Below are 72,089 nucleotides of genomic sequence, written 5' to 3'. Positions count from 1 at the left end.
GACTAGACCACTCCCACTAGTGACTTTTTTCCCCACTATTCCTCATCTCCACCCAAACCAATAATACATCCTGAAGCAAGGTCATCTCTAACTATTGCACCTCTTTGATTAACAGTGCTACCCCTCCACCTTTACCTAGCTTCCTATTCTTCTTGAATGTCATGTATCCCTCAATATTCAGGACCCAATCCTTGTCATCCTGCAGCCACATCTCCGTAATTGCTATCAGATCATATTTATTTACTTCCATGTGGGCCATCAATTCACTTACTTTGTTATGAATGTTGTGTGCATTCAGATAGAGAGCCTTCAGTTTTGTCTATTTGTTATCTTTGTAACATCTAGTCTTGACTGTTGATGTATTCTTAGGGTTTTTTCTCTCTGTCCCTTCCTGCCATCCTCTGACCCTCATTTCTCATATCACTATTTTGCCCTCCTGTCTTGACTCTACACCTTGAATTGATCCCTCACCCCTCTTGCTTAGTCTCTGATACAGGGTGCGAGTGGAGGAAATGGGGGAGGGATTTAAGATGATGGTTTTCAGTACAGAACAGAAACCAGTGGTTTGCTTTGCATTCCAGGATAACCCAGTTTTAACAGATGGCAGCAGGATCTGATAGCACTTTATGTGGTCCAGTCAGATTGGGCAGTGAATAGTTAAACCAACTGTCTGCCAAATCCATTCGAGACTGCAGCTTGGACTTAAGGGATTTGAGATGAGGGCGTACCCAGAGGAACAGCCAGTGTGAGAGAGAGTAAGAATTTTAATGAGGACCATGGCATCAAAGGTGGCAATTAGGGTGTGGCTGAGCAATTCAGTAGCTGCAGAAATGTCATGCTGTACCAGAGACTAAAGTTTTACCGTTAAGATTGTGGAAGTGCTGTTTTAAGTGAAGTGGGCTTAGTTTTTTCCCAGGGACCAACAACATTGGTGGTCCCTGAATGAATCCACTAACTTAATACTGAGTTATTAGCAGTTTGCAGAATGGGCTCGTGCTTTCCTGAAATTGGGTTGGGACATTTCACGTAGACCCCTGACAGGCAGTGAAGGGCAGGAAACCTTCAGTCCATCAACTCGGGCAGGCAGCACTCCTGGTGCTCCTGCACAGTTGGCACCAAAGGCAGCCATATGGTCCATCACGTCTGAGGTGCTGGCTGTTTGCTAAAGTGTTCCAAAAGTAACCCCATTGTGCGCTGCTTCTCTAGGTACCTTCATCTGTTTTTATATTCACCCAGTTCCCCTTTAAAGAAGCAATCTTCTTTTTTTGAAGCCATTTCCTGCTGCCCAGCATTCCTTGCTGCAACAGCCCTCCACGTCCAGACATTTCTCCTGACCTCTCCGAGACAGTATCTAATTCCTTATGGGCTACCTTGACCTCTGCAGGCATTTCCTGGACTGCTGGAATTGAACAGTACTTTACACTCGAAATACCAAGGCAGCCATTCAAGTGCAGGGAAGTTTATTATACAGAGCTGCATGGAAAGAGTTTCCCAAACAGAATCCCATCACAACCTGGGTGGGGGGGAAGGCATCAGTTCTGACTTGTTGGATCCTTTGTCCTTGGCTTTAACTATGAAATTGTTTTCACATTTGTAAGATTTTGGATTTCGGAGGCCACGGGTGCCTGAGTTGGGCAGTCAACTGGCCGTAAGTAATTTTAAGATAGTTTATTAGGAAGCAACCATTTGGATACGATGCATTAATCAAATAGACAGATAAAGTTCATGATTCGTGACAGTTGAGAGCGGTTTATTGATCTCATTGGACGAACGGATGGTTGGCACAGAGTGTGTTGTCCTCAGTAGCAGCATTCTGTTCCCTAGTCGAAGTGTCAGGGAACTCTTCCCCTGGTCTCCCTCCTCCTCCTCTTCTTCCTCTTCCACCTGAAGCAGTCCGCTGCCCGCTGGGCACTGCCACCTCACCAGCACTGCCCCCTGTCCCCGAGCACTTGTTCATTTACCCTTTTTCTGGGGACTGGTAGCTTAGCCAGTGTCAATCATCGATTCCAACCCTTCTGAACAATGCATACAGGAGAGGTACCCAAAATGTCAGGGTGCTTACCTCCCCTCCACCCTTGTTTGTCACCCTGCCCGAGGCCAGCCTTTCAGTTTACATCAGGCTGAGGGTCATATCCTGGCCGTTTCCAAACACTTGCATAGATAATGGGGAACACGAGATACCATCACATCAACTTGGGAATGGGAAGAGGGCAGCCTGAACCAAGTGACTGTAACACTTCCAGGGAGTGTTTAGAATTGTTTATGTTTAGAAATTGTCTTTGTGGAGAGAGGGGAATCAATGCTGTGTTAGATAAGTTTATTAAAGGCCCTAATTTCTTACACATTCTAATTAAACGCTGAAGCCAAGATCCTCAGTAATAGTTAACAAATGTTCCTGTCTTATTTTTATATTTTACTCATAGCTCTGCCTTGATTAGAGGTTCTGAGATACAGCTGCAACAACTAAATGGCTTTGTTTAATAGATGAATTTGTTTTAAAATTTGACTGCCTGGGGCCATTAAATGAAATCTGGAAAAACTTCCAATGAACAGTTTTGGATGCACTGAAAAAATGCTTACTGATGAAGCCAAGGGACCTCCCCCACCCCCAGTGTGTATGGTAATGTTGGAAAAAGCTACAGTAACACTGTGGGTCTTTTCAAAGTAAAACACTGACTTTATTGTACAGCTGCCTGCTGAGATTCACAGTGATTCAGGCCTAAGGGATTTCCAATTTACTGACAAGCTCCTGACACAAACCTTTTCTCTTATATACATTTTATTAGGAGTTGGGTTTTCCAGTAAGTTAGGGACGTGCAAACTTTGTAAAGCTATTTCCTACATCTGAGTCTTGGGGGTGAGGGAAGTGCCCGGCCCACCGGACAACACGAGGTGGCTCCACCAGTCTTCGGGTCACTACTGGCATCTGTGGCACTGCCCAGGGAGGGCAGTCAGGCTCTTGGGACTGCTTCATTGTTTGCAGTTCGACGCTTCTGATGAGGTAGGGTCCTGGGCCCAAGGGAGCGTTGGATGGAAAAATTTGCTTCAGGTTAAACTGGATCCCGATCTTGTTAATATTTGCTTCAGTGTCTTTATTACATTTAGCGTCTTTGTGAGTTTCAGGCACTGTCCAATTTGGACACCCAAAATCCTGGAAAATCCAAAATCTGACCTGCCCTCAGTCCCTGGATTTGGGATATTGTAGTTGTACAGCTCAGCTTGGAGTTCAGCAATGCTACGGCATTGGTTATGCAATCTGTTATTGTATATTAAAACCTTAGCGGGTTTGTAGTTACTTGGACTTTCTTTTCCTTTGAAGGGGTTTCTTTGTCCTCCCCGGGACACTAGTCATTTGAGAATTGAGAAAAGAGGACCTGGTGGGATCTGAATCCCTCTTTGAAGCAGCATGTGGTGGCATTGACATTAATGACTGGGGGAGCTTGCTACCAATCACTCAAAATGGCGACAACTTGTCCATCAAGCTGCATCACATTGCAAGAGTATTTTTAGATATATAAAGGGTAAGAGAGAGGCAAAAGTGGACATTGGGCCACTGGAAAATGATGCTGGAGAAGTAGTAGTGGGGAACAAAGAAATGGCGGAGGAACTGAATAGGTACTTTGCGTCAGTCTTCACGGTGGAAGACACGAGTAACATCCCCAAAGTTCAAGAGAGTCGGGGGGCAGAGGTGAGTATGGTGGCCATTACCAAGGAGAAGGTGCTAGGAAAACTGAAAGGTCTGAAGGTGGATAAATCATCTGGGCCAGATGGATTACACCCCAGAATTCTGAAGGAGATAGCTGAAGAGATAGTGGAGGCGTTAGTGGTGATCTTTCAGGAATCACTGGAGACAGGGAGGGTCCCAGAGGACTGCAAAATCGCTAATGTAACCCCCCTGTTTAAGAAGGGAGTGAGGCAAAAGACGGGAAATTATAGGCTGATTAGCCTGACCTCGGTCGTTGGTAAGATTTTAGAGTCCATTATTAAGGATGAGATTTCAGAATACTTGGAAGTGCATGGTAAAATAGGGCAAAGTCAGCATGGTTTCATCAAGGGGAGGTCATGCCTGACAAATCTGTTAGAATTCTTTGAGGAGGTAACGAGTAGGTTAGACAAAGGAGAGCCAATGGATGTTATCTACTTGGACTTCCAGAAGGCCTTTGACAAGGTGCCGTACAGGAGGCTGCTCAGTAAGATAAGAGCCCATGGTGTTAGAGGCAAGGTACTAGCATGGATAGAAGATTGGCTGTCTGGCAGGAGGCAGAGAGTGGGGATAAGGGGGTCCTTCTCAGGATGGCGGCTGGTGACTAGTGGAGTTCCGCAGGGGTCAGTGTTGGGACCACAACTTTTCACTTTATACATTAATGATCTAGATGAAGGAACTGAGGCCATCCTGGCTAAGTTTGCAGATGATACAAAGATAGGTGGAGGGACAGGTAGTATTGAGGAGGTGGGGAGGCTGCAGAAGTATTTGTACAGGTTAGGAGAATGAGCAAAGAAGTGGCAGGTGGAATACAATGTGGGGAAGTGTGAGGTCATGCACTTTGGTAGGAAGAATAGAGGCATAGACTAATTTCTAAATGGGGAGAGAATTCAGAAATCTGGAGTGCAATGGGACTTGGAGTCCTAGTCCAGGATTCTCTTAAGGTTAACTTGCAGGTTGAGTCGGTAGTTAGGAAGGCAAATGCAATGTTGGCATTTATTTCAAGAGGACTAGAATATAAAAGCAGGGATGTGCTGCTGAGGCTTTATAAGGCTCTGGTCAGACCACATTTAGAATATTGTGAGCAATTTTGGGCCCCGTATCTCAGGAAGGATGTGCTGGCCCTGGAGAGGGTCCAGAGGAGGTTCACGAGAATGATCCCAGGAATGAAAGATTTAACATATGAGGAACTCTGGGTCTATACTCGATGGAGTTTAGAAGGATGAGGGGGAGATCTGATTGAAACTTACAGAATACTGAAAGGCCTGGATAGAGTGGACATGGGGAAGATGTTGCCATTAGTAGGAGAGACTAGAACCCGAGGGCACAGCCTCAGAGTAAAGGGAAGACCTTTTAGAACAGAGATGAGGAGAAACATCTTTAGCCAGAGAGTGGTGAATCTATGGAATTCATTGCCACAGAAGGCTGTGGAGGCCAGGTCATTGAGTGTATTTAAGACCGAGATAGCTAGGTTCTTGATTGGTAAGGGGATCAAAGGTTACGGGGAGAAGGCGGGAGAATGGGGTTGAGAAATTATCAGCCATGATTGAATGGCGGAGCAGACTCGATGGGCCGAATGGCCTAATTTCTGCTCCTATGTCTTATGGCCTTATGGTCTTATGGTCTTATCACACTGTGAGTCACAACGTCTTAATTATGAGGCAGAGCAGCAGCAGAGAAGCAAAGAAAAGGAAGCAAACCCTGCACTCCAGACCCCACTACCCCATGGAGTGAACTGCCCCATGTGCCCAATGGGTCAAGAATTGGCCTGTGCGGTCACATGAAGACCCACGGCAGAAACTCACGATCCTGAGTAGACATCATCCTAGGATCGAGGGATAGGCTGGTGACAGCAGATTGTATGATAAATTTCTGGCTCTGCACCCTAGAATTGATTAATTGATTTTCTACATTGTCTCAGCATTGAAAGTGACACTTCTGCTTTTACTCTCATGTTTCCTAACATCAAAATTGTTAATTTTACTCCCTTTCACTTTGCAGTCTTTTTATTTGGCTACTATGTAACAGGTCAACAAACTTAATGGGTGTTTGGATTCTCAAACAAGCCTGATTATGTATTCTTGACTGCAAGCTCAGTTATCTATTAGAGTGCTAGAACACCTGCTCACCAGACAGAATATTGTTTGATTGATAGCTCAGGCTGTCTGATCTTTGCTCTCAATTACAAAATGTTTATTTTCTTTTATTCATTCACGGGATGTGGGCTTCTCTGGCTGGGACAGCATTTATTGCCCATCCCTAATTGCCCTTGAGAAGGTGGTGGTGAGCTGCCTTCTTGAACCGCTGCAGCCCATGTGGTGTAGGTACACCCACAGTGCTGTTAGGGAGGGAGTTCCAGGATTTTGACCCAGTGACAGTGAAGGAACGGCGATATATTTCCAAATCAGGATGGTGAGTGACTTGGAGGGGAACTTCCAGGCGGTGGTGTTCCCATCTATCTGCTGCCCTTGTCCTTCTAGATGGCAGAGGTTGTGGGTTTGGAAGGTGCTGTCTAAGGAGCCTTGGTGAGTTCTTGCAGTACATCTTGTAGATGGTACACACACAGCTGCCACTGTGCGTCGGTGGTGGAGGGAGTGAATGTTTGTGGATGGGGTGCCAATCAAGCGGGCTGCTTTGTCCTAGGTGGTGTTAAGTCCCTTGAGTGCTGTGGGAGCTGCACTCATCCAATGGTGGAGCAATTATAATTGAGGATGCACAAGAGGCCAGAATTAGAGGAGCACAGATATCTCAAAGGGTTGTGGGGTTGGAGGAGATTACAGGGATAGGGAGGGGTGAGGCCATGGAGGGATTCGAAAACTAAGGTGGGAATTTTAAGGTGAATACATTGCTTGACCAGGAGCCAATGTGGATCAGCGGGCACAGGGGTCAGAGGGGAATGGGATGTCTGCGGGTTATGACATCACCAGCAAAGGTTTGGATGACCACATTTTATAGAGGGTAGAATGTGGGAGAGCAGCCTGGAGTGCATTGGAACAGTCAGGTCTACAGGTAAAAAAGGCATGAATGAGGGTTTCAGCAGCTGATGAGCTGAGTCAGGGGTGAAATTGGGCTACGTTACCGAGGTGGAAATAAGTGGTCTTAACGATGTCACAGATATGAGATTGGAAGCTCATCTCAGGGTCGCAGACTGTGTTAATCTCAGGCCGTTGCCAGGGAGAGGGATGGAGTCGGTAGCTAGGGAACAGAGTTTGGAGTGGGGACTGAAAACAATGGCTTCAATCTTCCCAATATTTAATTGCAGGAATTTTCACTCATCCAGTGCTGGATGTCAGATAAGCAGAACAATGGAGAGCCTATTGCCAGGACTCCCAAGAGTAATTGTACATCTGAATGATGTCCTCGTCATGGGGTTAACCGAGACAGAACTCTTGACCAACCTGGAGGAGGCACTAAGGAGTGTCTAAGGCGCCACTGAAGCAAATATTAAAGAGATCGGAATCCAGTTTAACCTAAAGTAAATGCTTCTGTCCAATGCTTCCTTGAGCCCAGGAGTCTACCTCACCAGAAGCGTTGAACTGCAACTAGAAGCCAGCGAACAGTTCAAGAAGGAAAATTGCACATTTCAGGCACCAGAAGTGACTTATCTAGGCCTCTGGGTGGACGCTATGGGACTGCACCTGGTAAAAGATAAAGTTTGGGCAATAAAAGATGTGCCATGACCATCCAATGTAACAGAATCCTGGGCGTGATCAACTCTATAGCCACTTCTTACTAAACCTATCAATGTATTGGCTATCAGTCCAGCAGGAGTTCACTCCAGTATCAGTCCAGCAGGAGTTCACTCCAGTATCAGTCCAGCAGGAGTTCACTCCAGTATCAGTCCAGCAGGAGTTCACTCCAGTATCAGACCAGCAGGAGTTCACTCCAGTATCAGTCCAGCAGGAGTTCACTCCAGTATCAGACCAGCAGCAGTTTTATCCAGTATCAGACCAGCAGGAGTTCACTCCAGTATCAGTCCAGCAGGAGTTCACTCCAGTATCAGTCCAGCAGGAGTTCACTCCAGTATCAGTCCAGCAGGAGTTCACTCCAGTATCAGTCCAGCAGGAGTTTACTCCAGTATCAGTCCAGCAGGAGTTTACTCCAGTATCAGACCAGCAGGAGTTCACTCCAGTATCAGTCCAGCAGGAGTTCACTCCAGTATCAGTCCAGCAGGAGTTTACTCCAGTATCAGTCCAGCAGGAGTTCACTCCAGTATCAGTCCAGCAGGAGTTTACTCCAGTATCAGTCCAGCAGGAGTTTACTCCAGTATCAGTCCAGCAGGAGTTCACTCCAGTATCAGTCCAGCAGGAGTTCACTCCAGTATCGGTCCAGCAGGAATTCACTCCAGTATCAGTCCAGCAGGAGTTTACTCCAGTATCGGTCCAGCAGGAGTTCACTCCAGTATCAGTCCAGCAGGAGTTCACTCCAGTATCAGTCCAGCAGGAGTTCACTCCAGTATCAGTCCAGCAGGAGTTCACTCCAGTATCAGTCCAGCAGGAGTTCACTCCAGTATCAGACCAGCAGGAGTTCACTCCAGTATCAGTCCAGCAGGAGTTCACTCCAGTATCAGTCCAGCAGGAGTTCACTCCAGTATCAGTCCAGCAGGAGTTCATTCCTCTGACAGGGGGTCACCTCTTTGCATTGCCAGATTGTGAAGGACACAACGCACAGCGATGATGCAGGAAACCCTGTCGGGATGGTATTGGAGTGAGACACCTGAGTGGTCCAAGCATCTGAAGCGCATCTTGAGAAGCCCTATGGTCTGCTCTGTAAGGGAGCGTGTGGAGCTGTGAGCAGTGTTGTACCTCTCCTTGGAATGACTCTGAGGGCGATGCACCAGTGTCATCAGCCAGTGTTTCAGTGGGTGCCCATTATCCCCAAGCAGCCATCCCTGCAGATGTAATGACCCCTCGAAAAGCTCAGGCACCTGGAGTGACTCAGGATGTAGGAGTCATGGTAACTCCCAGAGTACCATGCACAAACGTGCAGTGTGTGCTTCTGTTGATCACACACCAGTTGTACGTTGATGGAATGATAGCCCTTGCGGTTTATAAACATCAGGGGCTGCTGCCATGGAGCCCGTATAGACACACGGGTACAATCTACTTCACCCTGCACTCCGGGGAAGTCTGAGATGGCGGCGAAGCCGGTGAATCTCACAGCCTGGCTATCTTCATCCAGAGCAAACCTGACATAATGGTGGACCTTCCTGTAAAGAGCATCTGCGACCTCCTTTATGCATCGATGTGTTGTGGACTGAGAGATGCTGCACAGGTCCCCTGTTGATCCTTGGAAAGAACCAGAGGCCAAGAAACTGAGTGCAGCGGTCACCTTCAAAGCCACTGGCTTGGGATATCCTCCAACTCCACCTGGCGTCAGGTCTTCATGAAGAATGTAGGATATGTGATGTACCAGAGCTCAGGACAAGTACAGATGTGCACGGTATTGTCTCCCGCTGGTTTGTAAACAGGAGACTCTTGGACAATAAACCCCCGGTCTGGCGAGTCACCCCCTGTTGTTTGGGTCTCTCCTCCTGACCCTCCTGTCCATGCTCTGGCTCCGCTTGACCATGTCCCTCCTGCTGGAGCTGTGCGCAGAGTCACCTCTCCCTCCTTCACCTCCCTCATTGCAGTAGGACCCTGACAAAGGTAGCACTAAGCCCTGGATATTTATCTGCTATTGCCGGAAGACATTAATGATTCAAGAGGCAAGACAGTGAAGCTGAGGGGATGACACGTTTGCAGACTATGAGGGTCCATAGTTTCTCCTGCCGCACTTACATGGTGGCTGATGCCGCCTTGTCCCTGAGACACTAACACACACATCGAGGCGACCAAAATGGCATGGCAGATATGTCACATCCTGAGCCCTGCGTGGGGTGCTGAAGTTTCAGTGAGATGAGTGACCCAACCTCGCTCTGTGCTCCAATCTCTGATGTGGCATATTAATGACCAATCAGTTACTCACGGTCAATGAGTGGATGCCCTTTGACCCATTAGGAGTGAACACGTGACCGGCCGTCATTGGTGGGATGCCATATCCGATACAGCTGTGCCTCCCTCACTATTGACTCATTCACAGATTCTACATCCCTCTGTGTTACTCTTCAGATGAGTGACTGGGATGTGAAGCCACTGAGTTCTGAGGAGCCCTTTAACAGAGTTAATGAAACCATTGGCTTTCAGTGGCTTTCATCGCAAGGAGGTCATCTTCTGCTCGGATCCGCTGTCGGTGCGCAGACTGATCCACATCTGCAACCAGTTCGAACTGGCTTCGGGAGCCAAGGTAAATCATGGGAAGAGCGAGGCCATGTTCTTTGGGAACTGGGCTGACCGATCCTTTGTCCCCTTCACTGTCAGGGCTGACGGCCTGAAGGTGCTGGGGATATGGTTCGGAGGGACCAGGGCATGCGTTAGAAACTGGAAGGAGCGAGTGTCTATGGTGAAAAGGAAACTGGGCATGTGGGAGCGATGCTCCCTCTCCATTGCGGGTAAGAACCTGGTCATCAGGTGTGAGGCACTCTCACTGTTGCTGTACGTGGCGCAGGTCTGGCCCATTCCACACTCCTGCGCGATGGCGATCACCCGAGTCATCTTCCGCTTTATCTGGAGGTCGAAAATGGATCGTGTCCGCAGGGACGCGATGTACAAGCCTCTAGATAAAGGGGGAAAAAACGTGCCCAACATCGCCCTCATACTGATGGCCACCTTTGTGTGTGGCTGCATCAAGCGGTGCGTAGACCCTCAGTACGCAAACACCAAGTGTCACTACGTGCTGAGGTTCTACCTGTCCCCGGTGTTGCGAAGGATGGGTCTGGCCACGCTGCCGCGGAACGCTCCAAGTAGTTGGACCGTGCCGTACCACCTGTCCCTGGTGGGAAAATTTATGCAGAGAAACACCTTTGACCACAAGTCCATCAGGCAGTGGTCGGCACGTAACATCTTAGAGGCCCTGAGGGAAAAGGAGACGGTGGATCCTGTGGGATGGTTCCCCGAGCAGACTGTCAAAGTCATTTGGCAGAATGCCTCATCGCCAGAACTTTCCAACAAGCACCAAGACGTAGCTTGGCTGGTGGTGAGAAAGGCCCCCTCCCCGTCAGATCCTTCCTACACGCCAGGAGGCTCACCCCCTCTGCACGTTGCCCTCGAGGTGGCTGTGGTGGGGAAGAGACCGTTGTTCACCTCCTTGTGGATTGTGGCTTTGCAAAGAAGGTCTGGAGAGAGATGCAGTGGTTGCTGTCGAGGTTGATCCCGAGCAGTTCTGTGACACAGGACTCTGTGCTCTACGGGCTGTTCCCAGAGACACACACCGACACAAACATCAACTGCAGCTGGAGGATCATCAACTCGGTGAAAGACGCTCTTTGGTCTGCCCGAAACTTGTTGGTCTTCCAGCACAAAGAGTTGTCCCCGAGCGAGTGTTGCAGACTGGCACATTCCAAAGTCCAGGACTACGTGCTGAGGGACGCACTAAAGCTTGGGGCAGCTTCCGCAAAGGCGCAATGGGGAAGGGTCTCTGTCTAAGACCTTTCTGCCACAGCGCACCGAGGGGCTGGGAACTGTTTAAATCCCCTCGGGCTGTACAGCTCAACATGAAAGGCTGCAAATGATTGTAATATTGTTTGTACTGATGCACCTGGTGATACAGGTTGTAAAAGCTGAACCTGATTGTACCTTTGTAATGGTGAAATGGTTTGGAATGTGGTTGAAGATATTTTATGAATAAAGTTTATTTTTGCAAAAAAAAAGTCTTCCTCCTTTCATTCTGAGCAGATTCCGGTTCAGTCCAGCAGCAACAAGAGGTCAGAGAGCGACCCCAGAAACACCCCCCTCGTGTTTACCCCTCCCCCTCACTGCCCTTCCCCAGCCTTCCCTCCCCGTTACCCCCCTCGTGTTTACCCTCCCCCCTCACTGCCACTCCCCAGCCTTCCCTCCCCGTTACCCCCCTCGTGTTTACCCCTCCCCCTCACTGCCCTTCCCCAGCCTCCCCTCCCCGTTACCCCCCTCGTGTTTACCCTCCCCCCTCACTGCCACTCCCCAGCCTTCCCTCCCTGTTGCCCCCCTCGTGTTCATCAACCCCACCCTCGCCTCACAGCCCACCCCCCGGTTGAAGTGCCAGTTTCTGAGAGTGGAGCCTGTGTGAGTACCACACTCAGTGGGTGTTCCTCGGGGTGATGGAGGCAAAGAGCAGGAGCAAACCGACCCTCCAGCCCCAGCAGAGCCACGTCCATCACGACAAGATGGGGGCAGCGCTACGGCAGGTGGGCCGTGTGTGTTCCCCTCACCTCGGAGTTACCGAGGGAACTGAGGCCCACCTTGTGCCCGCCAGCCCTTTCCAGACAGGTTTGTACCAGGGAACTGAGGCCCACCTTGTGCCCGCCAGCCCTTTCCAAACGGGTTTGTACCAGGGAACTGAGGCCCACCTTGTGCCCGCCAGCCCTTTCCAAACGGGTTTGTACCAGGGAACTGATGCCCACCTTGTGCCCACCAGACCTTTCCAGACGGGTTTGACCTTGACTTGAGTTCCCGCTGGCGTGATGGGAGATTGGAAAACCTGGAAAGGTTCCGGCCAGCAGCTGTTTTAATGAGCATTCCTGACAGGCTCATGACGTAAATGGAGTTTGCGCCACTAACTGGCGGGATAACCGACCCTCCACAAACACAGCGTCGGGAGCAATGGGACCTGTTTTTACAATGGTGGGTTTGTGACTTTTTGTCTCCCACTGGATTCTCCGCTCCCGCCCGTCACAAAACCCGCCACAGGCGGAATGGGAAAATTCTGCCCAGAGACTCAAGTTATGGTTCCACTTTTCCAGATTTCATCCATTTATTTGACGGAAAATTTTCCAAACATTGGACTTGTCATGTATCTAGTCAAAACCGTACCCAGCATAATTGCATTCGCTCCTGGCACTTCAGACATTGATTGGAAGAATTCTTACACACATGGAAGAGTTAAAAGAATTTTTTATTGGAAACAGACAGGGTACATGGATTAATAACGTACAGAGCAAGCCACAGTATGCGAGAACAAAAAATCTTCTAACAGCAGTGAAGATCGCAAGTGTAAATACTCACAAACTATTTCCAGCTGCAGACCCTTCCAATAAATAATACACTCTTCACTGGCACTTCTGAGGTTCAGAAACTCTTAAATCAGCAATAAAATTTGCCCAGCTCCAGAACTTCTGTAATGTGACAGTGCCACAGCGCTGCCATGTATTTTTTTTTTGCCCTGACCATTGGATACAAGCTAAAAAATGATTCTGTTCTTGGTATCTGCCATTCTGAATATGATGTAGGCGATTGTGGTGGAAATCAATAGCGGGGTTTGCATGTTGCAAGAGAAGGCAGTCACACTTTATTCAAATTTATTTGACCGTGAAACTTGAATGATAACAGATGGTGGTGAAGGGACTGTTTGTAAAAGGCCAGTATTATTTGTTAAGTAAATGAATTTCAGTTCACTTTCAGAATTTTCTGAGAAGCCAAATTCAGGTTAACTCAACATTTCTCCCATTTGTAGCTAAACATGACTGGTTAATAAACCAAAACTTGTACACCCTTAATCAGACAGGCATGTGAAACTCATCGAATCACAGGATGCTCACAGAACAGAGGGCAGCCATTTCGCTATCGTGTCCATGATGGCTAGAAAGTGATAGGCCAAAGTGCCAGTAATGAAAAAATGTAAACTTAAAAACTGGAAAATAATTCTTAACTGTGAAGATGAGTGATCTTGGGCATATAAATTGGCAATGCATACCCAAAATTCGTTTTCACTACTGAAATTGTATCAGATTTCCATAGTCACTGATAAATTTTAATGATCCAAGGCTGGTCCACTATACTAGTTAAATTCTTGTTTTCAATCCAATTTCCTTTCCTTTTTCCCTCCTCAAAATGCCCTCCATCTACTCCCCCGAAGGCACTGACTTGCTGAGGTAATGGGTAACCTTCTGATCCTTCATCCAAGCAGACATTCTTCTTGTCGAAGCCAAGACATTGAGCACTGGCAGGCTGTTTTATTGTTAAAGATAGCAAACCTGATCTAACCTTCACATGACATTCACAGAACTGTACTTCCCGCAGTTACCACTTTATACTGATCAATAGGGAAAACCCTAGTTCACTTCCCCTTCCTTAACCCAGGGATTGCCTCACAACCGAGTAATCCCTCATCACTGACTCCTATCCAGAGGATTGTCTCTCTTTATTCACCCAATTAAAATCTTCCGTAATTTGAACAATCTCCATTAAATCTTCTCAGCGTTTCTGCTCCAGTGGAGTCCCAGTATTTCAAGTTTCTCCACATAATTATAGTCCATTTTCCTTGGCATCTTCCTGATCTACAATGTACATCGTACACTCTCTATGACTTGAATGCCCTTTCTGTATTGGGTCCCCAAAACCGTATTCAGGGCTCCAATTCTGACCTAGCCATTGCCTTGTATAAATTTATTGTTACTTTTTAACCCCACTGAACCAAGATGCTTTTTATGGCTTTATCTTCTTGTGCTAACATTATAATTCTAGGGTATGGGTAAATATGTAGGATGTTGAAGGTGCATATTTCATGCTACAACATTAAAGCAGGAATATCTCTGCTTCTGACAGGAATGGGTGAAGCCAGATAGCCACATATACACAACATATACATTGTCTGGCGTGGGAATATTTGTGCATTGAAACCGGAACTTTCCTCACCTTGACAAAGTGAATATATGCGTAAGGTTGAACTATGCATAGCTGCATCTCCAATGTGTTGCAATTGTGGCGCGTAATGGGAATCAATGTCGGTGGGATGTAATCTGAAACAATGCATCTATTTTTAACGTTCAATTGCAGTATGGCACACTAACTATTGCAGTACTGTACATGGTTGATGCAACACACCAAGGGAATAAGCACATTTCTTGCACAACTTTATTTGTATTGTGTTAGGCTCTCCACTTGAAATTTATAAAGGAGGGGGGGTGGGAGGGTCTTGAGCACATCCTCTTGCGTCAACACTGCCAAGTGGGCCCACAAGGAAGTTAAGTGAAGCTAAGATTAGCGAATGGAAATCTTGCCAGTGTTATGCTTGGCCGCGTTATGAGCACTTGGGTTCATTATTCATCCGAACCACATGTTTCTTTGGGAGGACAATTCTCTGAGTCAGATGTACGTGTTTTCCTTCTATTATCTGGTACGTTTATTGCTACCCTGTATTGGTGGCTTGAGTACAGGTTTGACCATTGATCTCCAGTGGACAGAGGACATGGAAAAAAACCAGCGACCAATCAGCCATTTTGAAGAGGTTTGAAAGAAAAGTAGAAGCCTTTGCCACAATCTATATTGAAATGTTCCAAGTGCATTTAATTCCCCATAGAACCCATTCACCCGTAACTGAACCGAAAATGTACGCAGGTTCAAATAACAGAACTAAGAAAACATTTTGTGGAGGTCACTGTTAATTTTACGTCCCCATAAAACTCTCCTTAATTCTATACAATCTTCTGTCTGAAATGATCAGGCTGCAGTTTCCTGTTGTAGGACTTTAATGTGACTCCTGGAAATCCTAATCCACTCATTTATTTTAACATTTTTCTTCTATTCAAATGTGAAATAGCACAGAGCAAGTCAAATAAGGTAACATGAAAGTATCTATTCTAATAATGTGTAACCCTCAGTAAAGGTAATTCTTTTAACATTGTGATAATCACAGTAAATACTTCACATGGCAACTCAGAATTGAAAGCACTTTTCCATGCAGGGGGGTAATGTAATTTATGAGTTCCATAACGCATTCAGCAATATATCCACAGATTTATTGAGGTGAAGGAGTCCACCTGACTTGATAATATAACAAAAGATTTAGACCCCAGGTCCTGCGTTGAGTGAAGAGGGAGGTGCTGAATTTAAATTCTTCTTTAATGTGCTTTTTGTGTAATGCCTCTTGTGATTGGCAGTGATCCTGATGTGCTATACATTCTCTACTGGTGCCTATTCTCTTATCCCACACCCCACCCCATCGCCCCCTCGAGAAAAATAGTTAGTCTAGCCTTGTGGAAGTGATCCAATGTAGTCAAAAGTACTTCCATGTGATGGTTTCAATTGCAGGCTCTCATTGCCAGGGTGTTGGATAAATGTTGTGAACTTCCATATTGTGCTTGGGGATTTGAAAAGTTTTGGTCACTTTGGGCTTTCACACGGTCTCTATTTGGGTAGGCACAATAGTCACTGATAGTCCGTATGTGCTACATTTTAATTGTCCACTTTATATCTGAGAAAGTGATGACCATATCCCATGAATGAATAAATAAAAAAAATGGTTTGAACAACTCCTGTGTTTTTGGCTATGCTTCAACACAGTGATAGAGTGAGGATATCGTCAATTTATCTTGGAGTTTGCAAGTTCCCGTTGAGTTTGCTTCCTCACGCATCGATGGAGAGGCTCGGGAATTCCTTTCTTATAGCTTGAGCTCAGACAGTTGTTTCAATTTTTTCGATAATTTCCACAGTGGATTGGGAAGGGGAAAGTAAACCACAATCATCCTGATCCCACTGGCTCTCTGGGCTGGAGTCATCATCTGAGCTCAATTCATCTTCATCCTCGTCCTCCTCTGTGTCCTCGTCGCATGACTCTGGGTAGTGCAGCCCTAATGCATTTATGCCCGAATCCTCTGAGGCAGATGGTGAAGAGCAGTGGTTCATCTGTGGCGCTGGTACCTTGTCTGCCAGAGCTGGATTCTTTGGACTACCTGAGGTAGCCCGACTAAAGTTAACTCCCTCCTTTGGCTTGTGCACAGTGGGAGCTGGCTGAGGTTGACACTGAACATAACACATCTTGCCATTGATCCTTTTGACCCGATAGCTGTCAACAAAGAGTTTGGATATAGTGCAGTACCTGGGCGCATCTGGTGTGAACGGAGGCCTGAGAAAAGAAGCAGTCTTTAGGAAACGACCCACCAGGGAGATGGAGAGCTGGACTGTATCTGCGTGGCTGCTTGTGCTGACTGGGATTGAAGTGCTTGGTAGATGTTCTACATGGGTCATTGGCTGGTAAATATATCTGCCTGAAAATGGACAAAACAAATGAGAATGGTAAGAATGCAACAAAGCAAAGACTGACATTTACTTTTGCTGATTATCACTAATTTGAGACCTTTTCTGCTTGGAACTACTGTAACAAATTATTATTTAACAAACCCGGGAGGCTTGGTTTTCATAAGTCTCCAGTTTCTCATGTATAACCTACTGCTAAAGCGCAGTATTATGTTTGTTTAGTTCAGTGTTGTGTTTAATTTGTCCTGTTTTTTTAATAACAGGAATAATACAATTCTGTACGTCAGATAAAACATTACCATACTGTTCTGTATTTCAGGATAAAACATTAAAGCTGGAAGACAGGATAGGGTGTGTGACTCTAATAAACATTCCTTATACAACTGCACTGAGTATAAGGAACAAACTGAATGAATTGCAGGTGCAAATTCAACGTGGAGGATATGACATGGTAGCCTTTACTGAGGTATGACTGTTAAATGGTCAGAACTGGGAAGTAAATAAACCCAGTTTATAAGGTTATAGGAAAAGCAGGTAGAGAGGACGGAGTAGCCTCAGTGTTTAAGGATTAAATCATTTCAGTAATAAGACAGGATATAACTACAGATAAACAGGCAGTGGAGATATGGATAGCATTGTGAAATAGAAAAGGATGTAGATGTAGATGTAGCTAGGGTTATGTGCTGGCCCCCTGACAGTAGCCTTGAAGTGATAGTATTGTCTAAACACAGAAATCCCCCTATAGCAAGGTTTAATGGGGGATGTTAACTTTCACATGGATTGAGATCATCTGACAAACCACTGTCAGAAAAGTAGTGAATTTCTTGAGTGCAACAAAGGAAGTAGATCATATTAGATTTAATGATGAGTCGTGAGTAATTTAAAATAAAATTCATTCATGGGATGTGGGCTTCGCTGGCTGGGCCAGCATTTATTGCCCGTCCCTAATTCCCCTTGAGAAGGTGGTGGTGAGCTGCCTTCTTGAACCGCTGCAGTCCATGTGGTGTAGGTACACCCACAGTGCTGTTAGGGAGGGAGTTCCAGGATTTTGACCCAGCGACAGTGAAGGAACGGCCGATATATTTCCAAGTCAGGATGGTGAGTGACTTGGAGGGGAACTTCCAGGTGGTGGTGTCCCCATGTGTCTGCTGCCCTTGTCTTTCTAGATGGTAGAGGTCATGGGTTTGGAAGGTGCTGTCGAAGGAGCATTGGTGAGTTCCTGCAGTGCATCTTGTAGATGGTACACACTGCTGCCACTGTGCGTCGGTGGTGGAGGGAGTGAATGTTTGTGGGTGGGGTGCCAATCAAGTGGGCTGCTTTGTCCTTCTTGAGTGTTGTTGGAGCTGCACTCACCCAGGCAAATGGGGAGTATTCCATCACACTCCTGACTTGTGCCTTGTAGGTGGTGGACAGGCTTTGGGGAGTCAGGAGGTGAGTTACTCATCACATGATTCCCAGCCTCTGACCTGCTCTTGTAGCCACAGTATTTATTTGGCTGGTCCCATTTCAGTTTCTGGTCAATGGTTACCCCCAGGATGTTGATAGTGGGGGATTCAGTGATGGTAATGCCATTGAATGTCAAGGGGTGATGGTTAGATTCTCTCTTGTGGGAGATGGTCATTGCCTGACACTTGTGTGGCGCGAATGTTACTTGCCACTTGTCAGCCCAAGCCTGGATATTGTCCAGCTCTTGCTGCATTTGGACATGTTCTGCTTCAGTATCTGAGGAGTCGCGAATGGTGCTGAACATTGTGCAATCATCAGCGAACATCCCCATTTCTAACCTTATGATGGAAGGAAGGTCATTGATGAAGCAGCTGAAGATGGTTGGGCCGAAGACACTACCCTGAGGAACTCCTGCAGTGATGTCCTGGAGCTGAGATGACTGAGCCCCAACAACCACAACCATCTTCCTTTGCGCTGGGTATGACTCCAACCAGTGGAGAGTTTTCCCCTGATTCCCATTGACTCCAGTTTTGCTAGGGGCTCCTTGATGCCACACTCGGTCAAATGCTGCCTTGCTGTCAAGGGCAGCCACTCTTGCCTCTCATAATCACTATTAAATAAATGTTCACACACCATTCAGTTGTTAGCTAAGTTTGGTCAAGCTCAACATAATGTTTCAAAGGGAGAACCATGAAACAGATAGAAAGATTCTACCCAGCAGTGCTATTAAAAGGGATTATCAGTAACTTCCAGGTTAGCTGCTGGTTGCTTTCTATGGGTGATTTCTGCAATTGTAGAAGTGTTTGGTTGTTTCCAGAGTTGTTAAAAGTTGAAATCCACAGGGATTGGTGTGGCACATGCTGAAGGACTTTGTCCTGACTTTAAGGACCCTCCAGACCTAGCAGTACAAGGGTAGCAGATGCATGGGAACATCACCATCTCCAAGCTGCTCTTGAAATCACACACCATTCTGATTTATATGTGTATCACCATTCATTTATCCTTGTGGGTCAAAATCCCAGAGTTCCATCCCTAACAGCACCGTGGGAGTACCTTCACTCCATCACAATGATTCAAGGCACATCACCACACTACGGATGGGCAATAACTCTTGAGCTTGTCTGTGACACACGCATCCCAAAGAATAATGTATCTGAGATGCTGAAAATCACCAAAAATCCTTTTGTCTCCATTAGACCTCCAGCATATCAGGAATATTCCTCTGATCAATATTTTTACAATGTCCAACTGCCACCATCCACCCACCTCCTCTTTGGATGATGTGAATTGTTCCTATGCTAATCGGACTGGCAAAGACTGGATATTTCCCTTACCAAGGGGAAGATAATTTAAATGTAACATTGCTGTTCCAGCCACTACTGAGGTCAGCCAGCACTAAGAGATAATTGAGTATTGCTGAAAAAAGAGACATGTCTAAGCTTTTCACCTTGCGCTCATTAGGACACTCGTAAGAATATCAATATAAGGGGAAAACAACAATTTATATTGTATGTGAAGAGAGTGCTGATTGGTTGGCAAGTGGCGTTGCCGTGGAGAATGCACCAGTGATGGTGACTGACAGTTAATTCCCAAGCATTGTTTGAAATTTAACCCAGGCAGCTTGGTCCTGATTGGTCAAGGCATTGCCCTGAGGAATGAGTCAGCAAATGGCTGAAACAGGCAGAATGTATGTACATGTTCTTTCTGTCTGCAAAGATCAGGGCCCCGTGTATTAATATATGTAGCTTCCGGTATACGTAAGTGCGCCACACTCCGAGCCCAACTTAGAATCTTAAATTGGTTGTCAGCGCAATTCTTAGCACATTGAGGAATGTAGTGACAGCCATTCACTGACTCATTCCTCAGGGCAATGCCTTGACCAATGAGGGTCAAGCTGCCTGGTTTAAATTTCAAACAACGCTTGGCAGTTAACTGTCAGTCACCATCACTGGTACATTCTCCATAGCAACGCCACTTGCCAAGCAATCTGTACTCTCTTCACATACAGTATAAATTGTTGTTTTCCCCTTATATTGGTATTCTTGTGAGTGCTCTGATGAGTGCAAGATGAAAAACTTCAACATTCTCTTTTTTCAGCAGCACTCAAGTTCTGTACTACCAAATGACTATGAGATAACATTTGTTGGGTGTAGTTGCACTCTGATGGAACATGGGTCATTTCGACCTCCAGCACATCCCTGCTGTTGGTGTTCTGCTTTTTATTAATGTCCTGCTGGCCCATGTACTACATGGAGCTAATGCTGTGGATGGGCAACTTGATGATGTTTCTGCACTATCACTTTAAAATGGGTCGCTAAGGAGATGTACAGGCATGATCTCCCCCTCTACCCCATTGCTCTTTTTAAACTTAACCTCATCATCTAATGGGGGAAGAAAAGAGAGATGAACCAAATCGAATGTAAACCAATGTTGAGCCCTGGGCCCATTTCTGTCGTGAACCTGACATTTGTAGCAATTCAGTTTGCAGTGGAGAGATTCTGTCACTTAGTCTCAGTGAGCTACAAAAAAACTGCCTGGCTTCTAGCTGTCGTCCTGTTCCTGTTTTTCCAGCCCAACTTGGCACAATCCTCAGGCAGTATTCCTAACTTAGAATGCTTCAACCCAACCCTCAAAATAAACCCCCCAACTCATTTTGAGACAAGTTTGCATCCTTGATAAAATATGATCCAGTCAAGAACGGCTTAAAAAAGGTAGGCTTTCAGTTTCAAGTCAAGACCCTGACTTCGCAAAGACTTTGGGGTCTGACCCTTCATCGACAGGTGGAGGTGCATCTGCCGCGATTTCCAAATGTAAATCTACTGATTAATTGGCCACGAGTCACGTTCATCTCCCAATTAGTGGTGCCGGAGCCGGAAGAGAGGCGGGACCAGATTGGGAGGTTGAGCAGCCATGGTTGAGGCTGCTGTTCATCCATATTGTAGAGGCTCCAAAAAGCAAAGGGGAGTGGGAAAAGAGGCACCCCACCCTCCTGGTTTTCAGATCAATACTTAAGGCCATGCTGGAAATGGTCACAATGTGTTGGAATATTCTCTCCCCCTGTCAGTGGTCACAAGAGGCTCCCACAACAGACCAAGAAGACATGGCTGGAGGTTGCCATGTGGGCAGGGAAGTGGGCAGAGGACCTGGGCTCAGTGCCAGAAACCCTTCAATAACCTGATTAGGTCAGGCAGGGTAAGTGACGAGAGAAACAGAGATGGCATGCTAACCCAGTTGGCAATCACCAAAGCGTGAGGAAGAGGAACATCCTGAGGGCACATAGATGTCTAATGACGATGCCAGAGGGGTGTGCTTTGGTTCCTCATTGACATAGGTGAGAACCCAAGTGTGAGGCTGAGGTGCAGTCTGTAATGTCAGCAAGTTACAGGCTACACTTGTGCTCATGGCATCATTCTTCACCTTGCAGATGAAGAGCATGGAGACAGAGAGGACATGCCTGAAAGGAGGGCAGGCACAGCCTGCTTGTAGGAAGAAGGTGCTTCAAGCTAGAGCATCCAGCCACAGGGAAGGGTGAGATTGGGGTCCACTGCAGCCAGTGTGAGGGTATCTCGCCATCTCCAGCTTCCAGGGATGCAGGGAAATGCTCACCATGAAACCAGCTGTCATTGCCGAAGCTGTCATTTGATGATAAATGAGTGGAAGGATCTACTGTGTGCATTAGCCTCTCTGAACCATTGTCCTTTATGCCTCTCACAGATGTCTAAGCAGAAAGAGCATGGTACACCCAGCAGCATTGAACAGACGGTGGTGTGAATGGTGCCAAGAGGTGTGGACTGGATGCCAGCTATGCCCCAGCTGCTGGCTCCTTCCAGCGACCTAGGGGCACCATGAAAGGGCTGAGATGGTGAGAATTGAAGGAGTCACTTCTCAGCACACGTATTGAATGAAACTCTAATTGAAACGACTTGGCAATGAGAAGTGCAAGGAGGGGCATTCGGCTATGCAGTGGCCAGAGAAGGTAGGAGGAAGGTCCATTAACTCCCCCAAAGACTGCCTAGATCTCAGGTATGGATCTGGAGAGTCACCACAATGGTAAAAGCTTCAAATTATTTCACACCTTTAATGTGTTGGTACCTTCTAGACAACTGAGACGTGAGGATTGAGGAATAAGCCAAGGAAGGAAAGGTGGCCTTAAAAGGGTCTGCACGTTAAATGCTAGCCTGTCTGCCCTGCTTCAATGATCCAATAGCCTTGTCATTGTTGGGCCTTGCCTTTCTGCCTTTATCTTGGTCTGCTCTGTGTCCTCCTCTGCAACATACTGCTGCTGACAACCCCCCTTTCATTCTGCTGTGAGGGCCTGAGACGCTCACCCCACAGTCTTCCATCCTGGTGGCTGCCCCCCCTGATACCTCTGGCCTGATGCAGATGAGTGCCCCTTGCTTAGGACCCTGCCTCCTCTTTCACGGCGAAGCCTCTGACAGCACATTGAACTCAAGCCCCTGCTCCAAGCTAGCACTCTGCCTTCAGCGAGCGGTCACCCAGCTGGGTAAGGGTCTTACGTGGCCAAGGGACCGTGCTGAGTGGGTTTGACCTTCTGCCTCCCGATTGAAAACCTGAGCTGAGCTTGTGTCAGGGAGCTGACCCACTGTCCGGGGAAGCGCTTGCCCCAAAACGCACTCTCCACAGCAACTAAAACTCCAGCATAAACATTTTTCCAGGAGTGGGAACAAAACATCTGCTAAAGTGCTGACGAGCTTGGATAACATGGATGAAAATAGATTTATTTAATTTGCGCTGTGAGTTCAGAGCTACAAGATGTGTGTACAACATTAACAAGCTTCAAGCAAGCCTAGAGGGATTACTTCACTCCTGCATTTTAACAGGAGTCTTCACACTTACATGGAGGTCGTCACCAGTACCTATTTCAGCCAATGTGAGAAAGGAAATAAAAAATTAATGATGGGTTATTTTAAAGGAGACATCGGCAGGGAGCAACAATGTCAATTTTTTTTGCTTTAAATGAAATGAACAAAAATATAATGGATTCCATTCTCCGACAGAAAAGATGAACTTTCAGTCATACAACAGCTCACTGAAAATAACATATTTAACCCCAGGAAAACCTCCCCATCCTGCCTGTCGGCTTTTTCTCATGTCAGGGAATTATGAACAGAACAGTATTTCAGGGCTGGGCATTCTGTAGTCAGACAACGTCGTCTGGTGAAACCTGGATTTGAGGTACATTATTTCAGGTTAAATAAGCAAATTCTGGCTTTTGTGAAAACTGTAACCACTGCCTGGTTAATTTTGCACTCAACAGGAACCTGCTGCTGTTTTTAAAAGCAGAAAATGCTGGAAATGCAGGCATGGCAGAGAGAGAAACTGAGTGAACATTTCAGATCTATGGAGAAAGCATTAGCTCTAGGTGCTGCCTGTCCTGTTGAGTGTCCCCCATCATTTTCCGTTTTTATTTCAAACTCCCAGCATCTGTCATATTTTATTTGTGTGTGAAAGTCCTCTGCTGTTCCGGACGCACTTTGTGAGGGCTGCTTCCCAAGGCTTTCTTTCATTCAATTCCATATTCAGTAGTGAGAGGCCCTCACCTTCACTCCTGCCACATTAGGGCTGGTAAAATTTCGTTCGCTGTGCACAGTTCTGCTCTCTGTGTGACAATCAGGATAAATAAGAAAGCCTGGCATTTATACATTGCTTGCCCTAACCACTGGAACACGGCCAACGAACTGCTTTTGAAGTTGCAGTCTCTGTTATAAGGTAGGAATAGTGGCAGCCAATATGCGCATAGCAAGCTCCCACAAAAAGCAATGTGAGAATGACTGCTTTTTTGTGATGTTGACTGAGGGATAAATATTGGCCACGACACCAGGGAGAACTCCCCTGTTCTTCCTCGAAACAGCGCCATGGGATCTCTTACATCCACCAAAGCAGGCCGATAGGGTCTTGGTTTAATACCTGGTCTGAAAGACAGCACCTGTGATAGTGCAGCTCTACCTCTGTACTGCACTGGGGCGTAGATTTGCAAGCATGCTCAGTGGAGTGGTTCATCCTGGATTGGTCCTTCACCCAACCCTCACCTCTGGCTCCAAGTGGTTGCTATAATTCGACAGGGCCCATGCACAGGTAAACCGCTTAGACAGGCGGGCCAAAGCAGGTGAGGGCGGGCGTTGGGTCTCATACCCATGGCAACTTCGGGATTTGTCTACCCTGGCATCAGAAGACTGATTCCAGCAGACAGTGTGGGTGAGACCAATCGGAGGTCCAACGGTCAGCAACATGTTGTGGAACATGTTGATCTCGACAAGACACAGATGATGTCCTGGTCACCCACTGTATCGGGATCTATCACCAGCCATAGACCAAGGTCCTACTGTACCAAGGTAGGTCAGGATGAGAGAGTGAGGCTGATGATGCGCAACTCTCCCTCATCAGAACTCAATTCATACACGAGTCATGTTCACCGTCTTTCTATCATCTGTCATCCATCATCGAACTGTCACAAGTCCTGTGGTGATGTAGCAGCAGGTGGGAAGTCACTGGGAGCTATAGCTGTGAACTGCACAGAGGGAAGGTGAGGTCACAAGGTTGTTTCGGACTGGAATGAAGCAGAAGTGGAACTTGGCAGCCCCCTGAGTGACTGAGCAGCTTTTTTCAGGATCACACTGATCTCTAGAGTGAGGCAGGAGTTAGAAAGGTGTCCTAAACATTGCCTGCTTCACCTCCCTGCCCAGCATCAATTCAGCGTATATCAATCTCAGAAAGAGAAAGGAAAGGCGATACCGGTCAGCACTGCTACGTGGAAGGTGTACACCGTCACGGACAATGCTGCAGCGACAGGCCTGAGAGAAGAACTGCTCTTATTGGTGAAGAGCTGGCTCACTACAACATCCCGATCACTGCCCTCAGCGAGACCTGTCTACCCGAGGAGGATCAGGAGGTGCAGGTTACACACTCTCTTGGAGTGGCTGTGGAAAAGAATAATGGTGTGAGGCTGGGTGTAGGCTTTGCTGTCATGAACCATCTCATCAGTAAGTTGACTTGCCTTCCCAAGGGGGTTAATGATTAATCCCCCCACCCCTGCATGACAACAGGCAAGTAGGTCTCACTAGTGTGAACGTCCTTACCATGACCAACCCTGATGAAGTCAGGGATAAACTTTATAATGACCTCCACTCTTTGCTACTGTGTCAAAGTCGGACATACTGACCGTTCTTGGTGATGCCAATGCAAGATCTGGTGCCAATCATGAGGCAGAGGAAGGGGTCCTCGGAATAAACAGGGTTCCCGGTTGTAACAGCAATAGTCTGCTCTTGCTGAAGATTGTGCTGAGCACAAATCACAAACACAGCCCTCCACCACAGATACCTTGGATGCAGCACCCCCCACATCCACTTTCCCTGCATTGGCATCTAATCGACTGGCAGGCATAAGGCCTGGCTGGATGTACATGGATGAAAGCTATGTGCAGTGCTGGCTGCTGAGATTGACCACCAACTTATCATGTCTATGTTAAACATCAAAATCTATCCCCCCCAATACCCCCAGTACATGAAGCTCCAGAAGCGTCTCAATATCAAACAGGCAGACATGAAGGAATCTCTCTCAGAGAAACTTGAGAGTCACCTGTCTCCAGCAACAATGGACACTCATTGCACTGAGGATGACTGGTTGACCCTGAGGGTACAATGTACCCCAATGCTCTAGAGGTCCTTGGCCCTACCTCTCGTAAGCATTGAGATTGGTTTGATGTAAACAATGAGTGAATCCACAATCGCTGCTGGAGGGAGAAACATCACCTCCGCAGGGTTTACCTCACTAACTGGTCCTCACAATCCAACCACAATGTCCACTGAGACATCCACAGGACTGTCCAGTGCAAACTCAGAGAGATACAAGACACTTGGCTGAAGCAGAAAGCAGATGGGTGGATGGACAGAGGGACAGAGAGACAGGGCAGATTCTCAGTCTCTCGGGGGATTAAGGGATATGGGGAGTGGGTGGGAGAATGGAGTTGAAGCCCAAGGTCAGCTGTGATTGTATTGAATGGCAGAGCAGGCTCAATGGGCCATGTGGTCCTAATCCTCCTATTTCTTGTGTTCTTGTTCAGGTTAACTTCAATCATATGCAGACCATAGAGCGGAAGAGATTCTGTGATGCTCTGAAATCTCTGTGTGGAGCCCCAGTGTACTGCCTCAGCACCAATTCTTGGTGTTAATGGGTCAACACCTTTCACAGAAAAAAGCCCAAATTCTAGAAAGCTGAGCAGGACACTTTAAGCACACCCCCAATCGGCCTTCATCCATCAGTCAAGAATCAATCATCAAACTGCCCCAGGTTACCTCCAACTGCTCTCCTAATGACCCTCTTATGCCGGTAGAAATGATGAATGCAATCAAACTGCTGTCTGATGGTAAAGTTCCAGTTATCCAAGCTGAGATCTACAAGGTCAGCGCCTGTTCAAGAAGCTCACTGAACTCTTCCAGTCAATGTGGGAGCAAGGAACTATCCCACAAGATCACAGAGATGCCTCCATTGTCCACCTGTACAAGCCAAAAGGAACTTGTGGAAAGGAATTCTCGAGATTGCAACAATCATGGAGGAATCTCACTCCTCTCCATTACTGGCAGAAGCTTTGCCAGAATCCTTCTGAATCGCTTAGCGCGGCATCTGAATCAGGATGTGCTGCGGAGAGTCAGTGTGCTTTCAGTAAACATCGAGGACCCATTGACCTACTGTTCACAGTCAGGCAGCTCCAGGAGAAATGTCAAGACCGGAACATGGACATCGACAGCACGTTTGGTGGGCTGACAGTGAGCTCTGAGGGTCTTTGGAAGGTAATGGAGAAGTTCAGCTGCCCTCAGAAATTGATCAGGACAGTTTCACAGTTCCATGATGTTCACACAAGTGCCCTGGGTGACGGTGAGTCCTCTGACCTGTTCCCCAGTCACTAATGAAGTTTAACAGAGCTGCGTGCTGGTGCCAACCATCTTCAGCATGTTTTTCTTCACTACGTTGTCCAGTGCCATCCATGGTGGTGATCCTGGCATTGAAATTTGATAGCGCATGGACAGGAAGCTGGCCAATCTGAGGTGACTCCAGGTCAAGACCAAGGTCTCCAAGGACATGCTTTGCAATTTTCGGTTAGCTGATGGCTGTGTAATAGCCGTGGGCTCTGAGCTGGACATGCAATGTAGCAGGGGCTTGTTCTCCAATGCACACAGCAACTTCAGCCTTACAAAGAAAACCGAAGTGTCTGCCCGCTCCCAGAAAACCCTATCTCCAGCCCAAGGTTTCAGTCCCTGACCAGAACCTGTGAGCAGCAGAGAAGTTTGCTTATCTCGCAGCACACTCTCTCGAGCTGTCTATATTGATGACAAGGCACATGCAAGAATTGTCAAAGGAAGTGTAGCCTTCGGCAGGCTTCAGTCTGGGAGTGAAGAGAAGTAAGTCTGCCAACCAAACTGAGAGTGTAGAGAGGAATAGTCCCGCCTGCTCTACTCTACACATGGGAGACACGGACTGTGTATCAGTGTCAGCCCAACAAGCACAACCACTTTCACTCCAGCTGCCTTCAGAAGCTCCTGAAGATCAGATAGCCGGAGAAAATACCAGACACTGAGCTAGCAGGCCAAGCATCCACACCGTAGTGAGGCACTCACAACTGAGCTGGCCTGGCCAGGTAGCCTGAATACCTGAGACGCACTGACCAAAGTGACAGAGAGATTGAGTTTTCGGATGCACTCTCGATATGGTCAAAGTCAGCACGACATGGACATTCTGACAGCTTCACTTAGAAGTTTTGATATTGACTCTGAGACCCGGGAGATATTCGCCCAGGATCGCTGCACCTGCCGAACCCGAATAAAAACTGGTGCAGCCTTCTTCGAAAGCCAAGGTGTTTCAGAGGCAGAGAGAAAACGCAAAGAGAGGAAATCCTAAACCAGCAGCTCACCCAAAACTCAATTGTTTGCAGTATCCTGGACAATTTGCTGCCAGGTACCATATCATCTACATACCAACCAGAACTCTACCAGACAGTCCAGGTGATGAACAAAGTCATCTTCACCTCCAAGAGCCAACAAGACTGGATTCTTGGCCTTGGTTTTTATGTCCAGGAGTGGGACTTAAACCCAGGAGCTTGTGCCTCGGAGGAGAGAGAGTGTTACCAACTGACAGCTAAAGCTTTGGAGGAAATACAGAAAAACTTTACAAGGTTGTTGCCAGGATTGAACGGACGCAGATCTCAGGAAAAGTTAAGCAGGCTGGGGCTCTGATCACCCAAAACGAGAAAATGGTGAGGGGGTCCTGATAGAAGTCTTTAAAATTGTGACGGGCTTTGATGGGGTAGATGTGAGAAAACGGTTTCCACTTGTGGGCCTGTCCAGCACAAAGGACTATCAATATAAGATAACCACTAGCAGATCAATCAAAGAATATGAAAGGAATTTCTTCGTACGGACAGTGTGAGTGTGGAACTCACTACTATATGGAATGGTTGAATGGCAAAACCAGGGGTCCAGTATTGGATTCTCCAGGGTCATCATTGCGTAGAAAAGGCATGAAAGCAGGTGGCAATGATGCACTTCATGGGAGAGTTGATGCATACATAGGATTGCATAGGATATCTGGCACAGGAACAGGCCATTTGGCCCAGCCAGTCCATGCTGGTGTTCCTGCTCCACTCGAGCCTCCTCGATCTATCCTCATCTAAGTCTATCATTGTAAACAAAAACAGAATTACCTGGAAAAACTCAGCAGGTCTGGCAGCATCGGCGGAGAAGAAATCGGTTAACGTTTCGAGCCTTCATGGCCCTTCGGCAGAACTGAAGCATAGTTAGGAGAAGGGAGAAATATAAACTGGTTTAAGGTGGGGTGGGGGGGGGAGGCGGGGGGGGAGAGAGACGTTGAGGGTGTGGTGATTGTGGAGATGAGCAGATAATCAAAAAGATGTCACAGACAAAAGGGTCAAAGAGGTGTTGAAGGTGGTGATATTTGTCTAAGAAAAGTGCTAATTAAGAATGGAAGACAGGATATTCAAAGTACAGCTCTAGTGGGGGTGGGGTGGAAAGACTAACAAGGTTTTAGTTTTAGATTTAAAAATAATGGAAATAGGTGGGGAAAGAAGAATCTATATAAATTATTGAAAAAAAAGGGGGGGGGTGAGAAACGGGGTGGGGATGGGGGGAGGGGAGTTTATGATCTAAAGTTGTTGAATTCAATATTCAGCCCGGAAGGCTGTAAAGTGCCTAGTCGGAAGATGAGGTGCTGTTCCTCCAGTTTGCGTTGGGCTTCACTGGAACAATGCAGCAAGCCAAGGACAGACATGTGGGCAAGAGAGCAGGGTGGAGTGTTAAAATGGCAAGCGACAGGGAGGTTTGGGTCTTTCTTGCGGACAGACCGCAGGTGTTCTGCAAAGCGGTCGCCCAGTTTGCGTTTGGTCTCTCCAATGTAGAGGAGACCGCATTGGGAGCAACGAATGCAGTAGACTAAGTTAGGGGAAATGCAAGTGAAATGCTGCTTCACTTGAAAGGAGTGTTTGGGCCCTTGGACGGTGAGGAGAGAGGAAGTGAAGGGGCAGGTGTTGCATCTTCTGCGTGGGCATGGGGAGGTGCCATAGGTGGGGTTTGAGGAGTAGGGGGTGATGGAGGAGTGGACCAGGGTGTCCCGGAGGGAACGATCCCTACGGAATGCCATCGGGGGGGGTGAAGGGAAGATGTGTTTGGTGGTGGCATCATGCTGGAGTTGGCAGAAATGGCGGAGGATGATCCTTTGAATGCGGAGGCTGGTGGGGTGATAAGTGAGGACAAGGGGGACCCTATCATGTTTCGGGAAGGAGGAGAAGGCGTGAGGGAGGATGCGCGGGATATGGGCCGGACACGGTTGAGGGCCCTGTCAACGACCGTGGATGGAAAACCTCGGTTAAGGAAGAAGGAGGACATGTCAGAGGAGCTGTCTTTGAAGGTAGCGTCATCAGAACAAATGCGACGGAGGCGAAGGAACTGAGAGAATGGGATGGAGTCTTTACAGGAAGCGGGGTGTGAGGAGTTGTAGTCGAGGTAGCTGTGGGAGTCGGTAGGCTTGTAATGGATATTGGTGGACAGTCTATCATCAGAAATTGAGACAGAGAGGTCAAGGAAGGGAAGAGAAGTATCAGAGATGGACCATGTGAAAATGATGGAGGGGTGGAGATTGGAAGCAAAATTAATAAATTTTTCCAGGTCCCGACGAGAGCATGAAGCAGCACCGAAGTAATCATCGATGTACCGGAGAAAGAGTTGTGGGAGGGGGCCGGAGTAGGACTGGAACAAGGAATGTTCCACATACCCCATAAAGAGACAGGCATTGCTGGGGCCCATGCGGGTACCCATAGCCACACCTTTTATTTGGAGGAAATGAGAGGTATTAAAGGAGAAATTGTTCAGTGTGAGAACAAGTTCAGCCAGACGGAGAGTAGTGGTGGATGGGGATTGTTGGGGCCTCTGTTCAAGGAAGAGGCTAAGGGCCCTCAGACCATCCTGGTGGGGGATGGAGGTGTAGAGGGATTGGACATCCATGGTGAAGAGGAAGCGGTTGGGGCCAGGGAACTGGAAATTGTTGATATGACGTAAGGTGTCAGAGGAATCACGGATGTAGGTGGGAAGGGACTGGACAAGGGGAGAGAGAAGGGAGTCAAGATAACGAGAAATGAGTTCCGTGGGGCAGGAACAGGCTGACACGATCGGTCTGCCAGGACAGTTCTGTTTGTGGATTTTGGGTAGGAGGTAGAAGCGGGCCGTCCGAGGTTGGGTGACTATCAAGTTGGAAGCTGTGGGAGGAAGATCTCCAGAGGAGATGAGGTCAGCGGCATTCCGTAGGGATCGTTCCCTCTGGGACACCCTGGTCCACTCCTCCATCACCCCCTACTCCTCAACCCCCACTTATGGCACCTCCCCATGCCCATGCAGAAGATGCAACACCTGCCCCTTCACTTCCTCTCTCCTCACCGTCCAAGGGCCCAAACACTCCTTTCAAGTGAAGCAGCATTTCGCTTGCATTTCCCCTAACTTAGTCTACTGCATTCGTTGCTCCCAATGCGGTCTCCTCTACATTGGAGAGACCAAACGCAAACTGGGCGACCGTTTTGCGGAACACCTGCATTCTGTCCGCAAGAAAGACCCAAACCTCCCTGTCGCTTGCCATTTTAACACTCCACCCTGTTCTCTTGCCCACATGTCTGTCCTTGGCCTGCTGCATTGTTCCAGTGAAGCCCAACGCAAACTGGAGGAACAGCACCTCATCTTCCGACTAGGCACTTTACAGCCTTCCGGGCTGAATATTGAGTTCAACAACTTTAGATCTTAAACTCCCCCTCCCCCCATCCCCACCCCGTTTCTCCCCCCTCCCTTTTTTTTTCAATAATTTATATAGATTCTTCTTTTCCCAACTATTTCCATTATTTTTAAATCTATACCTGTAATGCCCTGTCAGTTTTTCCACCCCACCCCCACTAGAGCTGTACTTTGAATATCCTGTCTTCCATTCTTAATTAGCACTTTTCTTAGACAAATATCACCACCTTCAACACCTCTTTGACCCTTTTGTCTGTGACATCTTTTTGATTATCTGCTCATCTCCACAATCACCACACCCTCAACGTCTCTCTCCCCCACCGCGCTCCTCTCCCCCCCCCACCCCCCCACCCCCCCACCCCCCCACCCCACCTTAAACCAATTTATATTTCTCCCTTCTTCTAACTATGCTTCAGTTCTGCCGAAGGGCCGTGAAGGCTCGAAACGTTAACTGATTTCTTCTCCGCCGATGCTGCCAGACCTGCTGAGTTTTTCCAGGTAATTCTGTTTTTGTTTTGGATTTTCAGCATCCGCAGTAGCTTTTAGCTTTTTATTTTTATCATTGTAAACCCCTATTCCCTTCTCCCTCTTCTCTTGTCCAGCTTCCCCTTAAATATATCTACACTATTCACTTCAACCACTCCCTGTTGTGGTGAGTTCCACATTCTCCCCACTCTCTGGGTGAAGAAGTTTCTTCTGGATTCCCTATTGGTCTTCTTGGTGACGATCTTATACTGATGTCCTCTAGTTACACTCTTCCCCACACAAGGGGAAACATTCTCTCTGCATCCACTTAATTGAAACCTTTCATCATTTTAAGGATTATTAAGGTCATCCCTCATCGTTCTCTTTCGATTAGAAAAAAGACCCAGCTTCTTCATCCTCTCCAGATCCTGAAATCATCCTCGGGAATCTCTTTTGCAGCCTCTCTAGTACCTCTGTATATTTTTTATAATATGGCGATCAGAATGGAATGGAGTTTGAGGTGTGGTCTGAGCAAGGTCCAACACAAGAGCAAGGTCCAACACAAATTTAGCTTAATTCTTGACTTTTCAACTCTATCCCTTGGGAAGTAAACTCGAGTATTGGTTTACGGATTAACCTGTGCCACTACTTTTAGTGACTTGTGTATTTGTACTTCCAGGTTCCTTTGTTCCTGAACCCCATTAAGATTCCTGCTTTCCAAGAAAGCAATCTGCGAGCCCCTTGTAGACAAGGATAAAAGGAATAATGGGATATTAGGGCAGGATGTGAAGAGGTAATCAGAGTGATTAGAAACTTGGTTGACACAAAGCTTGGTGGGAATGTGAGCTGTGAGGAGGGTGCTCGAGGCTTCAAGGGGATTTAGACATGACACACAGTGAGTGGGCAAGAGCTTGGCAGATGGAATAAGATGTGGAAAAATGTGAAGTTATCCACTTTGGTACGAAGGCCGGGATTGTACAGCCCCTCCCGCCGGGTGGGATATTATGGTCCCGCCAAACTGAGTGGAAATTTAAATTGTTTGCCGCATCCACCAGAGGGAGACAGTCCACAGCAAGGCCATAAAATCCTGGTCGCAGAGTATTTCTTAAATGGGGACAGGTTTGGAAATGTTGATGTCCAAAGGGACCTGGGTGTCCTTGTTCATGAGTCAAAACATAAGGTTCGAAACATGGAAGATCTTGAGTCGTCTTGACAGGGTGGATGTGGAGAGGATGTTTCCTCTTGTGGGAGAATCCAGAGCTCAGGGTCACTGTTTAAAAATAAGGGATCACTCCATTTAAGACAGAGATGAGGAGAATTTTTTTTTCTCTCAGAGGACCGTGAATCTTTGGAACAAACAGCGGTGGAAGTGGAGCCTTTGAGTATTTTTAAGGCAGAGCTAGATAGATTTTTGATAAGCAAGGGGGTGAAAGGCTATCGGGGGTAGGTGGGAGTGTGGAGTTGAGGATACAACCAGATCAGCCATGATCTTATTGAATGAGGGAGCAGGCTCGAGGGGCCGAATGGCCTACTCCTGCTCCTCGTTCAGATGTTTGTATGTAAGTCACTGGAAGCCAACATGTAGACGCAACAAGCAATTAGCAAGACAAATGGTATGTTAGGCTTTGTTGCAAGGGGATGTGAGTACAGGAGTGAGGAAGACTTGCTGGAATTGTATTCAGCCTTGGTAAGATTGCACCTGGAGTATTGTGCACAGTTTTGGCCTCCTTACCTAAGGAAGAATATATTTACCATAGAGGGAGTGCAAAGAAGGTTCACCAGACTCATCCCAGGGATGGCGGGATTGTCCTGTGAGGAAAGATTGAGGAGACTGGGCCTGCATTCTCTAGAGTTTAGAAGAATGAGAGATGATCTCATTGAAGTGTACAAAATTCTTACAGGGTTCGAGAGGGTAGATGCTTCCCTGGACTGTTTCCCCTGCTTTGGGGGTCTAAAACCAGGGGACACCTTCTCAAAATAAGCGGTAGGTCACTTAGGACTGAGATAAGGAGGGATTCCTTCACTCAGAGTGTGGTGAATCTTTGGAATTCTCTACCCCAGAGGACTGTGGAAGTTCAGTCATTGAGTATGCTGGAAACAGAGGTCGATAGATTTGTAGATACCAATGACATTAAGGGATACAGGGATAGTGTGGGAAGATGGTGTTGAGGGAGAAGATCGGCCATGATCTAGTTAGATGGCAGAGTAGACTCAGGGCCGAGTGGCCTGTGTTGCTGTGCTGTACATCCTACTGCACCAACACTTGAAACGATAGTTATTGCAATGTGACAGCATTAACACAGCAGAGAGCCATCAGAGAGCTACCTACAGGAGTAACAGGCACTTACATCGAATCTTCACCAAATCTCCTCATTTCCAAATTTTGTGACAAAGGCTATATTAAAGGGATGCACTGCACAAACAAAATATGGCAGCGATGTATTCGTGGGGAGGGTAAATGGGGCAGCAGGAGAGGGTTTAAACTGGTAGGAAGTGAGTAAAGTCTAGGTTAAATATAGATTACCCAACCAGTTAGAATGTAGCTAGTAAATTAATCAGGTTAGTACTAATGAGAAAACATTACCTACGAGAAACCATTACTTGATAGAGTGGGTGAATATGTATAATATTTATATTTATAGTGCAGTTCTGGAAAGTGCAGAGCAAGTGGCAGGTGCAGAACCTCCCCAAGGTAAAGAGGGGTGACCTGGAGAGGGACTCCTGTCTGCCTCCTGGTGGCCACCTTTACAATGGCACGAGCAGAATGGGAGCCAATCATTGACGGCTGGGAGACAGTTTGAAAGTGCTTGAATTGAAAAAAAATACTTTAAGGAGAGGAAGCTAAACTGTTGGGCTAAAAGAAATATTTTGATACTGTAAAGTAAAATATGAATGTGGGTTTCCCAGTATCATTGGGCAAAGGATTATTGGGAGGAATCTGATGCTCCTTTGTTGGGGGGCTTTAAGGTGAGGAAGTGGCTGGGGGTGGGGTGAGAAAGCGTGGGCTGGGGAACCAGTCACCTTTCTGACCCCCTGGTTAAGTTGGGGTTAGGGGGTGTGGGGTGGGTGGGGGGTGGAGGTTGAGATTGGCCTTCCTGCACCCCCCCAGGACAATTGAGGTCCATAAGCGGCCAGTTAAGGGCCATTTTCGGGCCTCCTCCTGGACCAGCAAGGCCTGTCCCTGCTAAAGGAGCCTCCTTGGTCTCCACACCGGACAGTACACCCCCCTCACTGGTGCTTGCCTGGCGCTGGCGAGTCTGCCCCGCTGATCTCTGGTCTGGGGCTTCCGGGTAATGCTTCTGGTCCCGGGGCCTACAGGTAATGCTTCTGGTCCCGGGGCCTACAGGTAATGCTTCTGGTCCCGGGGCCTCCGGGTAATGCTTCTGGTCCCGGGGCGTACGGGTAATGCTTCTGGTCCCGGGGCCTACGGGTAATGCTTCTGGTCCCGGGGCCTCCGGGTAATGCTTCTAGTCCTGGGGCCTACAGGTAATGCTTCTGGTCCCGGGGCCTACGGGTAATGCTTCTGGTCCCGGGGCCTACGGGTAATGCTTCTGGTCCCGGGGCCTCCGGGTAATGCTTCTGGTCCCGGGGCCCACAGGTAATGCTTCTGGTCTTGGGGCCTACAGGTAATGCTTCTGGTCCCGGGGCCTCCGGGTAATGCTTCTGGTCCCGGGGCCTCCGGGTAATGCTTCTGGTCCCGGGGCCTCCGGGTAATGCTTCTGGTCCCGGGGCCTACGGGTAATGCTTCTGGTTCCGGGGCCTCCGAGTAATGCTTCTGGTCCCGGGGCCTACAGGTAATGCTTCTGGTCCCGGGGCCTACAGGTAATGCTTCTGGTCCCGGGGCCTACAGGTAATGCTACTGGTCCCGGGGTCTCCGGGTAATGCTTCTGGTCCCGGGGCCTACAGGTAATGCTTCTGGTCCCAGGGCCTGCGGCAATGGCTCCAACAGCTGGAACTGAAGGTGATTGGCCAGCAGCTCTTGGAGGTGACCTCAGCCTTCAAATGCTTGGGAATGCTGATGGGGAGGGCGAATGATCCGATGGCCCTTTCATTTCATCCGATTTCCTGGAAATGGCTATGGTGGCGCTGTCGCCAGCTTTCCAATCGGTGGATGGGGTCACCGCTGCCTCTCTATAACATCCAGGCCATTGTGTGCTGTGCAGGGGTGCAGGTTCTGTACTGTTGCTGTGGCCTGTCGCTAGGCGGAGAGACCATGCAGGCTAATGCGATTGTCCTGAAACCTCGTGTGCTGGTTGCAATGCAGAATGCACTTGCAGCTAGTGATTGCCATGCAGGCTGGAAGCCAACTTTCTGCTTTCATTTTTAGGTGTTTCCGGTGTCCAGCTAGCGCTAACTACGCTGGCTGTTGATTGTCTGGATGCCTGAGCAGCGGCTCAGGATGGTGAGTGTCCTTGCCAGTTAAAGCTAGCCTGCACTGCTTAAATAAATCTTGCACCTCCAAAAGGGGGAGGTGCATGGTGGCTGGAGCGGGCGCTAGCAGCCTTGCGGTGAGTGAATCTCACCTGGGGAACCGCGGAGCTTAGAGTGGGAGCTCCAAGGAGCAGAACTGCGAGCCCTGGTACAGGAGGTGGGATGTAGGAAGTTCTGTATCCACAAGGAGCAGGGAGGTAATGCAGACACACAGTACAGGAGTATGAACAGACAGCTGTGAAGGTCAATGTCAAGTCAAACCTGGATGCAGTGTTGCAAGGAGTTCAATGGCCTCATGCTAGTCATCAAAGTCAGTAGATGCATCTTCAAAAGCCATGTCCTACCTACTGCACCACTAACCTCACACACTGCTCAATTCACCACACTCCTGTCACTCATGATCAGTCAGGGCTCTCATAGCGACATTAATATGTTCTATCACACCCCCCCACACTTCACTCTTATCCAATGCTCACACCCAAACTGCCTGCAATTCAACCTTGGCAGCGCATTACCCAAACTCACTGACACACATCCCTCCCTTTCTCGCAGGACAAGATGACACATAACTGGAGGCCGCAGGAGCTAACCAGTGGGGGTCAGGAATGTCCGCATATCCTGCCCCCATGCAGGAGAGAGAGTGCTGGCTATCACTGGGGTCCCATTGCTCAGGCAATGGCCAGAGGAGGTTCAGAAACCATCATAGATGATAGATGATGATATCTTCAGACCTAATTCCCCTTCTCACATCCCATCTCCGCCTCACCTCACCCTCTCTTCTGATTTACAGGTGTGAAACACTTGGAGCGGTATTCCAAAGACCCAGGGTAATGCTCTGGGGACCAGGGTTCAAATCCCACCACGGCAGATGGTGAAATTTGAATTCAATAAAAAATATTGAATTAAAAGTCTAATAATCACCATAAAACTATTGTCAATTGTTGTAAAAACCCATCTGGTTCACTAATGCCCTTTAGGGAAGGAAATCTGTTGTCCTTACCTGGCCTGGCCTACAGACACACAGTGATGTGGTTGACTCTGAAATGGTCTAGCAAACCACTCAGCTGTATCAAACCACTACAAAGTCACAACAAAAGAATGAAACTGGACAGACCACCCGGCATCGACTGAGGCACCGGAAACAACAATGACAAACTCAGCCCTGTCGACCCTCCAAACTCCTCCTTACTAACATCTGGGGGCTAGTGCCAAAATTGGGAGAGCTGTCTCACAGACTAGTCAAGCAACAGCCTGACATAGTCATCCTCACGGAATCATACCTTACAGATAATGCCCCAGACACCACCCTCACCATCCCTGGGTATGTCCTGTCCCACCGGCAGGACAGACCCAGCAGAGGTGGCGGTGACACAGTGGTATACAGTCGGGATGGAGTTACCCTGGGAGTCCTCAACATCAACTCCAGACCCCATGAAGTCTCAGGGCATCAGGTCAAACATGGGCAAGGAAACCTCCTGCTGATGACCACGTACCGCCCTTCCTTAGCTGATGAATCAGTGCTCCTCCATGTTGAACATCACTTGGAGGGAGCACTGAGGGTGGCAAAGGCACAGAATGTACTCTGGGTGAGGGACTTCAATGTCCATCACCAAGAGTGGCTCGGTAGCACCACTACTGACCGAGCTGGCCGAGTCTTAAAGGACATAGCTGCTAGACTGGGTCTGCAGCAGGTGCTGAGGGGACCAACAAGAGTGAAAAACATACTTGACCTCATCCTCACCAACCTGCCTGCTGCAGATGAATCTGTCCATGACAGTATCGGTAGGAGTGAACACTGCACAGTCATTGTGGAGTCCAAGTCCTGTCTTCACATTGAGGATACCCTCCATCGTGTTGTGTGGCACTACCACTGTGCTAAATGGGATAGATTTCAAACAGATCTAGCAACTCAAGACTGGGCATCCATGAGGCGCTGTGGGCCATCAGCAGCAGCAGAATTGTACTCGAACACAATCTGTAACCTCATGGCCCAGCATATCCCCCACTCTACCATTACCATCAAACCAGGGGATCAACCCTGGTTCAATGAAGAGTGTAGGAGGGCATGCCAGGAGCAGCACCAGGCAAACCGAAAAATGAGGTGTCAACCTGGTGAAGCTACAACACAGAACTACTTGTGTGCCAAACAGCATAAGCAGCAAGTGATAGACAGAGCTAAGCGATCCCACAACCAATGGATCAGATCTAAGCTCTGCAGACCTGCCACATCCAGTTGTGAATGGTGGTGGATAATTAAACAACTCACTGGAGGAGGAGGCTCCACAAATATCCCCATCCTCAATGATGGGGGAGCCCAGCACATCAGTGCAAAAGATAAGGCTGAAGCATTTACGACAATCTTCAGCCAGAAATGCCAAGTGGAAGATCCATCTCGGCCTCCTCCGGAGGTCCCCAGCATCACAGATGCCAGTCTTCAGCCAATTCGATTCATTCCACATGATATCAGGAAATGGCTGAAGACACTGTATACTGCAAAGGCTATGGGCCCTGACAATATTCCGGCAATAGTGCCAAAGACTTGTGCTCCAGAACTTTCCACGCCCCTAGCCAAGCTGTTCCAGTACAGCTACAACACTGGCATCTACCCAGCTATGTGGAAAATTGACCAGGTATGTCCTGTACACAAAAAGCAGGACAAATCCAACCCGGCCAATTACCGCCCCATCAGTCTACTCTCCATCATCAGTAAAGCAATGGAAGGGGTCATCGACAATGCTATCAAGCGGCACTTGCTTACCAATAACCTGCTCAGTGATGCCCAGTTTGGGTTCCGCCAGGGTCACTCAGCTCCTGACCTCATTACAGCCTTGGTTCAAACATGGACAAAAGAGTTGAACTCACGCGGTGAAGTGAAAGTGACTGCCCTTGACATCAAGGCAGCATTTGACCGAGTGTGGCATCAAGGAGCCCTAACAAAACTGGAGTCAATGGGAATCAGGGGCAAAATTCTCTGCTGGTTGGAGTCATATCTAGCACAAAGAAAGATGGTTGTAGTTGCTGGAGATCACTCATCTCAGCTTCAGGACATCACTGCAGGAGTTCCTCAGGGTAGTGTCCTCGGTCCAACCATCTTCAGCTGCTTCATCGATGACCTTCCTTCCATCATAAGGTCAGAAGTGGGGATGTTCACTGATGATTGCACAATGTTCAGCACCATTTGTGACTCCTCAGATACTGAACTAGTCCATGTCCAAATGCAGCAAGACCTGGACAATATCCAGGTTTGGGCTGACAAGTGGCAAGTAACATTCGCACCACACAAGTGCCAGGCAATGACCATCTCCAACAAGAGAGAATCTAAACATCGCCCCTTGACGTTCAATGGCATTACCATCATGAATCCCCCACTATCAACATCCTGGGGGTTACCACTGACCAGAAACTGAACTGGACTAGCCATATAAATACTGTGGCTACAAGAGCAGCTCAGAGGCTAGGAATCCTGCGATGAGTAACTCACCTCCTGACTCCCCAAAGCCTGTCCACCATCTACAAGGCACAAGTCAGGAGTGTGATGGAATACTCCTCACTTGCCTAGATGAGTGCAGCTCCCACAACACTCAAGAAGCTCAACACCATCCAGGACAAAGCAGCCCGCTTGATTGGCACCACATCCACAAACATTCACTCCCTCCACCACCGACACACAGTAGCAGCAGTGTGTACTATCTACAAGATGCACTGCAGGAATTCACCAAGGCTCCTTCTACAGCACCTTCCAAACCTACAACCACTACCATCTAGAAGGTCAAGGGCAGTAGTTAGATGGGAACAGCGCCACCTGGAAGTTCCCCTCCAAGCCATTCACCATCCTGACTTGGAAATATATCGCCGTTCCTTCACTGTTGCTGGGTCAAAATCCTGGAACTCCCTCCCTAACAGCACTGTGGGTGTACCTACACTTTAAGAAGGCAGCTCACCACCACTTTCTCAAGGGCCATTAGTGATGGGGAGTAAATGCTGGCTCAGCCCAATGAAGCCCACATCCCCTGAATAACCTTTCGATAGTCCACACACAGCCTTTGTGTTCCATCCAGTTTCAGTACCATTACAATAGGCAAACTCCAGTTACTGCAACTAGACTCAATAATATCATTTCAAAGCATGAAATCAATTTCTTTTTGTACTTGTGATAGCTTTGCCAGATTTAATCTATAAGGTTGTTGCCTTATTGAAGATGATATTTCTATACATACATCATTTAAAGCTAATCGTGTTTTTCCCAACTTATTTCCACAAACAGATTTGTGTGATTGCAGTAGCTTTCCCAAATCACTTTGACACTTGCTTGGAAGGTAACTCAATATTTCATTTAAATTTTCAAGCACACGCCTCCATTATCCAATTTGATTAGAGGAAAATCAATTTCAGAATCCTGCACTTCTACGTCTTTGTCATCATCCGCCATCACTAACACCTCTTTTTGTTCCTCTTCCCTGTCAAAGTACTTTTTAAGCATATTTACATGACACACCCTCTGCTTCTTTCCTCTATCTGGAGTATTTATTAAATAATTTATGTCATTCAATTTCTTTTCAATCCTGTAAGGCCCACTAACCCTTGCATTTAATGAATCCCCTAGTACTGGTAACAAAACTAGTACTTGCCCTCCAAAAACAGAACTGAAAATTTTAGCCTTCTCACTTACAGTGGTATATTTAAATGTTCCCTAGCCAACCCACATGTTCTGTTCAATTATTCCCTGAAATTTGATACGTAAACCAGGAGAGTAGTTTCTGAATTCTGACCCACCAATTTCTCCTGAATCAATTTCAGTGGTCCCCTTACCTCATGACCATAAACTAGTTCAAAAGGGCAAAAAACCAGTCAATGCATTAGGAGCGTCTCTAATAGCAAATAACAAAAATGGAATCCCAATCCTGTAAGTAATCCTGACGGTATGCTCTTATCTAGTTTTTAAAGTTTGATGCCACCTGTCCAAAGCTCCTTGTGACTCCAGGTGATAAGCTGTTGACTTAAACTGTTTTATCCCCAAACTGTTTATTACTTCCTTAAACAGCTGTGACATGAAATTTGACCCCTGATCCGATTGTATTTCTTTAGGTAAACCATATCTTGTAAAAAAATTAATTAACTCCTACACAATCTTCTTAGTTGTAATATTTCTTAAAGGTATCACTTCAGGAAACCTGGTACGCACGTCATTATTGTTAATAAGTACTGATTTCCACTCTTAGTCTTAGTCCTATACAATCAATCATGACCCTGGTAAAAGGTTCTTCAAATGCTGGTATTGGGGTTAAAGGCACTGGCTTTACCATTGCTTGTGGTTTCCCTGTTACGTGACATCCTGGGAACTTCTCTTCCCTGACTACCTGCCTTCCTTTCACTTTCCCACTTTTTATCCTTTTCCAATTTGAAAGGGTGGTGGAAAACATATTTAGCTCTATGAACAAACTCAAAATCATCAGCTATCTCTGTTGCTTGTCTTACAGAATCACCCCTCTGTTCCTCCACGAGTTCTCGCTACAGAAGGGATTGAATCTTTAAATTCTTCCAAAAGAATGACTTCCCTAAGAGCTGCATAGGTTGTCTCTATTTTTAACGCCTGTATCCACTGGTCAAAATTACTTTGTTTTACTCCTTCAAACTCAATATCAGTTTGTCCAGGCCGTTTTCTCATATTCCTAAATTTCTGGCTGTGTGCTTCAGGAACCAACTCTTATGCACTCAAAATAGCCTTTTTCACCACATCATAATTCACCGACATTTTTTCTGATAGTGAAGCATATACCTCAAGCCGTCTACCTAACAACCTAGACTGCAATAATAATGTCCGGTTTTCCTGTGGCCATTTCATCTGTTTAGCTAGCTTCTCAACTGAAATAAAGAATGCTTCAATATCTGTTTCCTCAAACTTTGGAAGAGCCTGTACAAACTTAAACATCTCCCCACTGGGTTCTACTCTAGAGATAAATCCTTCCCCACCTACTGATATCTCTTTTCTAACTGCCAACATTTTCAGTTGGAATTCTCTCTTTCTCTTTCCTCCTTCTCGATCCTGACAATTTCTAATTCCCTTTTAAAAGTCATTTCTCTGTCCTTTGCTTCTAATTCAAGCTTTTTTATTTGCTACTGAAGTCTCACTGCCTCCAGCTGCGACTCACTAGTGTCAGGTTTCACTTCCAGCTGTAGATGCTGTGCTATATTTTTAACTATATCTGATTTCCTAGCACCCTCAGGTAAACCCAATTTTAACTTATTTGCCAACTCTGTTAACTTACCTTTGGTTATTTTCTCCAACCCAATCAGTGTAATCGCTTCTACTCCCAGACAAGTCTTAGCAATTGCCAAAGCCATCTTACAATCTCACCACTTCTAAAATACCTCACCAACTCCTGAACTCAAGGTGCCTCTCATATTCATAAGCTTAGGATTCACCAATTCCTAACTAACCGAGGAATTAGAAATATGATTTACCCCAGACGTGCCCCCAATTGTTATGACCGATGTAGTTGATAAAATAGAGTTATTTAAAAATCCCATAGGGAAACATTAAACAACTGTCATAACCTATAATTTTAACTGTTATGTTTGAGATATGACTCTAAATTCAGGCATCAGACCACTAGTTCTCGAGGTTTTACACTAAACTAAAGGAAACATTTTATTAATTTACATGGGTTAAAATAGATATACACATGGGTTCAAATTACTACTATCATAACTTATAACAAATCCCCAAACTAATCTCCATCAAGGCAACAGCAACCTATAGACTTAACAAGGCACCAGGCAAAGCATTTTCACCTTACAAATTCAAAATGAGGTTCTTTTCACTTTGGTTCCTGTGGAGCCAGTTGGAGGCTTACAGCTGCCTTTTGATCTCACATTGCCTCTGCTCTGCACACACAACACTGCTGAAGTTATACCTACCACCGCCCATTGAATGTAAATTCTCATTGTATCAACAACCTCTGAACTAAACCCCTCTAACAATAAAACCCCTTTCATTGTACCAATTTGATTAGTAATATAAACATGTGGCTTGGTGGCTGCTAGAAAGGCGTCAAGTTTTCACCCCACTTCTTGAATGGCCTATTCAAAAAATGCAAATGCACGCCATCTCTCTTACATATCAAAACTAGTACATATCAAAGCACCCAGACTAGCTGGTTTTAATCCCATTAAGACACACCCACAGTCTAAACCTCTATTTTAAAAGAAAAATATTTCCAAAATATTATATACATTAATAGCTTCATGATGCACAGTAGCAGCAGTGTGTACCATCTACAAGATGCACTGTAGAAACTCACCAAGACTCCTTAGACAGCACCTTCAAAATCCATGACCACTACCATCTAGAAGGACAAGGGCAGCAGACACATGGGAACACCACCACCCGGAAGTTCCCCTCCAAGCCACTCACCATCCTGACTTGGAAATATATCGCCGTTCCTTCACTGTCACTGGGTCAAAATCCTGGAACTCCCTCCCTAACAGCACTGTGAGTGTACCTACACCACATGGACTGCAGCGGTTCAAGAAGGCAGCTCACCACCACCTTTTCAAGGGCGATTAGGGATGGGCAATAAATGCTGGCCCAGCCAGCGAAGCCCACATCCCATGAATGCAAAAAAGGCTGCAGATGGCCTAAACAAGCACCTCTTACTTGCCCTCCAACCCACATCAAATCTAACCCCTGTGTTTTCTCCTCTCAGATACCCATGAAGTTAATCCTGGGTAGGCACTGGTGGGATTGCAAGACAAAGGTAATGAAGATACACCTTTGCTCAATTTCACAATCAGAGCCACAAGCTCAGGTAAATACACTGCATATATGAGAAGGGCTGGCAGAAAGATGGTGAGACATTGGAGACTAGTGGCCTGCACTCAGGGAAGGGGGCGAGGGCAGTACTGGTGCCAGCCAGCCAGAGACAGGGTCACACACAACTCCTGTTGCAGAGGGCTCAGATGAGGACTTTGATGGGGCAGCGATGGAAATGCACAATGACAAGCTCAGGGTGTTGGGAAGCATATCAGAAAGGCTGGGGTCAATGTCAAGAAGCATGGAGGAGTCCAGCACCACCTTGTCACAGGGTTTTGGACAGAGCTTGGAGCCCATCCTTTCCAATATGGAAGTAGAGGCCAGCTCCATGAGAGCGCTGGTGAACCTGAGCATGATGCAATGTCTGATGACTCAGTTTCCAAGGCTGCACAAGCAGAAGCCATCTAATGTCTAGCATGGAAGCTTAGGCTGTGGTCAAACATGTGCAAGATTCCAGCATCATGGCTGTGGATTATGGTGTGTAAAGGGGCTTGCAGCCCAGCAATCTGCCCTCCAAAACATCACTAAGATTGCTGAGGTGCCTCTCTGTGGAGGTGACAGGGAACTCCTTGCTGTTTGCCAGCTCAGACTGCTGCAACCCATGCCAAGGTCGTACAGTCCACAGACCAGCCTCTAGGCCCAAGCTCCAAGGCCAATCTGCAGTGCCCGCATCAAATGCCAGTGGTTTTCCACTAACCAGGCGACAGCCACTGGGGGAGTACTGCAGAACAGCACTTAGGACAGGCAGAGACACCTGTAGGACAGGCACGAGGGAGATGCACAAGGATGATGATACTTGACTTTTGCATCCAATCTGGCGTCATTTCATTTATAAATTTGGTTCGGAACCTTTATTTGGTAATGGATTTTACTTTTGATTTGTGGCCAAGCGGACACTCTGATGGGTGGCCACCAAGGGAGGGTAAGGTGTGGGTCTGTTGGTGAATGGGAATTGCGCTTGCTGCACTGGTACCTCATTCAGATGAGCTGTTCATGGACAGCTGAGCCAGAAAGGGGCTGTCGACTTGCTTCAACCCTTTCCCTCTCTTTCTCCTCCTCCTCACACTCCTTTTTTTTATTCTTTCATGGGATGGGGGCTTCGCTGGCTGGGCCAGCATTTATTGCCCATCCCTAGTTGCCCCTTGAGAAGGTGGTGGTGAGCTGCCTTCTTGAACCGCTGCAGTCCATGTGGTGTAGGTACACCCACAGTGCTGTTAGGGAGGGAGTCCCAGGATTTTGACCCAGCGACAGTGAAGGAACGGTGATATATTTCCAAATCAGGATGGTGAGTGACTTGGAGGGGAATTTCCAGGTGTTGGTGTTCCCATCTATCTGCTCCCCTTGTCCTTATAGATGGTAGTGGTCGTGCATTTGGAAGGTGGTGTCTAAGGAGTCTTGGTGAATTCCTGCAGTGCATCTTGTAGATGGTACACACACTGCTGCTACTGTGCCTCGGCGGTGGAGGGAGTGAACGTTTGTGGATGTGGTGCCAATCAAGTGGGTTGCTTTGTCCTGGATGGTGTCAAGCTTCTTGATTGTTGTGGGAGCTGCACTCATCCAGCCAAGTGGGGAGTATTCCATCACACTCCTGACTTGTGCCTTGTAGATAGCGGACAGGCTTTGGGGAGTCAAGAGGTGAAATACTCGCTGCAGGATTCCTAGCTTCTGACCTGCTCTTGTAGCCACAGTATTTATATGGCTAGTCCAGTTCAGTTTCTGGTCAATGGTAACCCCCAGGATGTTGGTAGTGGGGGATCCAGTGATGGGAATGCCATTGAACATCGAAGGGTGATGGTTGGATTCAATCTTGTTGGAGATGGTCATTGCCTGGCACTTGTGTGGTGCGAATGTTACTTGCCACTTGTCATCCCAAGCCTGGATATTGTCCAGGTCTTGCTGCATTTGGACATGGACTGCTTCAGTACCTGAGGAGTTGCGAATGGTGCTGAACATTGTGCAACCGTCAGCGAACATCCACACTTCTGACCTTATGATGGAAGGAAGGTCATTGATGAAGCAGCTGAAGATGGTTGGGCTGAGGACACTACCCTGAGGAACTCCTGCAGTGATGTCCTGGAGCTGAGATGACTGACCCCCAACAACCACAGCCATCTTCCTTTGTGCTAGGTATGACTCCAACCAGTGGGGAGTTTTCCCCCTGATTCCCTTTGACTCCAGTTTTGCTAGGGCTTCTTGATGCCACACTCAGTCAAATGCTGCCTTGATGTCAAGGGCAGTCACTCTCACCTCACCTTGGGAGTTCAGCTCTTATGTCCATGTTTGTACCAAGGCTGTAATGAGGTCAGGAGCTGAGTGACCCTGCGGAACCCAAACCGGGCATCAGTGACAAGGTTATTGCTAAGTAAGTGCCACTTGATAGCGCTGCCATTTTTTTTGTTCCCTAGAGTTTGATGAAAACATTGCATTATTCTTGAAGCATTGACAGACTGTCAGTTCTTAAAGGGTTAAACATACCCCATTACCCAATGTTTGGATTTTGACAACGGCATTATTTGGCAGTATATACTGCCAGCAAGGTCACATTGTGCGCAGATTAAGGTAAATTTCCTTCTTTTCCTTTTCAATGAGTGATTCTAACACTGTACAAAGATGTAGTTAACTGTAAAATAGAAAGTCATGGCAGTCCATTTCAACTACCTATCATATAAACCCATTAGAAATTTCAGTGGGAAAAGCTTCAATAGTGTGGCACCAAGCCCAGAAATCCTTGCGTACACTCCCTCTTCTCTATGTCAAACTCTGCAAATATAAAGGGCAGAATTTTATTGGTCACATGGCCGTGGGGTTGTGGGAGAGCATTGGGGTGCGGGCTGGTAAAATAGCAGAGGAGCCCCAATGCCTTTCTACAGCTGTTTCCCAGAGGTGGGCATTCAGTGGGCTAGCTGTGAGCAGACAATTGAGGCTGTTAGCTAACCTATTATCTGTATTTTAAACTGTCCCTGCGGTGCAGAGGAGCATCAGCTGCTCACCTGGTAAAAGGTGAGAGGTCAGTGGCTGCAGGTAAACTGGGATTCATTCAAACAGAGGAGTGTAAAGTGAGAGGGACTGCACAATGGGAGCCATATATTATTGAAGAGTTTCTAGCAGGTCCACTCCATCTGGAGCACTAGGGGGATGGAGAGGCCTTGAGGCTTGATATCTGCAATTCTCAATGGCTGGTGTGCACTCAGAGTTTGACACTGTATAATGTAACTGCTGTAAAAACCAAACCGATCACTGTCACAATCCAAGTTAATGGGAAGCCACTAATAATGGAGGTGGATACAAGAGCCTCAACCACAGCAGTGGGGGAACACACATTCAAATACCTTACTGAAGGTAGACAGCCAATAAACCTGCAGCGGACAGCTGCTAAATTAAAGACATACATTGGAGAATTTACCTATTCAGGTAAAGGGCATTGCCACAGTACCAGGGTCTTACAGGCAACAGACAGTCCAGCCGCCTGAGATAATAGTGCCAGGTGAAGGACGCAGTCTGTTAGGATAAGACTGGGTACAGAAAATCAAGCTTGACTGGTCTGAGATATTTCACCCGAAATCAGGGGGAGTTCCTGAACTGCTCAGGAAATACGACAGTGTATTTCGGGATGAATCAGGGAAGTTAAAAGGCGTGCAAGCCAAGATCTATGTGGATCCTCAGGTGACACCACGTTGCTTTAAGGCCGGACCTGTGCCTTATGAGTTGAAGGAGAAGCTGAAGCAGAACTGTGCCGGTTAGGAAAGCTGGGCATCTTCCAATTCTCGGAATGGGCAGCACCCGTAGTTCCAGTGGCTAAACCTGAACAAACTATACGCATTTGTGGGGACTATAAATTGACCGTAAATAAGGCAGCAGAACTAGACAAGTACCCCATTCCAAGCATATAAAGCTGGCTGGAGGCAAGTCCTATACAAAATTGCATATGAGCCGCGCCTACCAACAATTAGAACTGGATAGCACATCGTGAGAATGCATGACTGTTAACACACACAAGGGTCTTTATCAGTACACTCGCCTACCCTTTGGAGTATCGTCTCCATGCACTATCTTCCAATCCTCCTTTGCAAGGACTTCCCTGAGTGGTAGCATACCCAGATGATGTTCTGATCACACGGTCAACCAAGACAAACACTTGGCCAACCTGGAGGAGGTGTAAGAAGGTTCATGGAAGCCGGCCTACAATTAAAGAAGGAAAAATGCACATTTCAAGCACCTGAAGTTACTTACCTGGGTCACAGGGTGAACGCCATGGGTCCATGTGAGAAAGTGCAGGCAATAAAAGATGCACCCTGACCATCCAACGGAACCCAACTCAAGTCCTCCCTGGGTATGATCAACTACTATAGCTGCTTCTTGCCTCACTTATCGACTGTGTTAGCGCCATTAACACTTGTTGTTAAAAAAGAATCACTGCTGGTGGTGGAATTCACAACAGGATGAAACCTTTGTGAAAGTAAAGAAACTGTTGCATTCATCGTGTTTATTGGTACACTGCAGCCCAGCGAAAGAGTTGGTATTAACATGTGATGCCTCTCCTTATGGTGTTGGAGCTGTGTTATCACATAGAATGGAAGATGGATCAGAAAGGTCCATTGGCTATGCCTCGAGACCCCTCTCCACAGCCGAGAAGGATTATTCCCAGCCAGAAAAGAAGGGTTTATGGGTGGTATCTGGAGTGAAGAAATTCCACCAGTATTTGCATGGTCAGCTTTTCACCATTGTGTCCGACTATAAACCATTAATGGGTTTATTCAGTGAGACCATCCTGCCAATAGCATCAGCAACAATACAACGCTGAGCTCTGATATTATCTGCATGTGTGTGTACTTTTATGTGCCACCCTGACTTACACATTGCAAATGTGGATACACTCGGTCATCTCCTGTTATCAGATAGCATTGTACATGCTCCACTGCCACCAGAATTAGTGCCAGTACTGAATTTCTTACATTCTTCACCTGAGTGTGCCAAGCAAATTAGTAATAGGATGAACTGAGATTCCATATTGTCAAAAGTCAGGGACTTTGTTTTGCAAGGATGGTCAAATTCACCCGTATCTGAAGATTGGAGACCATTCCATGCCAGAAACACAAAGTTAAGTTGTCAAGATGGAATTTTATTGTGGGGATCAAGAGTTGTCGATTCCTTCACAAGGGAGAGGACGACTCTTGATAGAGCTTCACAGTGCGCATCCAGGCATATCGAAGGTGAAAGTGCTTGTGTGAGGCTATGCCTGGTGGCCAGGCATTGACAGTGACATTGAAAGCGTGGCCAAGCACTGACTCCACTGTCAGTAACAACAGAAGTTGCCTGTTTCAGCTCCTCTGCATCCGTGGGAGTGGCCTGGTTGACCCTGGGTTATATCACATATTGACCTCCCCCTAACTGTTCTCAGGAAACAAAAAGTTCCTCCAGGCACAAACTGTCTCTATCTTGACCTTCAGGGAGCTGCTGGCAGACTCTGGGGCTGCCCTACCATGCCAGACAGCCGTGTTACTGCACAGAGAGCCTCTTCCCTCGGGGCTGATTCCCTCTGGCTGCTTGTACTTCGAATCCAGGTGGAGCCCTTTAAATGGGACCTTCCACTTCTAACTCCATCCTGCACCTCCGGCGTGTGCCCACCACCCGTTATTGGATGGATATTGAGCGGGCAGCCCGCTGACTGATCACGTCTTGTAAAATGCTGGCATTTGACACATTTGGACCTTCAGGAGCGTTGGGTCCTGGAAACGGTCCCGACATTAGAAGATGCCAACATGCCCAGGAAGATCTCGCCGGATGTTTCTCTCAGTTTTTCTCCTTGAATCCACAGCCACTATCTACCCTCATCCTGGGTCACACACCCTCAAGCACTCATTATCGTGGACATGACGTCTTCCATGGCCTCAACTGAGGAAAAATATCAACCTGGACCTGTCCTAGGATACTGGTAAAATAGTGGGCACACACTTCGCAGTATTGCACATCACAACTCAACATTACCTATGAAGATATATAAAAGATAAAATGACACTTGTGCAGCTAAATTCATCTGTCTTTTGGGACAGAATTGAAACAAAAGGATGGACAAATTTGTTCCACCCATGTTCACTCTGAATATTATGAACACCATGGCTTCCCTCTATTGCACACAGAGTTCCAAAACAAGCAGGACTGTTGTATTTTACTTATAGGCCTGTGCACAGCATGAGAGCCAATGTAATTCAATAGCTGACTGCATCAAACTATATCTCCGACAACGAGGATTTAACAAAAACAAATCTTACATGCTGTTTTTTTATTTACCGAGGAGATTGTTAGACCCTGTGCAAGTTCATTCTTGAATTCATTCAATAATTTGTCACCTATTTAGCATTTCACTCACACTGAGCTTTTCACTGCAGCTTTAGAGAAAGTGCACTCAGAGCTAAGATGGGAGTTAGTCGGGAATTCATCCACAGCAAGAAATACTTTCGCAAGTTTTGGATGTTTAACAAATCATTTAATTTAGTTAAAATGCTGGATTGAGATTGATGTCAAGGTTATTGAAGAGAAACAGGAAAATCAAAACTAACAGGAAGAGTGGTTCAAACAATTAACACGTTGGAAGACAGAGGAAATAACATGTGATGGAACGAACATAAGGCGAATTTTAACCCTGCCTTTTCGGCTGAAGCAGCGTGGGGGTGGGCAGTTAAAATAGGCACATTGAATTTTCCACCCCGATGCTGTTGCCCTCACTTGGATTTTGATTTTAAGCTACTCATTTGAGCAAGCAAGAGGGACATGCTGCAGAAGTCAGCATTTTAAACGTACAGATCGAGTTCTGATGATGCCATTGGCACCCAACTACAATTTTAATCTAAGGCCTATAATGGGACTTCTTCAGGGCCAATTTTATGTCTTGGGTAAGCGAGTTCGTTGGCCAACCGAACTCTAACAGCACACCTTCCTATATTCTCATCATTTGTGCTTTCAATCAGTAACGGAGAGAGACTGATATAAGAATAAACAGCGATGGTTTATTGAGACATAGGGCAGAGCACCAGATCATACGTGCTCACTCAGAAACCTCCAGAATTAAGCTTACAGTACCCAGTTGCCCACGCTGTAAAGTGATTTGTCAGTGTTGTCACATGATCAGTACACTTGCATTCTCTTAAAGGGACAGGGTACCTCACTTCACCTCAGCCAACCTGGCAGGGAGAGGAAGCACAATGAGGTCATTTAATTTATCTTTTGTTTCCTTTGATTGAGGAGGAGCAGGAGTTACCCTCTTTGGGTCCCATATGGTATACTTGGACCTATCCAACGTGCTCCAGATTCTCCTGTTAGCACCAACCTCATTCCTGGAGACCAGTGCTTCGAAATCTCCTGTTGCCTGGAATCTCGCTGTCACTCACTGACCAGCCAGAGCACCCAGTCAGGTTCAGGCAGGAAGCTGATGGCTCTCCTGCCAGTGAGGCCCAGGAGTAGCTGCCAACTCCAGTTGGAGGTATCCCTGGAGGTTTGATCACGTGACATCTCATCCCGTGACATCTGCAATTGTTGTTGTAATTCTGTCCCAACATATATATATATATATACATATACATGGGCTCCTGTTAGTGGTTAAATTCTGTGTCAAGGTGAGAACTTTGAACCTTGAACCTCAGTCAGAGTCGACTGCGCTCGGGTTTCACAGATCAGAAAGAGGCAGCAGACCAACCTGAGCTGAACCTTGAGGTGACAGGAAGGTAAGTTCATGTTTCTACAGGGCCTATCATCCTAACCTCAGCTCAGCACCAACTTCTCAAAACCACTCTAGACTCAAACTCAGAAAAGGGTTGATAGAAATTACAGCCCAGGCATTTCAGTCTATCGTGCTATTCCAGGGGTGGTCCTCTCCCATGTAACCTGCATTCTTAGGGTAAAACTAAAAATGCAGCAAATAAATACATAAAGAAAACTAAAGGGAACAAATAACTCCATTCAGGCAGAACAGCCTCATTCATTGCAAAGGGCTTAAATCACATATAATGAATATGTGGAACCAATTGTGAAGTGAATCTTGGAGGAAATGGGGAAGGGAAAAGTAGGAATTAATCCAATCTCAATTTCAGAATGAAACAGGCTAAACAGACACAGGCTAAACAGACACAGGCTCCTTAAGGTGCATTGGGATTGTGAAGCACTTTGGAGATTGGAACAAGATTGGGTCCAGGTCCAATCCTAATCTCTTTTACAGGGAAGACCAACTATCCAACTAGGACCAAAGGGGATCTGGAACTCTCCTCTTGGGCCCTCCCACATTGTAAATCAGAGATATGAAACACCCAGAGGACAAGGGCCTCGCCTGTGTGCTGCTGGGAGTCAGTCAGAAACTTGAAATATAGTAAGGGTGAGAGGAATTTAAAACATCAAATCGTTTTAAATCAGCATCTGACCTTAACTGCTTTGCAGAGCATTGAAGACTTGTTTTCTACTTCAGTGATTTGAGCTTCCTCTGCACATTGTGTTCAACCTGTGACCTTCGGAACTTTAAATTGGAACAGACTGAAGATGAGAGAGTTGTCAGGGTCGTCCTGTGTGCAGATTGTATCTGACCTTCTGCTCACGATTCTGTCATTTTGCAAGCTGTAAGAGCCAGGGTACTGCACCCACACAAGCCTCACTTACAACAACTGCTTCTACTCGCAGCAGCATCTGAGGGATTAAGTGCCCAACCCAGGAGGCTTCCCAAGCACTGGGAAACCTCCCCGCAAGCTAAATTCTCCCAGGCTCACTTAGTGAAGGGCTGGAAGGGCTTTGCCTGCACAACTCCCACTGGGAGTTAGATAGACCCTTATACTTTGGACACCTGAGGGTAGGAATTACATTTGGCTCTGTGCTCACACAAGTCTTTATGATGCCTGGACCAAATTTCTCTCAGTGCTATCTAAACGTAGGCGTTTAAGCTAAGCTGGGTCGTGCCTGTGTTAAAATAGTGCAGAAAGGAATTCAGTGCAGTTGTGTGAAATGATCATCCCAGAAAGGGTTGATGGTATTTCCATCCTCTTCCTAAATTTTCTATTTTCAAATGTCAAACTTATTATCATATTCTTTCTTTTCCAGTGTTTCTGCCTTGCAGTGCACATCAGGAGGTGAGGCATTAGAGAGGAGTGGGAGTTACTGTACAGATGTTCATTTCAGTGCACCACTGATTATCTGTATTGATGTGTTGAGGACAGTGTGCAACCACTCTGTGTGTGGCTGCTGTCTACTCACACAAGGGGGTGGGGGGGGAGTATTGTGCTGAAGAGTACATAAAGGCAAGGCCAGCAGGTATGAAGAGTGGGTGTACTTGAACCCCAGCTGCTGCTTGCTAGTATAACAGAGAATGTTAATAAAGCATGCTTTATATATAAAAAAGAAACACTAAGTGAATGACACAGGTTTTAGGGAGGGTTCTAAAAGTGGAGAGAGATGAAAAGGGTTAGGGAGGGAATTCTAGAGCTTAGGGATTCAACGGTTGAAGGCATGGCCACCAGTTGAGGGGTAAAGCGATTGAGGAAGCATGTGAAAGGCGTCCGGATTGGAGGGATGCAGAGTCCTCCAAGAGTTGTCGAGATAGGTGCAAGATCTCAAAAGGCTTTTAAACATACAGATGAGAATTTTAACAACACGGCATTGGACCAGGTGCGAATGTAGGTCAGCAAGCAGAGGGGCGATGAGTGAACAGAGCGTGTGGGGGACGGGCAGCAGGTTGAGCTTAATTTTATGGGGGTTTGGAGGGCAGTGAGGTGAGCACTGGAGTAGCTGAGTTTGGAAATGGCAGGTGAATGGCTGAGACTGGGCCACAGGCTGAGGTGAGCGTTGCAGAGGTGACATTAGCTGGTCTTTATAACGGGAAGGACATGGGGTCACACACACACTGCCGCTGTGTCAGTAACTAAGGTGAATAGATTTCTGATGAAGACCTACACACAAAACATAAAGCTGCCCCTTTGTTTCCAGTTGCTGAAGGACCTGCTGTATATTTGTCGCTGTTTCTACTTTTATTTTAGGTGATCAGCATTTGAAGTCTTCCAGTTTTAATCTGTTTTAATTTCTTTTAATCTTTGGTGTTGCACTAATGGACTGAGTCTGCCCTTGCTGATTAATTTAATACCTAACTCAATGTAGCACTCTCACACAATCACTGTAAGATCATTTGTTTATGACAGAGGTACTGGATAGCATACCACATGCAGGTTTAAAGGACTTCTTGTTGATCTCTACCAACAATGATAAAGTGCCAAGCCATGAATCTGTTAGAAAGATTGTACCCCATGAGATTAAAAGGGCATTGGCAGCCTGGATAAGGGACAGGTAGGAAGAGATGCTAGTGAATGCTATTTATTAAATTGGAGGGAAGTACACTGTGGCATTCCCCAGGGATCAGTATTGGACCATTGCTCCTTTTGATATATATTAATACCCTGGGCGTGGGTTTAAAGGGCACAATTTCAAAGTTTGCAGATCACACAAAGCTTGGAAATGCAGTAAAAGCAGTGAGAAGGACAGCAGCAAATTTCAGAAGAACATGGACTGACTAGTGAAAGGACCAGGCACCTGGCAGAGAAGTGTGAGGTGATCCATTTTGGGGAAAAAGCTAAAGACAACATTTAAACAAAATGGTGCAACCTTAAAGAGGGTACAAAAATGTGGTGAGCTAGGGACACACAAATCTTTTAATGTGGCAGGACACGTTGATAAAGTTGTTAAAAAGCATAGAGGATTTGTTGTTTCAGAAATGGAGACATGGAGTATAGAAATGAGGAAGTTTTCACCCACTCTAATCACTCATTAGTTGGATCTCAATGAGAGATTCATGTCCAGTTCTGGGCATCACAAATTAGGAATGGTGTCAAGCCCTTAGAGATGGTGCAGAGAAGAAAGGAGGAACGAGAGACTTTGGCTATGTGGAGAGACTGGAGAAGCGGGATTGTTCTGCTCAGAGCAGAGGAGGTTAAGGGGAGATTTAATCAAGGTGTTCAAAATCGTGAAGGGTTTTTGACAAAGTAAATAAGGAGAAACTGTTTCCAAACCTGCACTGTTTGAGATGCCCTCTAAAGATGAGACATTAAACCGAGTCCAAGATCGGGTCTGAGGCTAGGAATCCTGTGATGAGTAACTCACCTCCTGACTCCCCAAAGCCTGTCCACCATCGACAAGGCACAAGTCAGGAGTGTGATGGAATACTCCCCACTTGCCTGGATGAGTGCAGCTCCCACAACACTCAAGAAGCTTGACACCATCCAGGACAAAGCAGTCCGCTTGATTGGCACCCCATCCACAAACATTCACTCCCTCCACCACCGACACACAGTGGCAGCAGTGTGTACAATCTACAAGATGCACTGCAGGAACTCACCAATGCTCCTTCGACAGCACCTTCCAAACCCACGACCACTACCATCTAGAAGGACAAGGGCAATAGATGGGAACACCACCACCTGGAAGTTCCCCTCCAAGTCACTCACCATCTTGATTTGGAAATATATCGGCCGTTCCTTCACTGTCGCAGGGTCAAAATCCTGGAACTCCCTTGCCAACGGCACTGTGGGTGTACCTACACCACATGGACTGCAGCGGTTCAAGAAGGCAGCTCACCACCATCTTCTCAAGGGCAATTAGGGATGGGCAATAAATGCTGGCCCAGCCAGTGATGCCCACATCCCGTGAATGAATAAAAAAAAGCCTGACCTCTCAGGCAGAAGTGAAAGATCCCACTATTAGTATGATTTGAAAGAGTGGGGGAATTCTCCCCGGTGTCCTGGCCAATATCTACACATCAACCAACAGCACAAAAACAGGTCATCTGGTCATTATCAGATTACAGTTTGCGGGAGCTTGCTGTGCATTATGGCTGTTTCCTCCATTTCAATAGTGATTACTCTTCAAAGCTGTAAAATACTTTGTGCTGAGTTCATGAAAAATGCTTTGTAAAAGCAAGTTTCTTTCCCTCTGTTAGAAATGTGGCTGTTGGTTAAGAACTGGATTGGGATTATCTGCAGCACTCCTTATGGGGGGGGTGGCGGGAGCATTGCCTGTCACATGACAAAAAGGCCCAGCATTGGGCTACGGGAGAGACACTGCACTGAGGGCACAAAGAGAGGGACAATTGCCCGTGTGGGTTGTGTTAGTCAAGGAATTACTTGACAATATTTTGGAATAATCTTTTTTATGAAATGTTTCTCCGTAAAAGGATATTCCCGAATACCTTGATAACTGCTGCACTACCTTGCTGGCCTATATTACAAAAGGTTACCGCTTCCGACAGCCAATCAGCAGTGGATGTAATAAACGCCTTAACGCCATTGGGCTACAGAGCCATCAGGTCCAATTGATCACAGGCCTGAAGGAGCTGCTGAAGTTGTAGAAATCTTGTTGGATTTGGTTTAAGGACATTTAAACACACCTTCCATGATAAAACACCCTGCTGATTATTGGCCAGTATTGGCGGCTGATCATTGGTCAACACTGTGGATTATTTTTATTGTCAGCATTTGGTGATGCAGTGGGTGCCCCTTGACCTTTTGGATCTGGCTTCAAATTCAGCTCAGACCTGACAGGGTGAAAGATTCCTCTCTGGTGTGATGTCACTTTGGGCAGTCTAAATTTACTCTTCCTCCTCGAAAAGCCTTTGCAGCATGAAACTGCAGTGATTTTAATATTTAATGACGATAAGATCCTAAGGAAGGTCGGGGTGAAAGATGGATAGAAATGTCGGAAATGCAGAGGGAAGAGCCTTTGAGAGGCTTGAGTTGTTGTGTCGAGGAGGGACGTTGGCGTGAATTAGAGGGAGCTCCAGTATAAGATCTAACTATGCCTGATCTGCTCAGGGGGTGTGTGTTTCTGACACTGGGGTCTAGAGTTTCCACTATATCGCACCGTGTTTTCAGTATCATTTGCCTGAAATGGTCAAACCAGCGCCAAATGTTCTGAAATTACTTCTGGCGCAAACTGGGTTCCTGCAATTTCCTGCCCTATTTAAATGCCATCACTCTTGAATCCGGCCCCGCCCCACAGAACTGGTGAGACTCCTGGATTGAACGAATTTTTACAAATTGTGCCTGTTTTTAAACATTCGTATACGGGAGGTGGGTGTCCCTGGCTGGGCCCAGCATTTATTGCCCATCCCTAGTTGCCCCTGGAGAAGGTGGTGGTGAGCTGCCTTCTTGAGCCGCTGCAGTCCATGTAGTGTAGGTACACCCACGGCGCTGTTAGGGAGGGAGTTCCAGGATTTTGACCCAGCGACAGTGAAGGAACGGCCGATATATTTCATCCACGGGCGGGATGAGGTTTCATGTAGGTTTTTAAAAATTTAATTAAAGTTTTTTAAGAAGTTATGGACATGTCCCAACTCATGCGACAGTGTCACATGAGGGGACATGTCAGGGAATTTGTTCTTCTATTTTTAATATTTTGTACAGTAGAGACAATCTCCCTGAGGCTGCATTTAGCCTCAGGGAGACCTCTGTGCTCCTCTGTGTGCATGTGTGAAAGAGCGCACTCCTGGCTGAGGGAATCCCCCTCCCACCTGCCCACACAGGGAGCAGATAGCGCTTCCCTGTGGATGTCACACTGGGCGGGCCAATGTAAAATGGTGGCGCGCCCCCAATAGGGGGCACCGATCAGAGGCGCGCCCGCCTGTGCCCACAATTCAACTTCGCCCCCGACTGGGGGAAAATCCTGCCCCTGCGCTATCTCTACACTGACTGCTGAGATAGTCCACGCTACTCTCCCATTGGGTACTACAGATCATGTGATCTTCCTTAACACGTATTATTCTTAAAGGTACATTGCACGCTAAATAAAACCACAGTTACTACGCAGCCAAAGCAGAAACTCTACCCAGGATGCCTGAAGTGGAAAGTGCCCTATTTCTGAATACCAACCTTCCCCACCTTTTAAAAATAACAGCTGCACTTGTTAATATGAACAGTGTCAGTGCTGAGAATGTGTGGCACTCTGGCTAGGCCGCTCCGCCAATATTTGCCGGGATTTTACAAAGAGGCAGTGGTCCTGCGCACCCAATAAAAAAGTCAGGGATGAGCCCGTCTCCAGTCGGCGGCCGCCATGCAGTTATTGGGCCCCTCATTGGCTCGGAGCAGGGACTTCCATACCCCCAGATCAGCAGCCCCCTCGCCCCAGCTATGCCACTGGGGGGCAGTGGCCACTGCTGGTACTACAGGCAGTGCCCACGGTAGAGATGCCATGGGAAGTACAGGGCTTCCCCAGGACCAGGCAGGCAGGCCCTAGCCAGGGCATCAGAAGGCTGGGTTCACCAGAGGCAGTATGGGGTAGAAAGGTGGGGGTTTGGGGGGAGACTAACTTGGGAGGGGGAGGTAGAGCAGGGGGGATAGGAGGCACACCCTCCTAGCCCGGCAACAAGACTGCCTGGTACACTTTGCCCAGGCCTCGCCCACCGAGGGTGCACTCCCAGTGGAGGTGGGTAGGCATCGGTCACAGTGCCACTTGCCTCCTCCCCCTCCTGCCTGCCCAACCTACCCCTGGGTTTGAGAAGTGTAGAATTCCAGGCTTTGTGCCCTGAGTTCAGTTCCAGGCACTGAGATTCCAAGGAAACACTCAAACTCTGAAGGCAGGGTGAAAAGTCATGGCCCCTCACATCATTGTGGGGACTGAGTTAGAAGGAAGAACGAGGGAAGTTGTGTGTCAAAAATCGTGAAAGGGAATGACTGAAACAGGCTGTCAGGAATAGGTAAGGAGCAATCGAGAGAAGAAATTCAGCACACTAGGTCAAGTTGAACCTTGACAGTCGGACTAGTGGGCGGAGGTTCAAACAAGAGGCAAATTTAGGATTGAAGTCACCGGCCTGGGTTTCTCCCATAGCGGGCGGACTGGGTGGACGTGGAGCCCATCACCGCCCGCGATTGGCTGCACGCCGCCATTGTACGCGGGCGGGCCAATGAAGGCCTGCCCAGCGTGACACCCGGCCGGTAGCGCTCAGCGCTCCCTGTGCAGGTGGGGGGGAGAAGGGAGAGTCAGGGCCTGCGCTATTTCACACATGCACGTGAGAGAGAGAGAGAGAGAGAGCAGCAAACTCTCTGAGGCACCGAGCTGCCTTGGGGAGACTGAATGGATATTAAAATAATTAAAGAATTGATTAAAAAAATTTATTTAAACATGTCCCCTGGGGACCTGTTTTTATATTTATGAAAATTAATTAATTTATTTAATGAAAATTTCAGGGAACCTCCTCCCGCCCGTGGATGAGGTTTCCTGAAGGCCATTCGGGCTTTTCGCCTGCTGCTGACCTTAAGGTTGGACGGTCAGAGTTCAATCAGTTTCTCAATGGCCTTCATGGGCCGTTGGCATTTCGGCAGGTGCACATCCGACTCCGGCACACGCCCGCTGAACAAAGTATCGCCATGGCGTCGGGACACGCGCCCAATGTCACCGCGCGTCATTTTACACATCGGAGTGTCGGGCCCAACACCCACCCCCGACACTGACTGGAACATTCTGGCCATGAAGTTCCTCTCAATGCTAAAAGCGGTTAAGATGCAGATGAGGCTTCTGGGTTGGTGGGTGGGGGGTGAAAGAATTCCTTGTCTATTCCCACCTTGTGTCCTATTTTCCCACTTTCCAAATGGGGCTGGAACTGGGTGAGCTTGAAAACAACCCACTGTGTTCAAAATGGGAAAGGGTTGCGTCTGCTCAGAGCTAACATCCCTCATCAGGTTCAGCACAGAAATTCGACAGAATAAAGGAGGATTTTAAATTCATTTACCCCTATTTCTGCAGCTTCACATGAACAACTTGTTTTTTTTTGGTGGGGGGAGTGTACATGAGATGCGGATGAAAAAGTAACAATATTTCTCAACCAGCTAATGAATGTTTCAGAATCTGAGCCAATACACAGCTGAGAAAATGGAGCGTACATTTTATTTTGTGAATTTCAGGTGTGATATCTGTGATATTGAAAGTGATCTCCAGCTGTGAAACCAGTTCGGGGCCAATTTTGGATGAAGTCTGATTCATTGACTTCTATTTCATCTAATTGGATTCATGTTATTATTAGACATTCTGCCAGTAACTGGAGGTCTCAATAAGCTTAAGGGAGAAACTTGCCCCCCTTTGGGGCGGGGGGGGTGGGGAAGTGTGGGAGCGGGTGCAGGCAGGCGCGACTCCAATCGGTGCCCCCGATCGGGGGCGCGCCGCCATTTTATGGGAGAAGGGGAACAAGTGATCACCGGGACAGTCAAAAAGGACCATGCAGGTAGTCCCCTGAGTGCATCCCGCTCTCCCGCCAGTACTCAGCTCCGAATGCTGGTGACAGTGATGGTTCATCTGGGGAGTGTAGCCAAGGCCAAGTCCACGGCACCACGGGTGGCTGTGCAGCAGGGTACAAAGAAGTCTGGAATAGCAATAGTGATGGGGGGGTTCAATAGTTAGGGGAACAGACAGATGTTTCTGTGGTGACAGATGTGAATCCAGGATCGTGTGTTGCCTCCCTGGTGCCAGGGTCAAGGGTGTCACTGAGCGAGTGCAGAGCACCCTGAGGGGGGAGGGTGAACTGTGAGCAGTCGTGGTCCACATCAGTACCAATGACATAGGTAGAAAGAGGGACGTGGTCCTGTAGACTGAATTTAGGGAGCGAGGTAGGCAATTATCAAGCAGGACCTCAAAAGTAGTCATCTCTGGATTGTTCCCTTCCTAACAGCACTGTGGGTGTACCTACACCGCAGGGTCTGCAGCGGCTCAGGAAGGCAGCTCACCACCACCTTCTCAAGGGCAGTTAGGAGTGGGCAATAAGTGCTGGCCCAGCCAGCGAAGCCCACATCCATCTCCCAGTACAACGCCCAAGGGGGTCAGTGTTAGGACCCTGTTCTTCCTGGTATATATTAATGACCCAGATCTTGGTTTATAGGCACAAAATTTGAGGATGATACTGTTAGGATCCCAGCTGATGTTACAACTGGACAAGTCAATTCTAGAGTGAAACCTGGCTTGCTAGGTCCTAACTATTTTTTTGAAATCGTGGAGGAAAGTCACTGAACAAACTCACAGGAGTCTGCTAATGAACTTTTAACACAAATAATAAAATACTTATTACACCAGACAAAAAGGTTGGAAAGATCGCAAGAAAATGATTTAAACATTTGCTATTCCTTCATTCCAGCTACATCTTTACATACGAACATACGAATTCGGAGCAGGAATAGGCCATTCGGCCCCTCGAGCCTGCTCCAGCATTCAACAAGATCATGGCTGATCTGACTGTAATCTCTTGTCTTCCCCAATAACCTATCACCCCCTTGTTAACCAAAAATCTATCTAGCTCTGCCTTAAAAATATTCAAAGACTCTGCTTCAGCTGCCTTTTGAAAGAGAGTTCCAAAGACTGGGAGAAAAAATTTCACATCTTTGTTTTGAATGAGCAACCCTTTATTTTTAAACAGTGACCCCTTGTTCTAGATTCTCCCACAAGGGGAAACATCCTCTCCACATCCATCCTGTCAAGACCCCTCAGGATCTTAAAGGTTTCAATCAAGTCGCCTTTTACTCTTCTAAATTCCAGCGGACCTCGGATGATGATACAAACTCGGAAATTAAAAACAATTTACCATATCTATCTTATATTCTAATATTCAGGGTAAGCATGTGGTACATGTGAACCAATTGGCCAAATGTGGACAGACACACCACACTCCAAAGTAAATGACAGATGCGACCAAAGCAGATTCCATGGATTTCTCAACAACCCGCCCAGCTGCATGTTACACCATGAGCCAACTGGTCTCACTGAACCAATCTCCACATTTGAAGAGCTCGCCTATGAACTCTCTCCAGGCGTCACTTCCACTCAGGGGGCTCCAACACGGATCCACCTCGCAGGGTTTCTGCCTTGTCTTCTGATGCTCCTTTACCCTGGATCAATCTCCATGTGCACTCACATTCCAAGCACACTTTCAGAGCTTTGGCCGTGCCAAGCAGAACACCACGGCTCCAAAAGGCTTTCATAAGGGCAACTAGGGATGGGCAATAAATGCTGGCCTAGCCGGTGATGCTCACATTTCATGAATGAAAAAAAAAGTGATGTTAAACTTGTATAAAATACTAGTTCAGCCTCAACTGGAGTGCTGTGTCCAGTTCTGGGTACCACAATTTAGGAAGGGTGTGAAGGCATTGGAGAGACTGCAGAAAAGGTTCATGAGAATGATTCCAGGGATGAGGAACTTCAGTTATGGGGGCTGATTGGAGAAGCTCAGACTGTTTACCTTCGAGAAAAGGAGGTTGAGAGGAGACTTGATAGAGATATTCAAAATCACAAGGGGTCTGGACAGAGCAGATAAGGAGAAACTGGCGGAAGGATCGAGAAGCAGGGGGCAATGATTTAAAGTAATTGGCAGAAGCAGCAATGGAGACATGAGGAAAATCTTTTTCACACAGCGAGTGGTTGGAATCTGGAATGCACTGCCCCAGAGTGTGGTGGAGGCAGGGACAATTGAGGCATTGAAGAGGGAGTTGGATTATTATCTGAAAAGGAAGATTATTCAGGTGAATGGCACTGGGTGAATTCCCCTTCAGACAGCCAGCTCCTGTTGGGTAACCAATCTATCATTCTGTGAAGCACTCTGCTCTCAGGATTTCACTGTAACAAATGTCTGGCAGGTACTAGCATTATACCTTTCCTGAGGTGACTCATGAAGTTACCTTCGCTTAACGCTGCTCTGGAAACCCCCAGTGAATTTCCACTCTGGGTTTAAAATCGACTGAAACACCAGGAGCAGCCTGGAGAAACCAGAGCCACAGAAATCCGATATAACAAGTGAAAATACTGGAAATGTACCTCATGAGGGAAGGTACCCTTTCAAAACAATAAGTCCTGTCTTTGATCCTTCAGATGCTGACAGATTTTGTCTGCATTTTCAGAATGATCTATTTTGATGCAAAGTGTGGGAGTTGGTATTGAATGACTGTCATAACCATTGTCACAATCCTGAAGTCCCAACGAACTTTGGAGGCAAGGTCAAAACTCCAATTTCTCTTTCTGGTGTTTAGTTTGTTTCTTCTTCCAATTTTATTCCCCTGGTCTTAACCTCCCTCTCCTGAAGACATGGATTCACTGATTTATGAACAGTCATCCTCCGACAGATTACCAACACAGCCTTTCTCAGGTTTCAACCTAGAGGCACTTTGATCCTGGACAGGGGGGCGAGGGAATCCCACTGAGTTCCCAACCAACGTGTTCAAATCCTGTCCTTGCCCGAGTTCCGAATGGGTGAAATGCTACCAGGCAGGACTAAACCTGACCAATTTCTGCTGACGGCACCGAGGGGAATATGGACCCCCAGAAAAAACCGCAGAGCCGGCATTCTACAATGAGCAGGCTGAAACCAGAGGGCCTTCGAGATCTGTCCATTGTTTTGCCAGTGTGATGTGATGTACTTATCCAATGAGCCACCAGCGCTATGGTGATGAATCTTTGCTGCTTTGATGTTTTTTCTGAGTCTATAACTGTCCAAAAAAAAAAATCATTCATATCAATTTTAGCTTGTTTTAATAAACTACTGTGAGGTTGCCATGGGGAGTGGAGACCGAGTATGGTCCACAGGTGAATGTGGCAGGGTGTAAATGGGAAATGGCACGTCAAAGTGGAGAGAACAGCCCCCTTATGAACCCTGTTAATAGGTCGTTTGAAATAAAGAAAAGTCTTAGAAGCCTAAACTGCTAACAAGGTAAATAGGAGTGCTAAAACAATCCCAGGATATGTAACAAGCATTGCATTCATACAGTTATTACAGGCTGCATTCCTAACTCAGAGATTGGATGGTGACTGTGGATTTGATTCATAAATAGGCTCCAACAAGCCCCAGTCCCCACGGTTTCAGGCTCAAATGATCAGAGTTTGGGACCCTCAGTGAATAGTACAGAGGATGTGGACATTCAATTCGCCAAATCTGGACCTCAGCCTAATTCGGAGTGACATTCTACATCAGCTAATCACACATCAACGTTAATGAGCAGTAATGAATATTACTTACAATGACACCATCCTAAATGACAGCACCAATGCCGCTTGAAGCACTTGCCATGGCTGTGGGTGGCACAGATGGAGAGACTGTCGCAGGGTTGAAAGTCTGGTCTCCCTGCACAACTCCGGGCCAAAGCCTGGGCTTCATCCACCTTCTCACTCTTCAGGACCTTCCTCACACCCGAGGCCATCATCCTGGAGGGGGGTAAATCCTGAGCTCCACAGAGAGAGGGGGGGGTGGTCAAGGAGCAACCTCCACAATTCTCAGCAACTTGGATAGTCCAGTCCACTCTGGGGAGTTGGAGGAATTGGATGGGGGGGGGGAGGGGGGGGTTTGGGGGGAAGTGGAATCTTTCAGGCTAAGGCTGGAGAAAGGTGACAGGCAAGTGCCCTTGGAGGGGGGTCAGGGGCTGCTGGAGGGTGGTCAGGGTCTGGGGGCTGGAAGCTGTGACCTGGCCAGGGCAGAGTGAATGTGTGCCCCCCCCAGAGAAAGTAGCCACGGGGGCAACAGCGTCCATCCGGCCAGAGGGGGGAAGGGTGGGGGGGGGGGGTGGTATTCCGGGGGGGGAAGAGGGGGGTATTCCCAGGGTGGGGGGTATTCCCAGGGGGGGTATTCACGGGGGGGGGGGGTGGGTATTCCCAGGTCTTCCAGCTGCTGGAGCTCAGGGGGAGAGCGACCCGAGGCTTCCTGGCGGAGGGAGGGGGTGTGGGGGATGAGCTGGGGGGGGTGGGGGTGTGGGGAGGGGGTGTGGGGGATGAGCTGGGGGGGTGGGGGTGCGGGGGATGAGCTGGGGGGGGAGGGGGGGGGGATGAGCTGGGGGGGGGCAGTGAAGGGAAAGCCCGCTGACCCCCAACCCTTTGCCCGGAGGCGGCGGGGAGTCAGGTTAAACCCCCCCCTGTCCCCCTCTCTCTCTGTCCCAAACCCGGATCCGGACCCAAACTCAAACTCCGCAGCTGGGGAGAGGGTCAGGGATGGTCAGGGATGGTCAGGGTGGGTCAGGGTGGGTCAGGGTGGGTCAGGGATGGTCAGGGTGGGTCAGGGTGGGTCAGGGTGGGTCAGGGATGGTCAGGGTGGGTCAGGGATGGTCAGGGTGGGTCAGGGTGGGTCAGGGTGGGTCAGGGATGGTCAGGGATGGTCAGGGTGGGTCAGGGTGGGTCAGGGTGGGTCAGGGATGGTCAGGGTGGGTCAGGGATGGTCAGGGTGGGTCAGGGTGGGTCAGGGTGGGTCAGGGATGGTCAGGGATGGTCAGGGTGGGTCAGGGTGGGTCAGGGTGGGTCAGTCTGTGCCAGTCGCCTGCGGGTAACCTCCGGATCCAAACCAGGGACTCTCACTGCAAAATCACACCAGCTCCAGCTCCTCCAGCAGCTCCTCCTCCACCTCCTGTACCTCCTCCTCCTGTACCTCCTCCTCCAGCACCTCCGCTACCTCCTACCGGCTGCTCGGGGCCGCCGCAAACTCCAACTGCAGCTCCGCTACTTCTCTCTCCAGCTTCACCCTCTCTCTCTCCCTCCCTCTGTCCCTCTCTCTCTCCCTCCCTCTGTCCCTCTCTCTCTCGCCCTCACTCCTTCTCCCTCCCTCACTCTGTCTCTCTCTCTCTCCCTGTCTCCCTGTCTCTCCCTCTCCCTCCTTCTCTCCCTCCCTCAGTCTCCCTCTCTCCCTCACTCCCTCTCTCTCCCTCTCTCTCTCCCTCACTGCAGCCTCTCTGCAGTTGCCCACTGCCTTCCCCCCAAACTGGCCCGGGCTTCCCCCTCTGCTTTCGGCCCCCACATTGGGGCTGGGGCTGGGGAATTGGGTGCAGCCGGTTAGTGCCCCCTCCCTCTCTCTCTCTCCCCCCCCAGTCACTTGCTCAGTGTCCCTGCCAGTTGGGCTGTGATGTGAGGGACACGGGATCAGCCCCTTGTGGAGATACAGTCAGAGAGACAGAGAGAGAGACACACAGGGAACCTGCTCACTCCAACATCAATCGCCTCGAAACCCTTCGCACAACATCTGGCTCCACTTTCTCTCGTCGCCTCAAATATCCAGCTGACCCCGAAGTTCCAGCAGCGTCAACTTCTGTGACTAGGCAGAGTCCAGACTGCGGCTGGTCACTGGTGGCATCGTCTAGTTGCTCAGAGATCAGTCTGTGCAGTGGAGAGAGACCGACAGAGCAACTCTCCCTTAAAAGGAATGGATCGCATTTCACTCCTGGCAGAGTGTTAACCCTGTGATGTGCTGCTTCCCAGTTTCATTTGGTTTCTCTCTCTTCTAATTTTGCTGCTGAGAAAGGGTTTAGCGTTTTAAAACGAGCCCCTGTTGAGCTCCCAAATACTGTTCACAGTGAAAGGGAAGAGGAAATGTGTTTCTCTCCCCCCACCAGCTACAAATCCAAACATTGTCAGCCTGGGACTTTCACCCTCAGAAGGTTTCTTTCAGCTGCAGATGGGTCCTGGGCTCTGGGAGTTTGCAGTTCCTGCAGGTGAGGCCAGATTGGCTGCAAATATTCAAAGGGGTCAGGGTTCCTGGAGGAGGTTGAAAGGTAGGATGGACACCAGGAGACTCCTTTTCTTGGGACTTGTTCTAGATTGGCTCCAGGCCCAGAGAGGGATGTCCCAGAATTCGTTTTATCCCTCAGTTGGCCTCAGTTGAGTTCTTCATGTTATTGTCTGTCACAAGATCATACAGTGGCTGTTGGATGGACACATCAAGGGCTGCAGTGTCCAGTGGCAATGTGATCTTATGGGACCAAACTAGCCAATCACCCCCTTCTTTCTGCCTCTCTTCAGTTGTTTATGTTTAAGCAGATCCCAACTCAGATTCCAATGTTTTATAAAATTACACAATCATTAATTAAGGGATACATCACTGAAACACTTGGATTGAAAAATCGCAAGCTGAGAAATAAATATAATAATTACACATGCTGCTGAAAAGTTTGACGATTTAGCCCTTGTTCTGATTTTAATTTTTAAGATCAATGCTTGAATTAAGCAAATCCAGGTGAAGGGGTAACTTTTAAACTGCTGAGGTCAGAGTTGGTAACTGTAAAAGCTTTGAAATGTCAGGCTCCGGGTCAACCAGTAATAGTAGCAAACATGACCCAGACCTCCCTGTCGCTTGCCATTTCAACACTCCACCCTGCTCTCATGCCCATATGTCCGTCCTTGGCCTGCTGCATTGTTCCAGTGAAGCTCAACGCAAACTGGAGGAACAGCACCTCATCTTCCGACTAGGCACTTTACAGCCTTCCGGACTGAATATTGAGTTCAACAATTTTAGATCATGAACTCTCTCCTCCATCCCCACCCCCTTTCCGATCCCCCTTCTCCCAATAATTTATAATTGCTTAAATATATTTTTATTTTCCCACCTATTTTTAAATTTATTTTGATCTTTTGTTTTACCTCCACCTTTTAGCCCATTTTGATCCCTTCCCCCCACCCCACCCCACCCCCACTAGGGCCATCTGCCACTAGCTTGCTTCCCTTAATGTCACCATTAGCACATCCTTTAGATAATATCATCACCGTCAACACCCCTTTGTCCTTCTGTCTATGACATCATTGGCAATCTCTTCTTTGCCTCCACCTATCACTGGCCCTCTATCCAGCTCTACCTGTCCCACCCCACCTTCAACCAGCTTATATTTCACCTCATTTCTCTGTTTCCTTAGTTCTGATGAAGAGTCATACGGACTCGAAATGTTAACTGTGCTCCTCTCCGCAGATGCTGTCAGACCTGCTGAGTTTTTCCAGCTATTTTTGTTTCAGATTTCCAGCATCCGCAGTATTTTGCGTTTATATCAGCCAGTAGCATTCTCTGCTTTGAAGATTTTTTATACCTGTAACAAAGTTTGACGTTTGAAGTGTAATGTACATGTGCCATGGGCAAGATACGATCTCTCCATACATATAATATGAGCTCTCATGTATTAGTGAGTGAAATGGTGTGGGGTCTGAAATCGCAGTCCTGTTGGTGCGTTCCCTGAATGTTTAATGGGAGTGCAGAAGGAAACTAAACCCAGTCCTGTTGGGCTGAGGTTTCTGGCAGATGTCGGGACCCCAACATCAGCCCCACACGGGGAGAGGGGGAGGAGCTGGATCCACCCTGTCATCAGCTCACCCATGGGTGCACCTTTCCAGGAGGCACTGTCCTAGCAGGCCAACAGCCCCACCAGGAGAGCCAGGCGTTGCTGAGGCAGGCAGGGGAGCACAGTCGGCAGAGAAGCTATCAAACAGAGAGGCCCAAAGCTGGTCCAGCCATTGGGGTGGGCAGGGGAGAGGGGAGAATCCCCTTCACAGGAGTAGTGACAATGACGTGGTCGGGGCAGAACCTCCCCCGACCCTTCACTGGAATTTATGACCTTTCACTTCCACATTTGTGAAATGAGTCCTTTATTTTGGTAATTGGATTCCCAGCTGCTATTGAAATGAGTTACAATAAGGGCTCCTTTTATCAAAGGCATCAAAACAAAGGAATAAAGGGGGAGAGAGAAATGCATAGTTAAACAAGCAGTTAACACACAGGTTGCTGTTTAATCCTGAGCACTTGAAAATTGTTTGATTTCAGCTTTGTAAAGAATTGGAGGATATAGCTTCAGTCTGTTCAAACAACTGTGCAGTGCAGGAAGTGGAGGCTCAACTGTATTGTGAATAACAGGAAACGGAAATGCATTGTGACTGGTACAAGCTACTCACAAGACAGATTAACACTGGAGAGTGGTGTACAGTGCAACCCTGGTTACAGTGAGAGAAAATCATGTTAACGCCAATGCACCTTATCGACAAAGTGGAGACTGAACTAGGATTCAGTTCACTCAGGACAGAAAGGTTGTAAAATAGAAGTTATTGTTGTATCCATAGACCTGTTTTGGGTGGCTGAGCAAGAACTGCAATGGCATTGGACATTTTCCAGGCCTGTTTGGGGTGAGAAGCACAGACATGCAAAATCGATCATTGTCCCCCGGTTTGGGTAATGACTGATTTCTACCCGTAATGTCAACAGCCCATTTTCTATCTCCCACCACCATCCATTCCACACAGTGTACACTATCACTAAACACGACTGCTAAACACAACTCCAGAGTGATTTCCCACCACCATCCATTCCACACAGTGTACACTATCACTAAACACGACTGCTAAACACAACTCCAGAGTGCTCTCCCACCACCATCCATTCCACACAGTGTACACTATCACTAAACACGTCTGCTAAACATAACTCCAGAGTGATCTCCCACAACCATCCATTCCACACAGTGTACACTATCACTAAACACGACTGCTAAACACAACTCCAGAGTGATCTCCCACAACCATCCATTCCACACAGTGTACACTATCACTAAACACGACTGCTAAACACAACTCCAGAGTGATCTCCCACCACCATCCATTCCACACAGTGTACACTATCACTAAACACGACTGCTAAACACAACTCCAGAGTGATCTCCCACAACCATCCATTCCACACAGTGTACACTATCACTAAACACGACTGCTAAACACAACTCCAGAGTGATCTCCCACCACCATCCATTCCACACAGTGTACACTATCACTAAACACGACTGCTAAACACAACTCCAGAGTGATCTCCCACAACCATCCATTCCACACAGTGCACACTATCACTAAACACATCTGCTAAACACAACTCCAGAGTGATCTCCCACAACCATCCATTCCACACAGTGTACACTATCACTAAACATGTCTGCTAAACACAACCCCAGAGTGATCTCCCACAACCATCCATTCCACACAGTGTACACTATCACTAAACACGACTGCTAAACACAACTCCAGAGTGATCTCCCACCACCATCCATTCCACACAGTGTACACTATCACTAAACACGACTGCTAAACACAACTCCAGAGTGCTCTAAGAGAAATGCAGACTGGCCAGTGCAGTGTAAAAGCTGATGAGTAACAACATCTGACTGAGTGGCATGATCCGTTTTGCCAAGGTGCTGAAGACTAGGAATGCTCCACCCACCACAACCTTTCCCCTCACTGAGTTACTCGTTGATAATGCAGGAGGAATGGGAAGCTGGTGTGCTCACATCAGTCTGCTTCTCAGGAAGAGACTCCCACATCTCCGCAGATTCTCGGCATCAACTTAAGCAGAGAAGGAAAGGCTGCCTCTTCACCCTTCACTAAAGATAATCAAATCACCCAAACGAGGCAAAGCCCCCGGCCCAGGCGATATTCCAGCAGGGATTTGGGAGTGTAATAGTACAGATTTAATTCACCAATTTACAGCCATCTTCAAGGGATCAGGAAGAAGTTCCACAGGGGCTCATGGTTGCCAACATAGTCAGCACCTGGAAATGCAGAGCTATAGAGGAATAAGCTTTCTCTCAGTCTCAGGGAAGATCCTCACACGGATCCTATGAAACTGTCACCAAATGATGTCAATGATGTACTCACAGAATCCCGGTGTGGTTTTAGGGCTAACCCATGGGCAGCCGATGTGGTATTTGCAACAGGACACAGCCACAATAAAAGCACAGACAGCAACATCGGGATTGGCGTGCACAGACCTAACTAAAGCTTTTGACAGTATGAGTCAGCTGGTCTACGGCGCTTGCTTTCCAAGCTAGGATGTCAAAGTCCTGTACCTACTGCAGAGTGGCATGGCTGGACAAATTTGTGCCTGTGGCGAGGTGTGCGGTGATTTGCAGTGAGGTAAAGCAAGGATGATTCATGGCACCGGAGACGTGCCTGCAGGCATCAACATTAGCTTCCATTCAGGGAAGCTTTTCCATCTCTCCAGACTGTGTCCCACCACCAGAGGCACAGAAGCAGTGATCAGAGAGTTCCTGTGGCCAGATGATGATGCCCTAGTTACCCACAACAAGGAAGGCATCCAGACTGCAGTAAACAAATTCTCAAGTGCTGTCAATAACTTCGGTCTTCAAGTCAGTGTCTCTGAGACTGAGGCTATGTTTCAGCCAGTACTAGGCACATACTATGGAACACCAGACATAACCTTTGAAGGCATTAGTCCCAAGGGTGTAGAAATATTCTCACCCCTTGATTGTGTGTTTTCTGGGGATGCCACTGTCGATGAAGCTATCAGTGCCCGTATCCAGAGAGAGCTCGTTCATGGCTGACTCAATGACCATGTCTGGAAGCAGAAAGGCATTGAGCTGAAGACTAATATCAAACTTTACCAGGTGCCTGTCCTCACCACCCTGCTGTATGGTGCAGAATTCTGGGTCTGCTATGAGAGTCATATCAAATCTCTGGCACACTTCCACCAGAGACTCCTGAGGTCATCAGGAGAGTTTGATGTCAGGGCAAAATCACAGACAATGTCCAGCATGCTGGGTTCAACAGCTGGAGACCAACCTCCAGAAAATCCAGCTTAGATGGGCTGGACTGTGTATCCCACATGGATGACTATAGAATCCATTAGCAGATCTTCGATGGGGAGCTGCCTCAGGACAAACAACATCCAGATGGTCAGTACAAATGATACACGAACATCCCCAAAAAAGGAGCTTTACAAACATTGTGCATTGCAGCTCACTGGCCCATGTGGAGTCAAGCCCTGGAATTTGGACGTTTCGAGGATCACCTACACCAAACTCGCAACATCCAACGTGTCCAGAGGAAGGCTAGAGGGTGGGTAGCTGCAGAGGTTCCCCAGTACCAGCAGTGGTAAACATGAACTGTCAGTTCAGTGAATGTCCACGCTAATCTCACATTGGATTCTTCAGTTATGAGAGGACCCACTGAGGATAATGAAGTCACCTTCAGCTTGGATATACTGGGATAACAAGGAGTCTACCATTCGATCACACAAAGCCAAGATTGTGCCTCATGCACAGATTTTCAAGCATAAGAACACAAGGAGTAGGAGTAGGAGTTGACCATATGATCCCTTGAATCTGCTCTGCCAT

General features: G+C 47.5%; 1 protein-coding gene across 1 annotated transcript; it reads right to left on the bottom strand.

Annotated features, from left to right (window-relative positions):
- Positions 1-14,482: 14,482 nt before the first annotated feature.
- Positions 14,483-64,455, bottom strand: LOC144686333 (UPF0524 protein C3orf70 homolog A-like). Its single transcript, XM_078551415.1, has 2 exons — positions 64,202-64,455; positions 14,483-16,760 (listed from the first exon to the last, which is right to left on the bottom strand). The coding sequence occupies exons 1-2, from the start codon at positions 64,383-64,385 to the stop codon at positions 16,168-16,170; spliced, it is 777 nt and encodes a 258-aa protein (XP_078407541.1). The 5' UTR covers positions 64,386-64,455; the 3' UTR covers positions 14,483-16,167.
- Between the last annotated feature and the right edge of the window lie 7,634 nt (positions 64,456-72,089).

Source organism: Cetorhinus maximus, chromosome 11 (genome assembly GCF_964194155.1).
Source record: "Cetorhinus maximus chromosome 11, sCetMax3.hap1.1, whole genome shotgun sequence".
Classification (NCBI taxonomy): domain Eukaryota; kingdom Metazoa; phylum Chordata; class Chondrichthyes; order Lamniformes; family Cetorhinidae; genus Cetorhinus; species Cetorhinus maximus.
This window is presented reverse-complemented; position numbering and strand designations above follow the sequence as displayed.

What these genes read in the sequence shown, in the direction of transcription:
- LOC144686333 (XM_078551415.1), bottom strand. Translation starts at nt 64,385, where the DNA reads ATGATGGCCTCGGGTGTGAGGAAGGTCCTGAAGAGTGAGAAGGTGGAT. An exon ending in TCATTTAGGATGGTGTCATT is followed by an intron (nt 16,761 to 64,201) that starts GTAAGTAATATT and finishes GTCCATTTTCAG; the next exon opens with GCAGATATATTTACCAGCCA.